General features: G+C 49.4%; 3 protein-coding genes across 5 annotated transcripts in view; 2 read left to right on the forward strand and 1 right to left on the reverse strand.

Moving 5' to 3' along the window:
• Positions 1–19,753: 19,753 nt before the first annotated feature.
• On the reverse strand, positions 19,754–22,910 carry LOC138756421 (zinc finger protein 79-like). Of its 3 annotated transcripts, none has more exons than XM_069922917.1 (2): positions 22,591–22,910; positions 19,754–21,452 (listed from the first exon to the last, which is right to left on the reverse strand). In XM_069922917.1, exon 2 carries the CDS (start codon positions 21,447–21,449, stop codon positions 20,550–20,552), a length of 900 nt encoding a protein of 299 aa, XP_069779018.1. In that variant the 5' UTR covers positions 21,450–21,452; positions 22,591–22,910; the 3' UTR covers positions 19,754–20,549. The 3 variants fall into 3 exon arrangements, with proteins under 3 accessions (XP_069779018.1, XP_069779017.1, XP_069779019.1); XM_069922916.1 differs by having other exon boundaries at positions 22,725–22,909; XM_069922918.1 differs by lacking the exon at positions 22,591–22,910 and adding an exon at positions 22,479–22,579.
• A 1,514-nt stretch (positions 22,911–24,424) lies between these two features.
• Positions 24,425–59,355, forward strand: LOC138756422 (uncharacterized). Its single transcript, XM_069922919.1, has 7 exons — positions 24,425–24,548; positions 41,833–41,940; positions 46,773–47,118; positions 56,873–56,983; positions 57,464–57,517; positions 58,072–58,152; positions 58,670–59,355. The coding sequence occupies exons 3-7, from the start codon at positions 46,791–46,793 to the stop codon at positions 59,236–59,238; spliced, it is 1,143 nt and encodes a 380-aa protein (XP_069779020.1). The 5' UTR covers positions 24,425–24,548; positions 41,833–41,940; positions 46,773–46,790; the 3' UTR covers positions 59,239–59,355.
• Positions 59,356–66,892: 7,537 nt separating this feature from the next.
• LOC138756794 (uncharacterized) overlaps positions 66,893–71,559 on the forward strand; it is a 10,422-nt gene continuing 5,755 nt past the window's right edge. Inside the window, exons 1-2 of the mRNA XM_069923183.1 lie at positions 66,893–67,273; positions 71,494–71,555. Coding sequence (XP_069779284.1) covers positions 66,956–67,273; positions 71,494–71,555 — 380 coding nt within the window. The 5' untranslated portion in view covers positions 66,893–66,955. The remainder of the gene's footprint in view (positions 67,274–71,493; positions 71,556–71,559) is intronic.

The following is a 71,559-nucleotide window of genomic DNA, read 5'->3' on the forward strand; positions in this document are numbered from 1 at the left end:
TTACCAATTTATCTCCCAAAAACATTCCCAAATATTCCATAAAACTGGCAAAACTAAAAACTCTTAGAAGAACACGTGTACAACGGTGACGAAACAGGCCACCGCTACAAGATGACCCCAGACCACACGCTGTCTGGCAGAGAAGACGCTCGCAGCCAGCGACATGCTGCATTCAAGAAATAAAATGATTGCAAATACAGGTATTGTACATGTATTCTGATTTTTTTTTGAAAACGTTGTTTTTCATGAACCTTGATTTAGTGCAACCCTGCTTTTATCGCGATGCGATTTTTATTAGACCCAAACTATCAACAGGGTTCCTCTGTGCCTTATTTGTTGTTATTTGATACTTGTAGCTTGATATTAACTTACTTTATTACTATATGTACCTATAGATTTTGCATATATTAAAACCAATAAAAAGATCGATAAAGACCGACTGGTACTCCACGTGTCCATTTTGAGATACGACCGATCCTTCAGTCCCAATTACAGTCATAAGTCAGGGAATACTGTGGAATGGCCCTGGTGGCCTGCTTACCTCCGCTTCCCTTTCTGTCACCCAACTTCTGGTTGCCGAGGAGTGACCATCTCCATCTCTTTCATTTTTTATTGGTTTTTAATAGAAAATACAATACAGTGGAGCCCCAATTTAACGCGATGAGTCATTGGACTCGGGCTTCAGGCTGCTGCCAGGAGTGAGTACAGGTGCTTGGGGCTCACAGGGGCCTGAGGCTGCCGCGAGCAGAGCGGCGACCTGGGCTGCCGCGAGCAGAGCGGCGACCTGGGCTGCCGCGAGCAGAGCGGCGACCTGGGCTGCCGCGAGCAGAGCGGCGACCTGGGCTGCCGCGAGCAGAGCGGCGACCTGGGCTGCCGCGAGCAGAGCGGCGACCTGGGCTGCCGCGAGCAGAGCGGCGACCTGGGCTGCCGCGAGCAGAGCGGCGACCTGGGCTGCCGCGAGCAGAGCGGCGACCTGGGCTGCCGCGAGCAGAGCGGCGACCTGGGCTGCCGCGAGCAGAGCGGCGACCTGGGCTGCCGCGAGCAGAGCGGCGACCTGGGCTGCCGCGAGCAGAGCGGCGACCTGGGCTGCCGCGAGCAGAGCGGCGACCTGGGCTGCCGCGAGCAGAGCGGCGACCTGGGCTGCCGCGAGCAGAGCGGCGACCTGGGCTGCCGCGAGCAGAGCGGCGACCTGGGCTGCCGCGAGCAGAGCGGCGACCTGGGCTGCCGCGAGCAGAGCGGCGACCTGGGCTGCCGCGAGCAGAGCGGCGACCTGGGCTGCCGCGAGCAGAGCGGCGACCTGGGCTGCCGCGAGCAGAGCGGCGACCTGGGCTGCCGCGAGCAGAGCGGCGACCTGGGCTGCCGCGAGCAGAGCGGCGACCTGGGCTGCCGCGAGCAGAGCGGCGACCTGGGCTGCCGCGAGCAGAGCGGCGACCTGGGCTGCCGCGAGCAGCGGGGACAGTCAGTTTACTAAAAATTAATTTGTTTTAATTTCAACTGTAACTACAACAATTTATTGAAACCCCAAATTAGTGCAACCCAGCTTTTTACAATGCAATTTGGGCCCAAACCATCGTGTTATAACGGGGTTCATCATGATGAAGAAAATGGAACAAAACTGAAAATTCATTATCACATATATTAATATAAAATTTCAAACTTGGACCCCCTCCACTGCAATGGGTGAAAATGAAAAAAAAAATCAAAAGTATTGTATTAAAAAAACCCCCACCTAACCTATTCTAAAAATATTTTAAAAATCACTCACATAAAACCTCTGAGCAGCTGACCCTGAGGGTGACGTCTATTTTGTAGCTTTTGGTTCCTATCGTGAATCAAAAAAACCAAGGTCAGACTAGATCTCATCTGGAAGAGTGAGGACATCTAATCACATTAAAAACATTTACATGAAAAACAGATGGCAAAGGTTGCCGTGGATCTTCAAGTTTCACCGATGAATCAAATACATATCTCATTTTTTCTGAACTGAAACAGAACATGGAGAAAACCAGTGAATCATGTTGGAGGCCGAGAGTCTTTCCATTTGAATACGATGTCTCTTCTCGCCAACAATGTAAAGTATGTACATTGTACCCGCCAACCTGTCAAAGGCCATTGACCCACTCCACTGCCATCCCATCGAAGGCCAAGGGGCAGTTTCGCCACTGACCTACTCCACTGCCGTCCCATTGAATACCAAGGGGCAGTTTCGCCACTGACCCACTCCACTGCCGTCCCATCAAAGGCCAAGGGGCAGTTTTGCCACTGACCCACTCCACCACCATCCCATCAAAGGCCAAGGGGCAGTTTTGCCACTGACCCACTCCACCACCATCCCATTGAAGGCCAAGGGGCAGTTTCACCACTGACCCACTCCACCGCCATCCCATCGAAGGCCAAGGGGCAGTTTCACCACTGACCCACTCCACCGCCGACCATCGAAGGCCAAGAGGCAGTTTCACCACTGATCCACTCCACCGCCGACCATCGAAGGCCAAGAGGCAGTTTCGCCACTGACCCACTCCACCGCCGACCATCAAAGGCCAAGGGGCAGTTTCGCCACTGACCCACTCCACCGCCGTCCCATCTAAGGCCAAGGAGCAGTTTCGCCACTGACCCATTCCACCACCATCCCATTGAAGGCCAAGGGGCAGTTTCGCCACTGACCCACTCCACCGCCGTCCCATCAAAGGCCAAGGGGCAGTTTCGCCACTGACCCACTCCACTGCCGTCCCATCTAAGGCCAAGGGGCAGTTTCGCCACTGACCCATTCCACCACCATTCCATTGAAGGCCAAGGGGCAGTTTCACCACTGACCCACTCCACCGCCGACCATCGAAGGCCAAGGGGCAGTTTCACCACTGACCCACTCCACCGCCGACCATCGAAGGCCAAGAGGCAGTTTCACCACTGACCCACTCCACCGCCGACCATCGAAGGCCAAGGGGCAGTTTCGCCACTGACCTACTCCACCGCCGTCCCATCTAAGGCCAAGGAGCAGTTTCGCCACTGACCCATTCCACCACCATCCCATTGAAGGCCAAGGGGCAGTTTCACCACTGACCCACTACACCGCCGTCCCATCGAAGGCCAAGGGGCAGTTTCACCACTGACCCACTCCACCGCCGACCATCGAAGGCCAAGAGGCAGTTTCACCACTGACCCACTCCACCGCCGACCATCGAAGGCCAAGAGGCAGTTTCGCCAATGACCCACTCCACCGCCGTCCCATCTAAGGCCAAGGGGCAGTTTCACCACTGACCCACTCCACCGCCGACCATCGAAGGCCAAGAGGCAGTTTCACCACTGACCCACTCCACCGCCGACCATCGAAGGCCAAGAGGCAGTTTCGCCACTGACCCACTCCATCACCGTCCCATCAAAGGCCATGGGGCAGTTTCGCCACTGACCCACTCCACCGCCGTCCCATCTAAGGCCAAGGGGCAGTTTCGCCACTGACCCATTCCACCGCTGCCCCATCGAAGGCCACGGGGCAGTTTCACCACTGACCCACTCCACCGCCGACCATCGAAGGCCAAGAGGCAGTTTCGCCACTGACCCACTCCATCACCGTCCCATCAAAGGCCATGGGGCAGTTTCGCCACTGACCCACTCCACCGCCGTCCCATCTAAGGCCAAGGGGCAGTTTCGCCACTGACCCATTCCACCGCTGCCCCATCGAAGGCCACGGGGCCGTCACACCACCAACCCAGGGAAGGCGGCGGGCCCATCTCACCACCGACCCGGGGAAGGTGGTGGGGCCGTCTCACCACCAACCCACTCCACCTCCCGCCGGCACATGGTGCCCCAACCCTTCATCCTCCCACCCTGGATGAGGAGAAGGATCCTCCACCAACAATGGCAACCCCAGAGAGTTACTAGTTTACCTTGTGCGGGGCAGTTCCTTCACCAAGAATGGTACCCCGCCCTCATCACCCCACCCAGGTGGATATGTGGACTCCTTTACCAAAATGGCGGCTTTCGGGCGGGAAGCGACAAAATGGCAGCGACCACCAAACAACATGGAGGAGGTGGTCAGATGGGCTTCTGGGAGGACCGGAGGAGGAGGGCGCCCTCATAACGCTGGCGCCGAGGAGGAGCCGCGCGCGTGCGCGCTGAGGACAAGCTGACCCTCACAAACATGGCGGCCAGACACTTGCGCCCCCCCTTCACAAGCGCGGGCGAACTGACCAATAAGGGTGGTCTTCCTTGAGAAGAGGCGGGTAGTTGGGGGCAGAGCGACGAGCCATTCGTCTGTCAACACCGACCAATCGCGATGCCCTCCGCGCGCAGCCGGCCGCCACATGAACCAAAGGATTGTGTCGTGGGCATGCACCAGTGTTGGGGCACCGTCTCCAAAGAGAGCGGGGTCCAGTATGAGGCATCGCCACTGAAGAGTGGCGCCCGTTGGCCAGTTGACGGAGAAAGATGGCAGGATCATTGGGGAAGCTGCCTCAAACACGACGGCGGGCAGAGAACGCGCCTCCGCCACTCCTGAAGACTCGGCGACGAAACGAAGAGCCGAAGAATACCGGCTTTACCAGGGCGGCCGACGCCATCTTTAATCCTGGCAGCGGCGCGCAGACTGGCGTCATGCTAATCATGATGACGTACATGGGGTGGGACATCCGGTTATTCACGTATCTGAGTACATTCATCTCCTCTTTCCAGATTCACGGCTCTATCTTGAACAGGGCAAACCCATCTTTTTTTTAAATTTAGACATACAGCACGGCCCATGCACATTTGAAGGGTGGGAGGAAACTAGAGCACCTCGCAGACACGGGAAAAACGTACAGCGCTTATAGACAGCGCTGGATTTGTCCTTGGGTCGCTCGTGCAGTAACAGCGTTGCGCTAACCGCTATGCCAATTATGCCAACCCCAAACCAATTCCAGTCCATCTGCATCCCCCACTGTCCCTGGCAGCTCTGGGCACCCACCCCTCTCTGTGTATACAAAAAAAACAGTCGCAATGCACATCTCCCTAAACTTCCTCCCCCTCACCTTAAATGCAATTAAAATTCCCAGCATCTGGCACCAAAGGGATGGCTAATGCCAGAAATATGAATTTTCCGGTTGACTAAAACTCACTCTTCTAATGCAGCAGGTGGGAGAAGTTGTTCGGCATGGACTAAAAGGGGCGAATTGGCCTGTTTCTGTGTTGTAATTGAAAAAAAAAATTAGTATTGGCTTTAATTATGTGAAGTTCACTTTAATCAAGTAATTCCTGTAACTTACAAAATTTAAATTTGAACCCTGGTCGCTGGCGCTGCAACAGCGATGCATGAGCCTCTAGGCTAAGCATGCTGTTATTGTAATTAATGCCCCTCCCCCACCCCACAAGTTTATAGATAGAGATGTACCTAATAAAAAGACATTTGGAAGAGTTGCCCCTGTTCTTCATCCTGGTGTCCGGGTCACACCCTTGTGCAACCTGACTCACTACGGCAGTGTACCAGCCCTCACTTGCCTCCATGCTAGTGAACTAGACAGGTCCTCGACTCCAGCTCCCCTCCATGCCAGTCTCTCAGTCAGACCGTTCCACTGACAACCTGTAACTGTCCCCAAACTAATGTCACTGCCCTGCTCTCCCCCCCCCCCCCACATCATTATATTGGTCCCCACACTGATCCCATGCCCACATCTCTCCCCACAGCCCTGTATCAGTCCCCACATTGATCCCACTGCTCCACTCTCACCCCACAGTCCTGTATCAGTCCCCACACTGATCCCACTGCCCTACTCTCTTCCCACAGCACTGTTTCAGTCCCCTCACTGATCCCGCTGCCCTGCTCTCTCCCTACAGACCTGTGTCAGTTCCCTTACTGATCCCACTGCTCCACTCTCACCCCACAGTCCTGTATCAGTCCCCACACTGATCCCACTGCCCTACTCTCTTCCCACAGCACTGTTTCAGTCCCCTCACTGATCCCGCTGCCCTGCTCTCTCCCTACAGACCTGTGTCAGTTCCCTTACTGATCCCACTGCTCCACTCTCACCCCACAGTCCTGTATCAGTCCCCACACTGATCCCACTGCCCTACTCTCTTCCCACAGCACTGTTTCAGTCCCCTCAATGATCCCGCTGCCCTGCTCTCTCCCTACAGACCTGTGTCAGTTCCCTTACTGATCCCACTGCTCCACTCTCACCCCACAGTCCTATATCAGTCCCCAAACTGATCCCACTGCCCCGCTCTCTCCCCACAGACCTGTCAGTTCCCTTACTGATCCCACTGTTATACTCTCTCCCCACAGCCCTGTAACAGTCCCCACACTGATCCCACTGCCCTGCTCTTCCCACAGCACTGTATCAATCCCCTCACTAATCACACTGTCCTGCTCTCTCCTCACAGATCTGTCAGTCCCCACACTGATCCCACTGCTATACTCTCTCCCTACAGCATTGTATTGATTTCCACACTGATCCCATTGCCCTGCTCTCACCCCACAGCCCTATATCAATCCCCACACTGATCCCACTGCCCCACTCTCTCCCCCAGATCTGTCAGTCCACACATTGATCTTTCTACCGCACTCTCCTCACAGCCCTGTACACACTGATCCAAGTGCCCCATTCTCTCCCCACAGTCTTATCTGTTCCAACACTGATTCCATTGCCCCACATTCTCCCCATAGCCCTGTATCTGTCCTGAAAATAATGTCACTGCCCTACTCTCTCCCCACAGCATTGTATTGTTCCCATACTGATACCATGCCCACATCTCTCCCCACAGCCCTGTTTCAGTCCCCACATTGATCCCACTGCCTTGTTCTCTCCTCACAGCCACATATCTGTCCACACACTGATCCCACTGCACTGCTCTCTCCATGCAACCCTGTATCAATCCCTACACGGATCCTATTGCCCCAGATCCCTTTGCAACTTCCCTGGCAATGTCAGAAGAATGTTTGGCATAATTCAACACAGAGGAATGACAGGTGGTGCATTTTTGGAGGTCTAAAATGTTGTGGAGCAGACAGATCTGAGGAGTGTTGTAGATCAGAGCAATCTGGAGAGTGTTTTAGAGCAGAGGGATCTGGGGGAATGCAGTGGAGCAGAGGGATCTGAGGGAGTGCGGTGGAGCAGAGGGATCTGGGGGAGTGTGGTGAAGCAGAGAGATCTGGGAGATTGTGATGGAGCAGAGGGATCTGTGGGAGTGTGTTGGAGCAGAGAGATCTGGGGGAGTGTGGTAGAGCAGAGGGATCTGGGGGAGTGTGGTGGAGCAGAGAGATCTGGGGGAGTGTTGTAGAGCAAAGGGATATGGGGGGAGTGTGATGGATCTGGGGGAATGCAGTGGAGTAGAGGGATCTGGGGAAGTGTGGTGGATCAGAGGGATCTGGGGGAGTGATGTCGAGCAGAGAAATCCAGGAACACCCCTACATATTACTTGGAGTCGGGCCACAGGTTGACAGGGTGGTCAAAAAGGCTTCTAGCACATTGGCCTCCATTTGGATTATCAAGTCCAGTTGCCAGTTGTAAACAATGTTGGTGAGGATTGTGTGCAGTTGCAGTCTGCCTTCATCCCTGCCTGCAACATTGCCAACTTCCTGCACCCACTGGTCCAGAGCAGAGCAGGACTCCTTGGATGGTTCTCCCCTTGTGTCACCATGACTGTCACCATGATCCATCTGCAAACCCATGTAGGGATCTTTGCAATCCAGAAAGCCCCATGCTCTGCTGCACCAGGATAGCGCAAAAGCTTCAGATTGCACCACTTTTTTAAAAATAATTTTTATTTTTATTTCAAAAGATCAAATTAAAATAATGCAAAGAAGATTTGGTTGAACACAAGTATAAAAGAATACAGAAGAAATGGTCACATGAATTTTAAAATATTTAAATGTCCAAAAAGTACTTTAAGTCAATGCATGCATTGCATGATTTGGATGGCATATAATCAATGAAAACGGATAACAGAGCACAGTTTGCTTTATTTTTAAAGTGTATTTTATCCCCTTATTCAAATTCTGAAACAAGAAACAACATCCTGAGAAAAACTGCAATGGAAAACAAAACATTCCAGTTGAATACAGGTCCAGCAGCCCACGATGCTGTGCTGACCCATGTAACACAGTGTCCATACCGATGTTCAGGGCCTGAGCCCTTCCTTGATGTGTGAGTAAAATGCAGGCAGGAATTAAATGGTGGGGGGGGGGGTGGGGGAGAAGGAAGAAAGGCGGGGTTGGATGGGAAAAAAGGAGGAAGAGGGCAGGAGGGAGGAAGGGGCAGGTGTAGGAGGGAGGAAGGGGCAGGGGAGGAAGAGGAGGGACGAAGGGGCAGGTGGAGGAGAGGAGGGAGGAAGGGGCAGGGGAGGAGAAGAGGAGAGGAGGGAGGAAGTGAAAGGGGAGGAGGAGGAGAGAGGAAGGGGAGGAGGGAGGAAGGGGAAAGAGAGGAGGGAGGAAGGGGAAAGGGAGGAGGAGAGGTATGAGAGAATAAAAGGGTGGATTGAAGGCTTTCTTATTTATAATTCCACCTTAACATAATTAAATTGATTCTTATTGTTCCAAGTTTTTATTTAAATATTAATCACATAAGAGCACCTGACCACGGTGTTCAGCAGGGGTTCCAGTTCTCTTCCCGTCCTTGTTACTATTTTTTTAATATATATTGTACTTGGAATACGAAATATGGATATGATTTACAACTTATGTATGTTTTTGTAACATTGAATGTTCTTGTACCTCCATATAATTACCCATATTATTTCATTGAATTATATTATCTGTATATATTCTATATTAAAATTAATAAAAACATTTTAAAAGAAAGAATGAAAGGGTGGTGAAAGAAAGGGGGGAAGGTCAACTCAACAACAGACAAATGATCAGAGGGAAGGTGGGAATTGATTTTGTCTCCATGAATGGACACAGAGCGGAAGGGATATGTAGGTTGTAAATGAAACCGGAGAGGTCGAATTTACTGCCATCTGGCTGGAGGGTGCCCAGACAGAAGGTGATGTCCCAGCCTGGCAGCGCCTGAGACCATGGCATCTTGACGTCATCAAGGGATCAGAGGCAGCAAATTGAAATGGGTGGCCACTGGGAGATCCCTGCTATTGAACCGGACAGATCCAAGGTGCTCAACAAAATTTATCCCATTCTGCATCGAGTTTCTCCAATGTAGAGGAGACTGTAGTAGGAAGGTGCAGTAGATGACCCTCACAGATTCACCAGTGAAGTGTTGCTTCATGTGGAAGGACTATGGGGTCCCAAATGGTGGTGAGGGAGTGAGTGGAGCATATCCTGTGGTCACAGGCTTAGGTGCTAAGGGGGCAATTAGAGAGGAAGGAGGAGTGGACAAGGGAGATATGGAGGAGCAGGCCCTCCAGAAAACTGTGACGGAAAGAGAGGGCAATATGTGTCTGTGGGTGGGTTCAAGCAGTAGTGTGGAAATGGTGGAGGAGGAGGCTATGTTGGATGTGTAGACAGGTGGGGTAGTAAGTAGGTAAAGAGGAATTCTGTCCTTGATGCATACACCGGTGTAATAGAGTGACAGGCCTGTCCCCACCAGTACTGTACCCTGCTATTATTCAGTGACAGACCCGTCCTCACCAGTATTGTACCCCAGTTTTATTCAGTGACATACATGTTCAATGAGTACTGTATGCTGGTGAAATAGAGTGACAGGTCCGTCCCCACCAGTACTGTAGCCCGGTATTGTAGTGACAGAACCATTCCCCCGGTACTGAACCGCAGTGTTAAACGGTAACAGATCTGTCCTCACCAGCACTGTACCACAGTGTTATTCAGTGACAAATGTGTCCCTACCAGTACTATAACCCAATATTATAAAGTGACAGATTTGTCCCAACAGTACTGTACCCCAGTGTAATAGAGTGACTCATCCCCATCAGTACTGTACCCTGGTATTTTTCAATGACAGACCTGTCCCCACCAGTATTGTACCCCAGTATTATTCAGTGACGTATGTGTTCAATGAGTACTGTACGCTGGTGAAAAAGAGTGACAGACTCGTCCTCACCAGTACTATACCACAGTGTTATACGGTTACAGATCCGCCCCCACCATTTCTGTACCACAGTGTTACACAGAGACAGACTCGTCCTCACCAGTGCAACTGAGGACAAAAATGGAAGGTTAAGAAAAATGAATGTGTGGCTGAGGGGCTGGTGTAAAGGACAGGGTTTTGGCTTCTTGGATCATTGGGATCTCTTTTGGGGAAGGCATGACCTCTACAAGAAGGATGGATTACACCTAAACCCAAAAGGGGTCAATATATTGGCAGCTAGGTTTGGTACAGCCGTCGGGTGCGGTTTAAACTAATTTGGCAGGGGGGTGGGAACCTGAATGATAGGGCAAAGGACAGAAAAGATAAAACAGGAAAAGTTAGGTTAGACAGCGAAAGTAAAAAATCAGAAAGAGCAAGGAGGGTGAAAAAAGCAAATCTGAAGGCTTTATATCTCAATGCAAGAAGCATTCGGAACAAGGTAGATGAATTAGCTGTGGAAATTGAGATAAACAAATATGATTTGATTGGGATTACAGAAACATGGCTGCAGGGTGGGCAAGCCTGGGAACTTAACATCCTGGGGTATACGATATTTAGGAGGGATCGGCAAGAAAGAAAAGGGGGTGGGGTAATATTGATGGTGAGAGAAGGGACCGACATGATTGACAGAAAGGATATCAACTCGGAAGATGCGGAATCTATATGGGTAGAACTGAGGAATAGCAAGGGGCGGAAAACGTTAGTGGGGGTGGTATATAGGCCTCCAAATAGTAGTGTAGAGATGAGGGAAAGCATTAAAAGAGAAATTAGAAAAGCGTGCAATAAGGGAACAGCTGTCACCATGGGAGACTTTAATTTGCATATAGATTGGACTAGCCAAATTAGTAAAAATACTGAGGAGGAGAAATTCCTTGAATGCTAACAGGACTGTTATCTAGACCAATATGTCGAGGAACCAACTCGGGAACAGGCCATTTTAGATTGGGTATTATGCAATGATAAGGGGCTAATCAACAATCTTGTTGTACGAGGCCCTTTGGGTAGGAGCGATCACAATATGATCGAATTCTCACTCGACATGGAGAGTGATGAAATTAAAACCGAGACTAAGGTCCTGAATTTAAATAAAGGGAATTATGATGGTATGAGACGGGAGTTGAGCAAGATTGATTGGGTGGTGTTTATGGGGGAGTTGACTGTGGATAGACAATGGAAAGCATTCACAGATCTAATGGAGAAATTGCAAAAATCGTTTGCCATAAAAAAAAACAAAAAAGGTGACTCAACCGTGGATAACAAGGGAAATTAGAGACAGCATTAGGTCCAAAGAGAGAGCATATCAATTGGCCAAAAAAAGTACCACAACCGAAGACTGGGAGCAGTTCAAGATGGACCAAAGGAGAACAAAGGGATTAATCAAGAGAGCAAAAATAAATTACGAAAGTAAGCTTGCGGCAAATATAAAAACCGACTGCAAAAGCTTTTATAAGTATGTCAAGAGGAAAAGATTGGTGAAATCCAGAGTAGGTCCTTTGCAGTCGGAATCAGGGGAATATACAATGGGGAATAAGGAAATGGCAGACCAATTAAATTCTTACTTTAGTTCTGTTTTCACAAGAGAGGATACAAATAACCTCCCAAGGATGTTGGGAAACATAGAGACTAATGCAAGGGAGGAAGTGAAAGAAACCAGTATCTCTAAGGACATGGTCTTGGGGAAATTGATGGGATTGAAGGCCGATAAATCCCAAGGGCCTGATAATCTACATCCTAGGGTACTTAAGGAAGTGGCCATTCAGATAGCAGATGCTTTAAGAATTATTTTCCAGAACTTGATATACTCAGGATCAGTACCCATGGATTGGAGGGTAGCTAATGTTACCCCACTATTTAAAAAGGGGGGTAGAAAAAAAGCAGGGAATTATAGGCCGGTGAGCCTTACATCAGTAGTGGGCAAAATGATGGAATCCATTATTAAGGATGTAATAGCAGAGCATATGACTAGCAGAGAAGGGATTGGACAGAGTCAACATGGATTTACAAAAGGTAAATCGTGCTTGACAAATCTATTGGAATTCTTTGAGATGGTGACAGGTAAAATAGATGGGGGAGAGCCAGTGGATGTGGTGTACCTGGATTTCCAAAGGCCTTCGATAAGGTCCCACATAAACGACTGGCATGCAAAATCAAGGCTCATGGGATTGGGGGCAAGATATTGATGTGGATTGAGAACTGGCTGGCAGATAGAAGACAGAGAGTTGGGATTAACGGCTCATTTTCTGAGTGGCAGGCGGTGACCAGTGGGGTTCCACAGGGATCTGTACTGGGATCCCAGCTGTTCACAATTTACATTAATGATCTGGATGAGGGGATTGAATGTAATATCTCCAAATTTGCAGATGACACTAAGCTAGGAGGGGTTGTGTGCACGGAAGAGGGGGTCAGGAAGCTCCAGTGTGATTTGGATAAATTGAGGGACTGGGCAGATACATGGCAAATGCACTACAATGTGGATAAATGTGAGGTTATCCACTTTGGTAATACAAACCGGAGGGCAGATTACTATTTGAATGGCAATAGATTAAGAGATGGGGAAGTGCAGAGAGACCTAGGGGTATTTATACACCAGTCTTTGAAGGCGAGCATTCAGGTACAGCAGGCGGTTAAAAAGGCAAATGGTATGTTGGCCTTCATATCAAGAGGGTTTGAGTATAGGAACAAGGATACCTTACTGCAGCAGTACAGGGCCTTGGTGAGACCCCACCTGGAGTATTGTGTGCAGTTTTGGTCACCTTATCTAAGGAAGGATGTTCTTGCAATGGAGGGAGTGCAGAGGCGATTCACCAGGCTGATACCTGGAATGGCAGGAATGACTTATGAGGAAAGATTGCGCAAATTGGGATTGTACTCGCTGGAGTTTAGAAGATTGAGAGGGGATCTCATAGAGACATAAAATTCTGGCAGGACTGGACAGAATGGATGCAGATGGGATGTTTCCAATGATGGGAAAATCCAGAACCTGGGGCCATGGTTTGAGGATAATAGGCAAACCATTTAGGACCAAGATGAGGAGGAATTTCTATACCCAGAGGGTGGTGAATCTGTGGAATTCATTGCCACAGAGGGCAGTAAAGGCAGGTTCATTCAATATATTTAAGAGGGAATTAGATCTATTTCTTCAGTATAAGGGTATTAAAGGTTACAGAGAGAAGGCGGGGATGGGGAACTGAACTTTAAGATCAGCCATGATCTTGTTGAATGGCGGAGCAGGCTCGAAGAGTCGAATAACCTACTCCTGCTCCTATCTTCTATGTTTCTATGTTTCTAGAAACATATAAGTACAGTACCTCAGTGTTATACGGTTACAGATCCGCCCCCACCATTTCTGTACCACAGTGTTACACAGAGACAGACTCGTCCTCACCAGTATTGTACCACAGTGTTATACGGTTACAGATCCGCCCCCACCATTTCTGTACCACAGTGTTACAGAGACAGACTCGTCCTCACCAGTACTGTAGTGTTATACGGTTACAGATCCCCCACCATTTCTGTACCACAGTGTTACACAGAGACAGACCCGTCCCCACCAGTACTGTACCCCAGTATTATTTAGTGACAGACGTGTCCTCACCTATACTATACCCTGGTATAATACAGTGACAGACGTGTTCCCACCAGAACTATACCCCAGTTTTATACAGCGACAGACATGTCCCCAGCAGCACTGGACTCTGGTATTATACAGTGATAGAACCATCCCCACCAGTACTGTACCCCAGTATTATTTAGTGACAGACGTGTCCTCACCTATACTATACCCCGGTATAATACAGTGACAGATGTGTTCCCACCAGAACTATACCCCAGTTTTATACAGCAACAGACATGTCCCCAGCAGTACTGGACCCTGGTATTATACAGAACCGTCCCTACCAGAACTGTACCCCAGTGTTACACAGTAGCAAATCCGACCCGACCAGGACTGAGCTCGTGCTGAATAGTGACAGACCATCCACACCAGGATTGTACCCAAGAGTTGTACACTGAAAGACCCGTACTCACCAGGATGAACCCCAGTGTTGTTCAGTGACAGACCCGTCCCCACCAGGACTGAACCCCAGTGTTGTTCAGTGACAGACCAGTCCCCACCAGGACTGATCCCCAGTGTTGTACAGAGACAGACGTGTCCCCACCAGGACTGAACCCCAGTGTTATACAGTGACAGAACCATCCCTATCAGAACTGTACCCCAGTATTAAACAGTGACAAATCCGTCGCCATCAGGACTGTACTCCAGTGCTTTATAATGACACACCATCCTCACCAGGACAGTAACCCAGTGATATCCAGTAACAGACCAGTCCCCACAAGGTCTGTTCCCCAGTAGTGTTCAGTGACAGACCTGTCCCTACCAGGACTAAACCCCAGTGTTATACAGTGTCAGACCCATCCCCACCAGGTCTGCACCAGTATTGTACAGTGACAGACCCATACCCACCAGGACTAAACCCCAGTGTTATACAGTGACAGATCCTTCCCCACCATGTCTGTACCCCAGTGTTGTTCAGTCACAGATCTGTCCCCACCAGGACTGAACCCCAGTTTTGAACAATGACAGACACGTCCACACCAGTAATGAAACCCCGTGTTGTACAGTGACAGACCTGTCCCCACCAGGAATGAACCCCAGTGTTGTTCAGTGACAGAACCATCCCCACCAGGACAGTACCCCAGTGTTTTTCAGTGACAGACCTGGCCCCACCGGGACTGAACCCCAGTTTTGAACAGTGACAAACAAGGCCCCACCAGGACTGAACCCCAGTGTTATTCAGTGACAGACACGTCCACACTAGGACAGAACCCGTGTTTTTGAGTGACAGACCTGTTCTCACCAGGACTGTACCCCAGTGTTGTTCAGTGACAGACCCGTCCCTACCAGGACTGATCCCCAGTGTTGTACAGAGACAGACGTGTCCCCACCAGGACCGAACCCCAGTGTTATACAGTGACAGAACTATCCCTATCAGAACTGTACCCCAGTATTAAACAGTGACAAATCCGTCACCATCAGGACTGTACTCCAGTGCTGAATAGTGACAGACCATGCACACCAGGACTGTAACCCAGTGTTGGACAGTGACAGACCCATCCTCACCAGGTCTGAATCCATTTTGTTCAGTGAGTGACTTGTCCCCACCAGGTCTGAACCCGAGTGATATACAGTGACAAACCCATCCCCACAAGGACTGAACCCCAGTGCTGTACATTGACTTAACCATTCCCACTAGGTCTGAACCCCAGTGTTGTTCAGTGACTGACCCATCCCCACCAGGACTATACCCCAGTGTTGTTCAGTGACAGACATGTCCTCATCAGGACTGCACCCCAGTTTTGAACAGTGACAGACGAGTCCCCTACAGGACTGAATGACAGTGTTGTTCAGTGACTGACCTGTCCCCACCAGGAATGAACTGGAGTGTTGTTCAGTGACACTCCCATCCCGAGCAGGTCTGTACCCCAGAGTGTTGTTCAGTGACTGACTCGTCCCCACCAGGACTGAAACACAGTATTAGACAATGACAGACCCATCCCCACCAGGTCTGTACCCCAGTGTTGTTCAGTGACAGACCTGTCCCCATCAGGATTGAACCCTAGTGTCATACAGCAATAGACCCAGTCCCACCAATACTGTACCCCAGTGTTATTCAGTGTCAGACCTTCCCAACCAGTGCTGTATTGTCAGACCCATCCTCACCAGAACTGTACCCCAGCATTTTTCAGTGATAGACCTGTCCCCACCAGGACTAAACCCCAGTTTTGAACAGTGACAAACGAGGCCCCACAAGGACTGTACTCCAGTATTATACATTGGCAAATCCATCCCCAGCAAGACTGTACTCCTGTGCTTTATAATGACACACCATCCTCACCAGGATAGTACCCCAGTGATATCCAGTTACAGACCAGTCCCCACAAGGTCTGTTCCCCAGTAGTGTTCAATGACAGACCTGTCCCCACCAGGACTAAACCCCAGTGTTATATAGTGTCAGACCCATCCCCACCAGGTCTGCACCAGTATTGTACAGTGACAGACCCATACCCATCGGGACTAAACCCCAGTGTTGTACAGTAACAGGACTGTTCCCACTAGGTCTGTACCCCAGTGTTATTCAATTACAAATCTGTCCCCACCAGGACTGATCTCCAGTGTTATACAGTGACAGATCCTTCTCCACCAGGTCTGTACCACAGTGTTGTTCAGTGACAGACTTGTCCCCATCAGGTCTGAAACCCAGTGTAGTACAGTGAAAGACCTGCCCCCAACAGGACTGTACCCCAGTGTTGTTCCAGTAACAGATGATCCACTAGGACTGAACCCTAATGTTGTACAGTGACATACCTGTCCCCACAAGGACAATACCCTAGTGTTGTTCAGTGACAGACATGTCCCCAACAGGACTGAACCCCAGTGTTGTTCAGTGACAGACCTGTCGCCACAAGGACCGAACCCCAGTATTCTACAGTGACAGACTCGTCGCCACTAGGACACATTCCCAGTGATGTTCAGTGACAGACACATCCACACCAGAACTGAACACTAGTGTTGTTCAGAGACAGACATTAACCAACGAGGACTGAAACACCATGTTGTAGTGACAAACCTGTCCCCACCAGGACTGAACCCCAGTTTTGAACAGTGACAAACAAGGCCCCACCAGGACTGAACCACAGTGTTATTCAGTGACAGAACTGTCCCCACCAGGACTATAACTCAGTTTTGTACAGTGACCGACTCATCCCCACCAGGTCTGAACCCGAGTGTTATACAGTGACAAACCCATCCCCACAAGGACTGAACCACAGTGCTGTACATTGACTGAACAATTCCCACTAGGTCTGAACCCCAGTGTTATACAGAGACTGACCCGTCCCCAACAGGAATGAACCCCAGTGTTATACAGATATAGACCCGGCCCCACCAATACTGTACCCCAGTGTTATTCAGTGTCAGACCGTCCCAACCAGTATTGTAGTGTCAGACCCATCTCCACTAGGACTGTACACAAGTATTATACATTGGCAAATCCAACCCCAGCAAGACTGTACTCCTGTTCTTTATTATGACACACCATCCTCACCAGGGCTGTACCAGAGTGTTATACAGTGACAGACCAGTCCCCATAAGGTCTGTACCCCAGTAGTGTTCAGTGACAGACCTGTTCCCACCAGGACTAAACCCCAGTGTTATAGTGTCAGACCCATCCCCACCAGTGTTGTACGTGACAGGATTGTTCCCACTAGGTCTGTACCCCAGTGTTGTTCAGTCACAGACCTGTCCCCTCCAGGGCTGAACCCGTGTTATACAGTGACAGATCCTTCCCCACCAGGTCTGTACCACAGTGTTGTTCAATGACAGCCTTGTCCCCACCAGGTCTGAAACCCAGTGTAGTACAGTGAAAGACCTGACCCCAACAGGACTGTTCCCCAGTGTTCAGTAACAGATGACCCACCAGGACTGAACCCCAGTGTTGTACGATGACATACCCGTCCCACAAGGACAATACCCAAGTGTTGTTCAATGGCAGACCCATCCCCACCAGGACTGAACCCCAGTGTTGTTCAGTGACAGACCTGTCACCACCAGGCCTGAACCCCAGTGTTGTACAGTGTCAGTCCCATCTCCACCAGGACTGTACCACAATGTTGTTCAGTGACAGATATGTCCCCACCAATTCTGAAACCCAGTGTAGTACAGTGAAAGACCTTCCCCCAAAAGGACAATACCCCAGTGTTGTTCAGTGACAGACATGTCCCCAACAGGACTGAACCCCAGTGTTGTACAGTGACAGACCCATACCCACCAGGACTGAACCCCAGTGTTGTACAGTGACAGGACTGTTCCCATTAGGTCTGTATCCCAGTGTTGTTCAGTCACAAACCTGTCCCCACCAGGACTGAACCCCAGTGTTATACAGTGACAGATCCTTCCCCACCAGGTGTTGTTCAGTGACAGACACGTCCCCAAAAGGACTGAACCCCAATGTTGTTCAGTGACAGATCCGTCCCCATGAGGACTGAACACCAGTATCGTACAGTCATAGACCTCTCGGCACCAAGACAGAACTCCAGTGATGTTCAGTAAGACACGTCCCCACCAGAACTGAACCACAGTATTGTTCAGTGACAGACACGTCTATACCAGGACTGAATCCCAGTGTTGTTCAGTGTCAGACCTGTCCCCAGCAGACTGAACCCCAGTGTTGTACAGTGACAGACCCATCGTCACCCGGACAGTACCCCAGTGCTGTTCAGTGACAGACCTGTCCCCACCAGGACTGAACCCCAGCGTTGTACAGTGACTGATCAGACCCCACTAGGACGGATCTCCAGCGTTGTTCAGTGACTGACCTGTCCCTACCAGGAATGAACCGGAGTATTGTTCAGTGACAGACCCATCCCCACCAGGACTCAACCCCAGTGTTGTACAGTGACAGACCCATCGTAACCCGGACTGTACCCCAGTGTTGTTCAGTGACAGACCAGTCTCCACCAGGACTGAACCCCAGTGTTGTACGTTAACAGACCCGTCCCCATCAGGACTGTACCCCAGTGTTGTTCAGTGAGAGACACGTCCCCACCAGGACTCAACCCCAGTGTTGTACGTTAACAGACCCGTCCCCATCAGGACTGTACCCCAGTGTTGTTCAGTGACAGACCAGTCTCCACCAGGACTGAACCCCTGTGTTGTACAGTGACAGACCTGTCCCCACCAGGACTGAACCCGTGTTGTTTAGTGACAGACCGGTCTCCACCAGGACTGAACCCCTGTGTTGTACAATGACAGACTCATCCTCACCAGGACGGAACCCCAGTGTTGTACAGTGACAGACCTGTCCCCACCAGGACTGAACCCCAGTGTTGTTTAGTGACAGACCTGTCACCACCAGGTCTGAACCCCAGTGCTGTACTGTGACAGACCCATCTCCACCAGGACTGTACCCCAGTGTTGTTCATTGACAGACCCGTCCCCACAAGGACTGAACCGCAGTGTTGTACAGTGACAGACCTATCCCCACCAGGTCTGTTCCCCAGTGTTGTTCAGTGAACAGACCTGTCCCCACCAGAACTGATCCCCAGTGTTGTTCAGTAAAAGACCTGACTCCACAAGGACTGAACCCCAGTGTTGTACAGTGACAGACCTGTCCCCACCAGGACTGAACCCCAATGTTGTTTAGTGATAGACCTGTCACCACCAGGTCTGAACCCCAGTGCTGTACTGTGACAGACCCATCTCCACCAGGACTGTACCCCAGTGTTGTTCATTGACAGACCCGTCCCCACAAGGACTGAACCGCAGTGTTGTACAGTGACAGACCTATCCCCACCAGGTCTGTACCCCAGTTTTGTTCAGTGACAGACCTGTCCCCACCAGGACTGATCCCCAGTGTTGTTCAGTGACAGACCTGTCCCCACCAGAACTGATCCCCAGTGTTGTTCAGTAAAAGACCTGACTCCACCAGGACTGAACCCCAGTGTTGTTCAGTGACAGACTCGTCCCTAATAGGACTGAACCCCAGAGTTGTTCAGTGTCAGAACCGTTCCCACCAGGAATTAACCCCAGTGTTGTTCAGTGACAAACCTGTCTCCACCAGGTCCGTACCCCAGTGTTGTTCAGTGATAGACCTGTCCCCACCAGGACTGAACCCCAGTGTTGTACACAGATATAGCAAATAACAGCATGAAAAGACACAGCAAAGAAATAATGTTCAAATCGGGACAGATTTAGATGCCCAACAGAGCAGCGCACAGTTTATAAATGGATCAGTTTGACAATATATAGTGGCAAATGTGGGTGCAATTTCTGTAATGAGACCTCAGCATTCTGTTAGAGAAGGGAGTGGAAAGGGAGGTCTAATCTATGTCAGGAAGAAGAAATGTTTCAAGAGACTTCCCTGAGAGAGATTCCCTGTAAATAACCACTGGCGGGAACTCCCTGTGAATATTGTGCCACTCCCCTGCTCTCCCCATGAATATTCCCATAATTTCCAGCATCTCCCCGTGAATATTTCCCCCCACTTCCGGGGTCTTGCTATGAATACTCCCCCATCTCATCTGGGGTCTCGCTCTGAATATTCCACCCCACTCCTGCTGTCTCGCTGCAAATATTAACACACTTTTCCATACTCTCCGTTATTCCAGACATTGTGTGGCATTCCTTTTTCCCAGTTCCGTCTGCTCTCTGGAAGTGAAATGGTGATGGCTGGGTCAGTGTCTCAGCTGCACCCTGCCCCAGAGCAGATCAAGGGTCCTGGTACCCCCTGCCCAAGAGCAGTTCGTGTCCCTGTACCCCCTACCCCAAAGCGGATCGAGAACCCCAGTTCCCCTGCTCCAGAGCGGATCAAGACCCTGGTACCCCCTGCCCCAGAGTGCAGTGAGAGCCCTGGTACCCCCCAACCCCAGAGCAGATCGAGAGCCTTGGTACCCCCTGCTCACAGCAGAGCGTTTGTCCACATACATCATGCCCCAGACCTGATCGAGGGCCAGGTACCCACTCCTACGCCTGTCCAACATGCCTGCTCAGGGAGCAGCCGTCCCGTGCAACCGTTGATGGGCGCGTAGTGACAGGGCACGGGTGAAGCACTTGCCACACTGCCCGCACTGGAAGGGCTTCTCACCCGTGTGAACCCGCTGGTGCCGGGACAGCTTGCCCGATTCCATGAAGGCCCTGCCGCATGCACCACAGCGGTAGGGCCGCTCACCGGTGTGGGTGCGCTGGTGGGCTGCCAAGTTGCTAGAGGTGACAAAGCCCTTGCCACAGGCACCACACCGGTACGGCCGCTCGCCAGTGTGGGTGCGCTGGTGGGCTGCCAGGTTGCCCGAGGTGATGAAACCCTTGCCACAGGCGCCACAGCGGTAGGGTCGCTCGCCAGTGTGCAGCCGCCGGTGCTCGGCCAGCTTTCCCAGCTCCAGGAAGCCCCTGCCACACTCAGGGCAATGGTGCGGCCTCTCGCCGGTGTGGGTCAGCTGGTGCCGAGCGAGCTTGCTGGCCTCAGCAAAGCCCCGGCCGCACAGCCGGCAGCGGAAGGGCCGCTCGCCCGTGTGAGTGCGCTGATGCACAGCCAAGTTGGGTGAGGCAGCAAAGCCCTTGCCACACACGGTGCACTTGTAGGGCCGCTCGCCTGTGTGGGTGCGGCGGTGGGCCACTAGGTTGCTGGAGGAGACGAAGCTCTTGCCACACATCCGGCAGCCGTAGGGCTTGGTCCCACTATGCACCCTCCGGTGGTCCGTCAGGTTGCTGGAGGTAACAAAGGCCTTGCCACAGATGCCGCACTCAAAGGGTCGTTCGCCCCGGTGGTAGCGCTGGTGAGACTCCAGGACGCAGGCCCACCTGAAGAGCTTGCCACACAGGGAGCACTGGTAGTTGGCGCTCTGCTCCATACCAGCAGGTCCCACTGCCTCTGTCTGCCGGGTCTCCATCGCCTGGAAAAGCGCAAGAGCAAAGCTGGGGTAGTGCAACGTAAACAGTGTACTAAGGACTAACAGGAGCAAGAGTGAACCTGGATGGCATTCAAGTCTTTGGTAGGAACGCCGGAGGTCAGGTTAGAAGCCGGAGGAAGGATTTCCTAAGGATGCAGTTAGGGTCATGACAAGATGTGGCAAAGCTTATCTTAAGGGAAAATCCTGCCTGAGAAACTTCATGGAATTTTTTGAAGAAGTGACAAGCAGGCTGGATAAAGGAGAGGCCATGAAAGTTACGAATCTGGATTTTCAGAAGACCTCTAACAATGTGATGCTTGCATTCGTTTCAGGAGGAATAGATTACAAGGGCAGGGATGTGATGTGGGGACTTTATAAGGCCTTGCTAAGCCCTCACATGGAGTGTTGGGAGCAGTTTTGAGCTCCTCATTTCCGAAAGGATATGCTAATATTGGAAAGGGATCAGAGGAGATTCGCCAGGCAGATTCTGAGAATGAAAGGGTTATGAGGAATATGAGGAATGTTTGACAGCTCTAGAATTTAGAATGAGGTGGATCTCACTGAAACATTTCAAATGTTGAAAGGCATGGACAGAATTGATTTGTTTTCCATGGTGGGAGAGTCTGGGACTAAAGGACAAAACCAGGATTGAAGTGCATCTCTGTTCTACCTGAAGAAATTTCTTCAGCCAGAGGACGGTGTATCTGTGGAATTTGTTGCCACAGGCGGTTGTGGAGGCCGGGTCTTTGCATGTACTTAAGGCAGTGATTGATAGGTTTTTGATTTGCCAGGGTTGTGGGGAGAAGGCAGGGCAGTGGATCAGCTCATGATTGAATGGTGGGGCAGACTCAATGGGCTGACTATGTCTTATAGTCATACTGCTTCCCCACTGCTGAGGAGTCTGGGATGCAGAGGTGGGGAGATGGTTCCCTCTTCCTCATCAGTCCTCTCTCTCGCTTTCCCTAGTTCCCCCATTTCTACCCACACCCCCTGTTTCTTTCTCCTTACGCCAGAGTTTCCTGGCTTTACCTTGCGAGGCTCGACGTCTGCCACAGTGTCCGAACATTCACCAGGTCAGAGATCAGACGGACCGACGGCTATCAGCGGAGGGACCGGAAGGGGAAATGGCGGTGGTACGTACCACAATCCCTCGCGCACCAGAAACTGCCCAATGCTCGAATCATAGGAGACGACCTCCGGCAGCCCCGGGGGCGGGGGTAGAGGGAGGGAAGCAAGGCAAGAAGGAGCACTCCTTGCTACTCGAGCACCGCTTACCGCGCACTCCGGTGCCGGCCGGCCGCTTCGCCTTCTCTCCTCCACCTTTCCACACCCTGTGGCAACCGAAAATGGTCGAAGCTGGCGCAAGCTCTGCGACTGCGTCGCTCATTGACAACCCCCACAGCAGGACGCATGCGCGGAGACCCGCCGGCTGGCTTGCCGGGCTCGGCTGGCTGCCAGAACTCACGTCCCTCTGGCAGCGTAGCACGCATGCGCCAGCTCGCTTCCCTTTCTTTTTCTCCCTCGCCTTTGTTCTGCGTCGCCGTGGCAACCGCCTGCTGTCAATCGTTGCTTCCAGTCCCCGGGACCGTCTGTCAATCAGCAGGCTCCGCTGCGCGGGAGTGGCTCCAACCTTGGCAATGTCAGAGAAAAAGCGACTTCCTCCCCTCCCAAATGGAGCTTTATTTTAGGAAATGTTCCCTGCACAAGGTCCTATTCACCAGCGTGCAAACAGGCCCTTCATACCAACCTGCACAAACAATCCCTAATTGTAATGTAAAAATACATTAAATTTGTTACATGCAGACTATAACCTTTAAAAGCAAATAAATATTTGTGGAAAGGCCCTTCTAGTCTGTGCCGAACCATTTTTTTGCCTAGTCCCAGTTGGGATGCCATTCCAAAAGGAGGACATGGTTATAGGATACCATATACATATGATGTGTTTGAATTTGTGGTTTGTGCAATACGGTTTAAATTTTAAAATATTTTTTTTGAAATGCATGTCCTTTTTGGAAATGGCCACTCCACCTGCACCCAGTCCATAACCCTCCATACCTCTCTCATCATATACCCTGTCCAAATTCCACACTCTCAACACTCTCTGTATGAAGAAGTTCCCCTTCTGTTCCCCCTAAACTTTTCCCCTTTCATTCTTAACCCATATCCTCTGGCTTCTATCTCACCTACCCTCAGTGGAAGAAGCTGACCTACATTTACTCTGTTTAGCCCCCTCATAATTTTAAATACTTCAATCAAATCTCCCCTTATTTCAGATTCCTCTGTTCTACTGTAGGCCTCAGTTTTTTTCTTGTCCTGAGCATTGGCCCCTCTGTACTAGACAGTGATGAATCCAACAAGAATACTCTCCACAGTCCACCTGTAGAAATTTTCGAGAGTCTTTAGTGACATACTAAATCTCCACAAACACCACACGAAGTATAGCCACTGGCAAGCCTTCTTCATGATTGTATCGACATGGACAGACCTTCAGAGATGTTGACTCCCAGGAATTTGAAGTTCTTAATCCTTTCCACTGGTGAGCCCTCGATGAAGACTGGCTTGTTTAGTCCTGGTTTCCTCCTGAAGTCCACAATCAGCACCTTGGTTTTGCTGACACTGAGCACAAGATTGCTGGCATTGCAGCATTCAATGAATTGGTAGTGAATTGGATTCACAAGAAATGTCCTGTACTGACGACTGGTCCCACCACCCGACTCCTTCTCCGAGAGCCCGCATATAACCCTGGTTTCCTGCCTAAACCCTGAACCCCTCTGAAGCCTGTTCATGATCCCTATCTGTGTTCTAAGCTAAAAAAAGTATTACTTCTCTGTCCAGTCAAGTATCTACACTACACCCCCTCCTGTACGCTTCCTCATTGCCCTCGGTGATTCCGTTGACAACTGTGGTGTCATTGGCAAATTTTCCTCCTTCTCCCACTTTTTTAATCAGGCTTTTACCTATTTTTATAGATTCCCAATGATGGGCTCAGGTCTGAAACATTGATGGATTATACTTCCTATGGATGCTGCATGACCTGCTGAGTTTCTCCAGTGCCTCTGTATATCAGCCACCATGTCTCTCAGAGATGCTATTTTCAAGGTACTATATCCCTCTACTCCTTATCCCTCAACACTCGGCTCTACAACACTACCCCACTCCCACCCCCAATCCTTCTGCTCCACAACACTCCCCAAGTTCCTCCTCTCTCTGCGGTTGGGATTGAGAGAAGCTTCCTCCCCTCTCCAGTCTCTCTTCTACCCTCCCCTTCCCCCTCTCTTCCATCCTCCTCAATCCTCCTTCCTATTCCCCACCCTCTTCCCCTCCCCTTCCTCTCCTCCCCTTCCCTTCACGCTCCACATACTCCTGCCCCTCCCCTTTCTCCTTCCTCCTCCCCTCCCTCATTTTGTCCCCTCCCCTTCCCTCTCCTCCTCCATTCATTCCTTCCTTCCTCTTCCTCCCTCCCTTTTTTCCCTCCCTCCTTCCCCCTCCCCCCCCCCCCCCCACACCCCCCTCCACTTTCCTCTTTCCCTTCCCCCTCCCTTTCGGAGCTCCTCTCCACCAGTCTTTGAGGGAGGGGCGGTGGTGAGGTTGGAATGTGCCCTCCCCCTCCACACACCCCTCCCTCTTGGCTGCTGTTCCACCTGACCTAATCCTGCCTTCCCCCACATGGAGAGAAGGAGGAGGAGGAAGGGTCTGCACCTGAATCCATTCCGCTCCTCGCTGCAAGTGCTGCTGACCTCCCTTCCGTGGGCCACGGAGCCCCAGTCTCGCTGGACTCACCATATCCCGTAAGTCGGCACCTTCAAATGCGCCTTTATCCGCTGGAGACCCCATCTGGGTAAGCGCGGAGAAGCTTCCACCAGACCCCAAACAAATCACGAGTCCTCTTTTGTTCCTTTCCCTCTCTACCCCCACCCCAACCTCCCTCTCAGCCCCTGACCCTCTCCCGGCTGCGGGCGAAAAGTGAGGAAGAATTCAGCTCTGTCCCGCTTCTCCTCTCTGCGTGAGCTCCAACATCCGATATTGCTCTTTCAAAACTTAAACTCAATTTTCATATCTCTGCAACGTCTGAAGCTTTTCAAAAGCGGTTTCGCGTTTCGAAAGGTACACCCAAAACAGCGTGAAATGAATTCCTGACTGTTTGAACTGACTTGCACGGTGCATTTTATTAATGAGTGGATGTATTGATCAGCGTTGCAATTAATGTCTGCCGAGAGAGTGCAACAATCCTCTTTGGAACCTGCTCACGAGAGGCAAAACTATTTCTGAAAATGAACTCTGAGATGCAAAAGTTATTTACAAATAATTCCAAGAAGTAAAAAAAATTACTAAAATATAATTCAGAGAAGGAAAAGAAATTTAAAAATAATTCTAAGATGCAAAAAAATTATTTAAACAGTCATTCTGAGAAGCCAACGTTTATTTAAAATATAATTGTGAGATGCAAAAGTTATTAAAATATTAATCTGAAATTAAAAAAATTATTTAAAACATAATTCTGAGAATCAGGAAATATTAAAACAAATTCAATTAACACTAACATAAACAGCCGTGATTCGGTGTCTGGAAAAGGCAGTTTAAATATTCCCCAAAAAGCATCAAAATCCGACAATATTCCGTGCAATAATCCTGCCATCAGATTTGATCTGCTGGACGGTTCTTGAAATAATTTGTTGACACCACAAGGCTGATTCTCTCACCGTCCGTGAAATGGATCGTCCTTTAGCAGTGCGTCGGAGAGTTCAACTTCAGGGCTTGGAATATTAACGTTTTATTCCCCTACAGTTTGAACTGGGGTGTAATTGAGCAGAGGTTGGTGTCGAGTTGACGACCATTTGAAAATACACTTACTTGCACGGTGCATTTTATTAATGAGTGGATGTATTGATCAGCATTGTGATTAATGTCTGCCGAGAGAGTGCAACAATCCTCTTTGGAACCTGCTCATGAGAGGCAAAACTATTTCTGAAAATTAACTCTAAGAAGCAAACAATTATCATGAGAAGCAAAATTATTAAAAATTAATTCTGAGATCCAAAAATTATTAAAAAATAATCCTCAAAAGTAAAGGTGATTGAAAATATTTCTGAAAAGCAAAAAATATATTTAAAAATAATTCTGAGAAGCCAATGTTATTTAAAGAAATCATTCTCAGAAACAAAAGAATTATATAAAAGTTCTTACAAATAATTCAAATAAATAAAAAAAATGCTAAAATATAATTCAGAGAAGCAAAAAAAACAATTAAAAATAGTTCTGAGAAGTAAAAACATTATTCAAATAATTCTGAAGCAAAAGAAATCGTAAAAAGAATAATTATCAAAAAGTAATTTGGAGAAGTAAAGGTTATTAAAAATAATTCTGAACAATGATTTAAGCAATAATCCTGAGAAGCAAATAAGATTTTAAAAATAATCCTGAGAAGCAAAAGTTTTACAAAATCATTCTTAGAAGCAAAAAAAAATCTACAATATAATTCTGAGGTGCAAAAATTATTAAAAAGTAATCCCGAGAAGCAACAAATTATTTAAACAGATATTCTGAAAAGCAAAATTATTTTTAAAATACTTCTGAGAAGGAAACAATTGTTTAAAAAATAATTATGTAAAGAAATAGTTCTGTGAAGCATAAGACTTTAAAAAGTAATTTTGAGAAGTAAAACAATGTATTAAAATATAATTCTGATAACAAGAAAATTATTTACAACATTATTCTGTGAAGCAAACAATTATTAAAATAATTCTGATATGCAAAACATTATTTAAACACCAATTCTGAGCAGCAAAAAAAAATCCGAGAAGCAGAAAGACAGCAGCTATTTATGACTTGGTTGGTATCTGGAAAAGGCAGTGTAAATATTCCCCAAAAAGCATCAAAATCCGACAATATTCCGTGCAATAATCCTGCCATCGGATTTGATCTGCTGGACGGTTCTTGAAACAATTTGTAGACACCACAAAGCTAATTCTCTCACTGTCCGTGAAATGGGTCGTCCTTCAGTGCTGTGTCAGAGAGTTCAACTTCACGGCTTGGAATATTAACGTTTTATTTCCCCTACGATTTGAACTGGGGTGTTATCGAGCAGAGGTCAGTGTCAAGTTGCCGACCATTTGAAAATACATTACTTGCATGGTGCATTTTATTAATGAGTGGATGTATTGATCAGTGTTGCGATTAATGTCTGCTGAGAGAGTGCTCACGAGAGGCAAAACTATTTCTGAAAATTAACTCTAAGAAACAAATAACTATTATGAGAAGCAAAAGTTATTTAAAAATAATTCTGAGAAGCAAACAAATTGTTAAAAAATAATTTTGAGGTGCAAAATGTTATTAAAATATAACCCGAGAAACAAAAATATGATATAAAAATAATTCTGAGAGGTAAAAAATTATTTAGAAAAATAATTCTGAGATGCAAAGGTTCTTAAAATCTGATGCCGAGAAGTAAATTTTGGAGTGCAGGAGAGCGAGGCGCGATCTAACAGAGGTGAACAAAACCAGGGAGGGACAGATCAGGAGATGCAGAGTCTTGATCAGAATTGGGATATCAGTAACCAGAAGACACAGCTTTAAAGTTGGGGGATGGAGTGGGTGCAGTGGGGGGGGAGGGGGTGAGAGATTTAACAAGAACCTGAGGGGTAACAGTTTTATACAGAGAATGGTGGGTGTATGCAACTGGCTGTCGGAGGGGAGGGTTGGGGTGGGTGTGTGCAACTGGCTGTCGGAGGGGAGGGTTGGGGCAGGGACTATTGCAAGGTTTGAACGGATCCATAGATAGGATGGGTTTAGAGGGATAGGGGCAGGTGGGACCAGTCTGGGTTGGACAGATCCATGAATTGGATGGGTTTAGAGGGATAGAGGCAGGTGGGACCAGTGTGGGTGGGACGGATCCATGGATAGGATGGGTTTAGAGGGATAGAGGCAGGTGGGACCAGTATGGGTGGAATGGATCCAAGGATAGAATGGGTTTAGAGGAATAGGGGCAGGTGGGACAGTGTGGTTGGGACAGATCCATGGATAGGGTGCATTTAGAGGAATAGGGGTAGGTGGAACTAGTCTGGGTGGAATGGCCCCATGGATAGGACGGGTTTAGAGGGATAGGGGAAGGTGGGACCAGTGTGGGTGGAATGGGTCCATGGATAGGATGGGTTTAGAGGGATAGGGGCAGGTGGGTGGGACATTTTGATTGGTGTGGGGACCATGTAACTAATTATTTTGTTTTAATGTTACATTTTAAAGTCCTCATTAACTTAAAAGTAATTATTTTGTGTTAAGTTAAAATACAAATACTGTCAGAAGTAATTAATTTGAGTTCTAAATTTTAATTTTAAAATCCCACTGTTAACTGTAATTATCTTGTCAATATTACGTAAAAATCCCCCATAAGTTAGTAATTATTCTGTGTTCATGTTAAATTTAACAATCCCCTCAAAGTTAACACAGATTATATTGTGTTAATGTTAAATTTTAAAATCCTCACTAATTTAAAAGTAATCATTTTGAGTTTTCATGTTAACTTTTGAAATCCTCACTTTGTTAATATTAAATTAAAAATCCTCACAATGTTAACGATAATTATTTTGTGTTAATATTAAACCCACTAAGTTCAAAGTAATTATTTGGACACGTGGGATTCCAACTTTATTGCTATTAGTGAGACTTGGTTGCAGGAGGGGCAGGACTCAATGTTCAATGCTCAATGTTCCGGGGTTCTGTTGTTTTGACATGAGGAAGGAAGGGAGAGGAGTGGCATTGCTCGTTAGGGAAAATATCACAGCTGTGCTCAGGCAGGGCAGCCCAGAGGGCTCATCTACTGAGGTGTGATCACACTCATGGGGTTGTAATGCGTGTCAAAAGAACCAAAGACTTGTTGATCCAAACCAAGGCTTTTATTAACTAAAAGACTGGAGCATATCACAAGTAGGTCGACCAGTCCAGAATGACTTGGTCTGGCTAGGAGCAATCCTTTAAGACCTGCCAGTAGGTGTGGCTACACTCTCAGCCAATCACAGCCTACACTACCATCTGTATATATACACATTGGTGATAGAATCTGTACTATCACACCGTCTAATAGTCAGAGAGAATTGGAGGGGCAAATCTGTAGGGAGATAACAGACCGATGTAAGAAGCAGATTTTAACTTTCCACATATTAACTGGGACTGCCATACTGTAAGAGGGCTGGATGTGTTCAGGAAAGTTTTCTAAATCAATATATAGAGGTTTTAACAAGACAGGACAGATGACAGAAGTATGTGTAGGGGAACATTTTGGGGCCATTATGTCAATTGTTTCAGAATCAGGATTTATTATCATGAAGAAGTAACAAAATTCAGTTTTTTGGATCATAGTGCAAATATTCTTATTACGACTTTATCATCAAAAAAGCAAAAATAACAGTGCATAAAAAGCCAGGCAGTGCCTTTGGTTCATTGATCATTTTGGAATCTGGTGGCAGTGGGGAAGAAACCGTCCTTGTGCCGCTGATGCTCGTCTTCAGGCTCCTGGACCTTTTCCCCGATGGTAGCAGAGTGAAGTGGGCCTGGCCTGGGGAGTGGTGGGGGGTCTGTGAGGATAGAGGCCGCTTTTTGAAGACCCCACCTCATGTCGATGTCCTCGATGGAGTGAAGTCTGGTGCCCGTGATGTCACAGGCCAAGTGAACAACCCTCTGGAGTTTATTCTTGTCCTGAGAGTTGGCGTCTCCATACCAGGCAGTGATGGAACCAGCCAGAATGTTCTCCACAGTCCACCTGTAGAGGTTTACGAGAGACTTCGGTGACAGACTAAACCTCCTCAGAACCCTTCACAAAGTAAAGAAAGGAGTCACGTGATGGAGTAGTGGCCGGTCGGGGATCTCCAGCCCTCTCCGGAAAAGTTTAAAAGAAACACAGAAAACACAAAGGCACAAACACAAAAATTAAAATAAAGTGAAAGTAAAGGTGGGAAGAAAATGGCAGCGAAGAAAGAAAAGTCGAAAGCAACGGGAAGAAGAGAAGAAGAAAAGACATTGGAAGAAGAAGGTGAAGGCCTTACCTGTTCGAGGAGGCTCGCCGCGGAGAGAGAAGCCCGCTCCCTCAGGTCAGTCGAAGTCCCGAGCTCAGGACTACAAAAATGGCTCACAGAGCCAAGCAAAAGTGCGCAACCGTGCATGCACGAAAAAAAAACACTGACGGGAGGGGGGACCAGCTGAGGAGTCAATCTCCACAGCGAGAATGACAGCCACAGCACAACAACAAGATGAGAACATAGAAAACAACGAGAACAAGAAAGAAGAGAGTAAAAAGAAATCAAGGAAACAACAGATGACCAACCCAGAGGAAGAAGAAGAGGAAGAACATAGAGAAATGGAAGAAGAAGGGAATGGCAAGACAATGGATATATATATTTTTTTTAAATATATGGAATCAGTAAAAGAATGGCAATCACAAGAATTTAGTGAAATAAAAAGAAGAATTAAAAGTACAGAAGAAAAAATGAATAGATTAGAGATGGTCATGTCAGATATAGGAAAAAGAGTGGACAAGGTGGAAGAACGAGAAACAGCTGTAGAAATGGAAGTAGAGGACATAAAAGAGAAATTAGAAGAATCTAATAAAAAAGTTAAAGAGACACAAGAGCTGTTAGCTCAGAAGATAGATATAATGGAAAATTATAATAGAAGAAATAATATAAAGATAGTGGGCCTTAAGGAAGATGAAGAAGGCAAGAATATGAGAGAATTTATAAAAGATTGGATACCCAGGGTCCTAGGAAGACCAGAATTACAGGAAGAAATGGAAATAGAAAGGGCACACAGAACATTAGCACCTAAACCACAGCCACAACAAAAACCAAGATCCATTTTAGTAAAATTCCTAAGATATATAACAAGAGAAAATATATTGGAGAAAGCAATGAAGAAAATAAGAGAAGACAAAAAGCCACTGGAATACAAAGGTCAAAAAATTTTTTTCTATCCAGACATAAGTTTTGAACTCCTGAAGAAGAGAAAGGAGTTTAATACAGCAAAAACGATCCTATGGAAAAAAGGATATAAATTTATGCTAAAGTACCCAGCGGTACTTAAAATAGTTATTCCAGGGCAGCAAAACAGGCTATTCTCGGATCCGGAGGAAGCACGAAAATTTGCAGAACAACTACAAAATGGACAGAGAGATGAAGACATGTAACGAGAGGAAAAATGACCACGAACTATATGTATGTGTATATATATAAACTCTGCATGCCAAACTGCATGAGTTTTTCAAGCTTTGTTGGGACCAAGGAAAACTGCCTCAGGATCTTCGTGATGCCACCATCATCACCCTGTACAAAAACAAAGGCGAGAAATCAGACTGCTCAAACTACAGGGGAATCACGTTGCTCTCCATTGCAGGCAAAATCTTCGCTAGGATTCTACTAAATAGAATAATACCTAGTGTCGCCGAGAATATTCTCCCAGAATCACAGTGCGGCTTTCGCGCAAACAGAGGAACCACTGACATGGTCTTTGCCCTCAGACAGCTCCAAGAAAAGTGCAGAGAACAAAACAAAGGACTCTACATCACCTTTGTTGACCTCACCAAAGCCTTCGACACCGTGAGCAGGAAAGGGCTTTGGCAAATACTAGAGTGCATCGGATGTCCCCCAAAGTTCCTCAACATGATTATCCAACTGCACGAAAACCAACAAGGTCGGGTCAGATACAGCAATGAGCTCTCTGAACCCTTCTCCATTAACAATGGCGTGAAGCAAGGCTGTGTTCTCGCACCAACCCTCTTTTCAATCTTCTTCAGCATGATGCTGAACCAAGCCATGAAAGACCCCAACAATGAAGACGCTGTTTACATCCGGTACCACACGGATGGCAGTCTCTTCAATCTGAGGCGCCTGCAAGCTCACACCAAGACACAAGAGAAACTTGTCCGTGAACTACTCTTTGCAGATGATGCCGCTTTAGTTGCCCATTCAGAGCCAGCTCTTCAGCGCTTGACGTCCTGCTTTGCGGAAACTGCCAAAATGTTTGGCCTGAAAGTCAGCCTGAAGAAAACTGAGGTCCTCCATCAGCCAGCTCCCCACCATGACTACCAGCACCCCCACATCTCCATCGGGCACACAAAACTCAAAACGGTCAACCAGTTTACCTATCTCGGCTGCACCATTTCATCAGATGCAAGGATCGACAATGAGATAGACAACAGACTCGCCAAGGCAAATAGCGCCTTTGGAAGACTACACAAAAGAGTCTGGAAAAACAACCAACTGAAAAACCTCACAAAGATAAGCATATACAGAGCCGTTGTCATACCCACACTCCTGTTCGGCTCCGAATCATGGGTCCTCTACCGGCATCACCTACGGCTCCTAGAACGCTTCCACCAGCGTTGTCTCCGCTCCATCCTCAACATCCATTGGAGCGCTTTCATCCCTAACATCGAAGTACTCGAGATGGCAGAGGTCGACAGCATCGAGTCCACGCTGCTGAAGATCCAGCTGCGCTGGATGGGTCACGTCTCCAGAATGGAGGACCATCGCCTTCCCAAGAACGTGTTATATGGCGAGCTCTCCACTGGCCACCGTGACAGAGGTGCACCAAAGAAAAGGTACAAGGACTGCCTAAAGAAATCTCTTGGTGCCTGCCACATTGACCACTGCCAGTGGGCTGATATCGCCTCAAACCGTGCATCTTGGCGCCTCACAGTTTGGCGGGCAGCAACCTCCTTTGAAGAAGACCGCAGAGCCCACCTCACTGACAAAAGGCAAAGGAGGAAAAACCCAACACCCAACCCCAACCAACCAATTTTCCCCTGCAGCCGCTGCAACCGTGTCTGCCTGTCCCGCATCGGACTTGTCAGCCACAAACGAGCCTGCAGCTGGCGTGGACTTTTACCCCCTCCATAAATCTTCGTCCGCGAAGCCAAGCCAAAGATATATATATATGTGTGTGTGTGTGTGTATGTATATTTGTGTGTACATGAGTGTATCCGTATTTAAAAGAAAATATATAGAGTATAGATAAGAATGAATAAGGGAAAGAAAGGGAAGAGAGGAAGTAAGGAGGGAATTAAGAGAGTGACCTTTGTTGTATATGAAAATTAAAATCTTTTCTCTGGGGGCTGGGTGGGGAGGAGTTACGGTCACTGCGAAATCAGTTGACACTTGCGAGTGAATTCGCAAATCCAAATGGAGAAGGTAGATGTGGTTGCCCGACAAGGGATAAAGAGCAACTCAGGAAGGGGAGGGGATAGTGGGGTTAAAGAAATTTTAGATAGGAGAATAAGGGAAATGTTTGATGTTTTAGAAATGTTGTCTTATAAAGTGTTCAAAACAAGAAAGCAGAAATGGATAAGAAGGAAAGGTGATGATGACGAAACGGAAAGGGAAGATAAACAAAGTATGAAATGGCTACGTTGAACTATATGACTTTAAATATTAACGGAATACATAACCAAATCAAAAGGAAGAAACTGCAAGAAACACATTGAACTGAAATGGAGCAGAAGAAATTAAAGAGAGATTGGATAGGACATGTAACAGCAGCGTCATATAATTCAAAAGCTAGAGGAGTAGCTATATTAATCAGTAAAAATGTACCAATTAAAATAGAAGAGGAAATAATCGATCCAGCAGGGAGATATGTAATGATAAAATGTCAGATAAATTCAGAGTTTTGGAATTTACTCAATGTATATTCACCTAACGAAGAAGATCAAAAATGTATGCAAGATATTTTTTTGAAGATAGCAGACACGCAAGGGAACATACTAATAGGAGGGGATTTCAACCTTAATTTGGATTCAAACATGGATAAAACTGGGAAAAAAATTAACAGAAAGAACAAAGTAACCAAATTTATAATTAAATCGACGCAAGAAATGCAACTTTTGGATATATGGAGGAAACAACACCCAAAGGAAAAGGAATATTCATATTATTCGGGTAGACATAAAACATACTCAAGAATAGACCTATTCCTGTTATCATCTCACATGCAAGACAGAGTTAGAAAAACAGAATATAAAGCTAGAATATTATCGGACCACTCACCCCTGATATTGACAATAGAGTTAGAGGACATCCATCCAAGAATGTATAGATGGAGATTAAACTTCATGCTACTTAAAAGGCAGGATTTTAGAGAATTCATTGAATGACAAATTAAAATGTACTTTGAAATAAATACGGAATCAGTGAAAGATAAGTTTATACTATGGGACGCAATGAAAGCGTTCATCAGAGGGCAAATAATAAGTTATGTAACCAAGATGAAGAAGGACTACAATCAGGAAACAGAGTAGTTGGAAAGGGAAATAGCAAATATAGAAAAAGAATTAGCAATGAAGGAAGACACAACTAAAAGAAGAGAATTGGCAGATAAAAAAATAAAATATGAAACATTACAAACATATAAGGTGGAGAAGAAAATAATGAAGACAAAACAGAAATATGAACTAGGAGAAAAAATGCACAAAATTCTAGCATGGCAGCTTAAGACAGAACAAACTAAAAGAATGGTATTGGCATCAAGGAAAAAAGACAAACAAATCACATATAATCCAACGGAGATTAATGAAAACTTCAGAAAATTCTACGAACAATTATACCAAACTGAAAACGAAGGGAAAGAAGACAAAATAGATGAATTTTTAACTAAAATTGAACTACCAAAATTACAAATAGAGGAACAAAATAAATTAACAGAACCATTTGAAATAGTAGAAATACAAGAGATAATAAACAAAACTACCGAATAATAAAACACCAGGAGAGGATGGATTCCCAATAGAATTCTATAAAACATTTAGAGATTTATTAATTCCTCCCCTCCTGGAAGTAATCAACCAGATTGATAAAACACAAAGCTTACCAGATTCATGCAAAACAGCAATAATTACAGTAATACCAAAGACAGGGAAAGATCCACTCGCACCAGCGTCATATAGACCAATATCTTTACATAACACAGATTATAAAATAATAGCTAAACTATTAGCAAACAGATTAGCTGACTATGTACCAAAAATAGTAAATCTAGACCAAACTGGATTTATTAAAAAAAGACGAACAACAGACAATATTTGTAAATTTATTAACTTAATTCATGCAGTAGAAGGAAATAAAGCTCCAACAGTAGCGGTTGCTTTAGACGCAGAGAAGGCCTTTGACAGAGTAGAATGGAATTATTTATTCAAAGTACTACAAAAATTCAGTTTACCAGAGAAATATATTAATTGGATTAAAGCATTATATAAGGGGCCATTGGCGAAAGTGACAGTAAATGGATATATATATTAAAACAATTTAAATTAAGCAGATCAACAAGGCAGGGATGCCCACTATCACCCTTATTGTTCGCGTTAGCCATAGAACCACTAGCAGAACTGATAAGAACAGAAAATAAAATAAAAGGGATAAAAATAAAAGACAAGGAATATAAAATCAGTTTATTTGCAGATGACGTTATAGTATACTTAACAGAACCAGAAATATCAATAAAAGAATTACATAAGAAATTGAAGGAATATGGAGAAGTTTCAGGATACAAGATTAACGCAAATAAAAGTGAAGCAATGCCAATGAATAATGCGGATTTCTCAAAATTTACGAAAGAATCACCATTCAGATGGCAAATGCAAGCAATACGATACCTAGGTATACAAATAAATAAAAACCTCGGACATCTATATAAACTCAATTATTATCCACTAATTAAAAAATTACAAGACGACTTAGAGCATTGGAAAGACTTACCACTAACACTAATAGGAAGGATAAATTGTATTAAAATGAACATTTTCCCAAGGATACAATACCTATTTCAGGCATTGCCAATACACTTGACGGAGAAATTCTTCAAGGAGTTAAAGAAAATAATAAGGAAATTTTTATGGAAAGGGGGGAAACCGAGGATAGCACTAGATAAATTAACAGAATGGTATAAACAAGGAGGCTTACAACTGCCAAACTTTAAATTTATTATAGAGCCGCACAATTAAGATACCTATCAGATTTTTATCAAACAAGGGAAAAAGCCAGATTGGACTAGATTAGAACTAGATAAAATAGGGGAGAAGATACCCAAACATATATTATATAAATGGGATGAAAAATTGGTACAACGTAGGAATTCTCCAGTATTAGATCATCTGCTCAATATTTGGAAGAAGATTTATGTAGAAAGGAATAAAACAAATTACCAACTATCAAAACTAATAATGACGCAAAATCAGCTAATCCCTTTTACAATAGATAACCTTTCCTTTTGAGAATGGGAGAAAAAAGGGATCAAAAGAATAGAAAATTGCTTTTCAGGAATAAAATTATTATCCTTTGAACAAATGAAGGATAAATACAATATAACTCACGATACAGTGTTGGCATACTACCAACTGAAATCCTACTTGAATGACAAATTGGGAAGCAGTCTGAGGTTACTAGAGGGAAGAAATTTTGAATATGTGATTACAGACACAATGATAATCAAAAAATTTATCACAAATATGTATATTAAACTACAAGAAAAGGAGAATGAGGAAACGAATGGTAAAACTAAACAAAAATGGGAACAAGATCTAAACATAAAGATAAAGAAGGAAAGATGGGAAAAGTTATGCTCAGGAACTATGAGAAATACAATAAATACGAGGTTACGTATGATACAACATAACTGGATACACAGGCTATATATTACACCTCAAAAGTTAAATAAATGGGACCCAACAGTATCTGACAGATGTTTTCGCTGTAAAAAGGAAATGGGAACAACAATTCATGCAATCTGGACAAGTGAAAAAATTTTGGGAAGATCTAAACCAGATATTAAATAAAATCACAAAAAGCAATATACCAAAAAACCCAGAGATCTTCCTCCTAAGTAACATAAAAAACAAAGAATTTGGACTTGATTTGGATGGTGCACAAAAAAAGATTTGTTAATATAGCTCTAGCTGTAGCAAAAAAATGTATTATGTCAGCCTGGAAATTAGAAGATAACTTGAGAATACAACAATGGTATATAGAAATGAATAAATGTATTCCATTAGAAAAAATGACATATAATTTAAGAAATAATATTACAATATTTGAACAAATATGGGAGCCATACATGAAACACAATAGAAGAAACCTACCGGGGACATCTACCACCTAAAATGACAGAAGGAGAAGGGAATGAAAAGAATTGACTCAGTGGAATTTCTTGTTTATTTTTATTGAGTGACAACATTGTTTGACGGGTTTAATGTATCTTAGATTCTGAACTTTAAATGAATGAGAGGGGCGGTAGGGAGGGTGGGATCGGAAGGGGGGGGGGGTGAAAACGACACTGTATATATTTGAAAAGGAAAATGTATGTATCTTGATCAATGTGGTTTATAGTGTGAAAAATAAAAATAAAAAAAAAAGAACCCTTCACAAAGTCTCACTGCTGATTAGCCACCTTTGTGATTGCCTCAACGTGGAGGCTCCAGGACAGATCCCCAGAGATGTTGACCCCCAGGAATTTGACATTCCTGACCCTCAATGAGGACTGGATCGTGTTCCCCAACTCCTTCCTGATGCCCACAATCATCTCCTTGGTTTTGCTGATATTGAGTAAGGTTGTTGTTGTGACCCCATTCAACGAGCTGATGCACCTCCCTCCTGTTCCCTTCCTCGTTGCCATCTGTGATTCTGCCAACGACCTGGGTGTCATCGGCAAACTTGTAGGCAGCACTGGAATTGTGCCCGGCCACACAGTCGTGGGTGTTTAACGAGTAGAGCAGTGGGGTAAGCACAGAGCCTTTGGGGGCATTTGTGTTGGTCGTCAGTAAGGAGGAGACGTTGTTTCCAATTCATACTGACTGTGGTCTCTGATGAGGAAGTCAAGGATTCAGTTGCAGAGGTGGGTACAGAGGCCCAGAGTTTGGAGCTTGTTGACCAGCACTGAGGGAATAATGGTGTTGAAGGCCGAGCTGTAGTCAATGAAGAGCAGCTGTGTGTATGAGTTGCTGTTTTCGAGGTGATCCAGAGCTGAGTGGAGAGCCAGCGATACTGCGTCTGCTGTGGAGCGATTGTGTTGATAGGCGAATTGCAGCAGATCCAGACCTTGGCTCAGGAACGTGTTCATTCTGGCCTCGACCAGCCTCTCGAAGCATTTAATCACGGTAAAAGTTAGTGCTGCTGGGTGGTTGATGTTGAGGCAGCTCACGCTGCTCTTCTCGGGCACCGGGATGACTAATGCCCTTTTGAAGCAGGTGGGAACCTCTGACTGAAGCAGGGAGAGATTGAAAATGTCCGTGAACACTCCGGCTGGTTGGTTTGTGCCAGGGAACATTTACTTTTGAAGTTTTAAACATGTGTTTTTTTAAACCTATTATTTTGTTCTTATTTTGATTTCCATTTTTAAAAGTTTATTTTCCTCGAGTTTTTTTTTTGCCGGATGCTTGAGGCTGCCATCAGCTTGAATTCCACAGACCAGGTGTTTTACTTTAATATCTGCCTGCCTTAAGGCAAATGAGACAATATAAGCAGTGCCCCTAATAATAGAAGAAAGAGAGTCCCTTCGAGGATTCACCTCCAGCCTCACAGACCCCTGTTCGATCCCTCAGCCACTCGAGCTCCAGGTCCGAACCTCCAACACGATCAGGAAGCCTTCAGCACCCGAGGCCCTTTCACTGACCGCAAGTCGGCCGCAACCTGTGTAGCCCTTTGCTGGTCCACCGCCGTGGTCATCCCCCTCGTGCGATTTCCATCTTGGTTTACGCCATGCCATAATTATGTCAACCTCCTGCAGGAGCTCTTTCGTTAGCGACGAGGCTGGATGCATCGCAGAGCAGGCTGGTTGCTGCAGAGAAACGGATGAGAGGTCAATCCATAGGGCCATAAGGGTGGCAGAGAGGATCATTGGAGTCTCCCACACCCCCATCGACGTGATTACCAGGATCGTTGTCTGGAGAGGGGGGGCAAAATCATTGAGGACCCCTTCCACACAGTAACTTTCAGCTGCCCCCATCAGGGAAAGAGATAGAAGTGTCAGAACCAGCACCACCAGGCTGAACATAGAACATAAAACACTACAGCATAGTACAGGCCCTTTGGCCCTCAATATTGTGCCGAACCATATATTACTTACTAAAAATACTAACTTCTCCCTACCACCTGGTGGTGCTGGTTCTGACACCTCTGTATCTCTTTCCCTGATGGGGGCAGCTGAAAGTTGCTATGTGGAAGGGGTCCTCAATGATTTTACACCCCCTCTCCAGACAACGATCCTGGTAATCACGTCGCGACTCCAATGATCCTCTCTGCCACCCTTATGGCCCTGTGGATTGACCTCTCATCTGTTTCTCAGCAGCAACCAGCCTGCTCTGCGATGCATCCAGCCTTGTCGCTCACGAAAGAGCTCCTGCAGGAGGTTGACGTGATGGTGGCACGGCAAAAACCAAGATGGAAATCGCACGGGGGGATGACCACGGCGGTGGACCAGCAAAGGGCTCAACAGCTGAAGGATCTACACAGGCTGTGGCCGACGCGGTCGGTGAAAGGGCCTCGGGCACTGAAGGCTTCCTGATCATGTCGGAGGTTTGGATCTAGAGCTTGGGTGGCTGAGGGATCGAACAGGGGTCTGTGAGGCTGGAGGTGAATCCTCGAAGGGACTCTCTCTCCTATTCCTCCATCCATGTGTCTGTCTAACAGTCTCTGAAATGGTCCCAATGTTCCAGCCTCCACCACCACCCCTGGCCAGACATTCCAGGTCCCCCTCCAATCTCTGTGTAAAAAAACCTACCCTGGTGTCTCCCCTAAACTCCCCTCCCTTCACTTTGTACAGATGTCCTCTGGTGTTTGCTGATCCCGCCCTGGGTAACAGGTACAGATAAGATCTACCTTATCTCTACCTCTCAGACCTCTTCAAGTCTCCTCTCATCCTTCTTCGCTCCAAAGAGAAAAGTCCAAGCTCTGCTAACTTTGCCTCATTAGACGTTTCCCAATCCAGACACTGTCCTGGTGAATCTCCTCTGCACCCTCTCCATAGCTTCCCCATCCTTCCTGTAATGAGGTGACCAGAACTGAACACAATACTCTAAGTGTGGTCTCACCAGAGATTGGTAGAGTTGCAACATGACCTCTCTACTCCCGAACTTAAATCCCCCCCCCCCCATTAATGAAGCCCAGCATCCCATAGGCCTTCTTAACTCTCCTATCAATCCATGCGGTAACCTTTGGGGATGTATGGATTTGGACCCCAAGGTCCCTCTGTTCATCCACACTCTTAACCCTGGACTCAGCCTCCTGGTTTGTCCTTCCAAAATACATCACCTCACACTTACCTGGACTGAATGCCATCTGCACTTCTCTGCCCAACTCTGCATTCTGTCGATATCTTCGTCACCTTTGACAACCTTCAGCTCCATCCACACTTCCTCCAACCTTCAGCTCCATCCACCACCTCCTCCAACCTTCAGCTCCATTCACACCTCCTCCAACCTTCAGCTCCATTCACACCTCCTCCAACCTTCAGCTCCATCCACACCTCCTCCAACCTTCATATCATCCAGAAACTTATTGACCCAACCTTCCGCCTCTTCATCCAGGTCCTTTATAAAAATCCCAAAGAGCCAGGGTCCCAGAACAGATCCCTGTGGCCCCTCCATTAGTCATCCACCTCCAGGCAGAAAATGTTCCGTCCACGACAACTCTCTGCTTTCTACCTGCCAGCCAATATTTTATCCACGCAGCCAGTTTTCCACTAAACCCGTGACTCATGACTTTCTAGATGAATCTCTCGTGGAGGACCTTTGTCAAATGCCTTGCTAAAATCTATATAGACCACATTAACTGTCCTACTCTCATCAACGGCTTATTCCCACCGCCAGTGAAAATGATGCTGAGCAACCAAAGGAACTGCTCGCACTAACCATCCGTAGGTACAAAAACAATATCTATTTATTTATGCGTATATTTCAGTATTTGTCCTGCATGTGTACTGTTTGTCTGTGTGTGTGTTAGGTCTGGTTTGTGTGTCTGAGTGTTCTATACCAAGGACGCTCGGGTTGTACTTGTGCAATCAGGTGACAATAAACTTGACCTGACTTGAGATGGCTTGTGATGTGTGGTAACAGCGGCAGTGACCATCAAACAGATCGACCTCAACCTTTGATTTAAACGAAGATTAACCTTCCCCCACTCTAGTTTAACCCTGGGTTTAAAAGCCTCAGACTGTGAAAGCAGAAATTTAACCCGGTGCTCAACATCTAACACATTGGCTCGTAAAATAATCTGTAATTTTCAAAGGTCAGTACAATCACAGACGATCATGTAACAAGCCTTTAATGCTGGTTTTAAGATTTCTTTCTCCCTTGTTTTTTACCATAATTAAATGAAGTTCAAAATCTCACCGACTTAAATTGCAAATTGCATTTCAGTTCAGACTGAACTGAAGACTGAAGACTGAAACTTCTCCGAACACACAACAAGTAAAGGCCCTTCAACCCATACATCTCTGTTGAACATAGGTCCGAATCAAACAACAGGTAAATCCATAGAATAGAAACAGGCCCTTCAGCCCTTCTAGTCTGTGCCGATGTATTATTCCACCTTGCCCCCCCCCCCCTCCAGACAACGATCCTGGTAATCACGTCGATGGGGGTGTGGGGGACTCCAGTGATCCTCTCTGCCACCCTTATGGCCCTGTGGATTGACTTCTCATCCGTTTCTCTGCAGCAACCAGCCTGCTCTGCGATGCATCCAGCCTTGTCGCTCACGAAAGAGCTCCTGCAGGAGGTTGACGTGATGGTGGCACGGCAAAAACCAACCCAGTCCATATCCATTCATACACCTTCTCTTCGAGTCAGTCATTGTACCCTGAGGTCTCTCTGTTCTATAATACTCCCCACCGTTTACCGTGTCGGTCCCCGTACCCCGACGTCTCTCTGTTCTGCAACACTCTCCACCGTTCACCATGTCGGTCCCATACCCTGACGTCTCTCTGTTCTAACACATTCCCCACTGTTCACCGTGTTGGTCCCTGTAACTCAAAGTCTCTCTGTTCTGCAACACTCCCCACCGTTCACCATGTCAGTCCTATACCCCGAGGTCTCTCTGTTCTACAACACTCCCCACTGTTCACCATGTTGGTCCGCATACCCTGAGGTCTCTCTGTTCTGCAACACTCCCAATCATTCACTGTGTCGGTCCCTGTACCTCGAGATCTCTCTGTTCTGCAACACTCCCCACCATTCACCATGTCAGTCCCCATACCCCAAGATCTCTTAATTAGACCCATAAAACAGGTCTTTTCTGGTCTGTGCTGAACTATTATTCTGACTTGTGCCACTGACCTTCACCCAGTCCATTACCCTCCATCCCCCACCTATTCATGTACCTGTCCAATTTTTTCTTAAATTTTAAAATTGAGTCCTCATTCACCACCTCAGCTGGCAGCTTGTTCCACACTCCCACAAGTCTCTGTGAGAAAAAGTTCCTCCTAATGTTCCCCTTTCACCCTTACCCCATGTCCTCTAGTTTGTATCTCATCGACCCTCAATGGGAAAAGCCAACCTACATTTACTTTATCTATACACCCATCCCTGATGCCTGAACCTGATGCCTGGCCAACCCACTCCCTGCACATTCAGGGGACTGGTGAAGATTACCAGCCTTCATCATCATGCCTGGCAATGCATTCCAGGAACCCTCTACTCTCTCTGTTAAATATACTTATCCCTGACACCTCCCCTAAACTTCCCTCCCTTCACTTTGTTTAGATCTTCCCTGGCATTTGCTATTCCTGCCCTGGGAAACAGGCACTGGCTGTTCACCCTGTCTATGCCTCTTGTAGACCTCTGTTAAATAACGTCTCATCCTTCACTCCAAAGAGAAAATCCCCCAGCTCTGCTAACCTTACCTCATTACATTTCCCAATCCAGGCAATCTCCTCTGCCCCCTCTCCAGAGCTTCCCCATCCTTCCTGTAATGTTTTTAAATTGATAAATCCACGAACGAGCTAAAAATCATTAAGAACGGGTCCCAGAACGGATCCCTACAGACCTCCACTAGTCCAACAGTTCCTCTTTCCTAATCTCAACCATGTCCAGAAATCAAGCTTATTCTATTCTGACCTCACCCTGATCAAGGTCCTTTTCTCTAGTGAATACTGAAGCAAAGTAAGACCTCCACTTCATCCCGACCTCTCCATCCTCCTACAATCTCTTACCCTGTCAAATACACCTCTGAACGACCCATCTCCTCATTGACCCAACCCATTAATTCCCTCCTGTCTGTATCCTGTTGTAACCTCTGACAACCTCCCTTCTGGGTTATTTGGTCATCACAGTATTGTGGGCCAAAAGTCCTGTACTGGGCTATAGATTTCTCTCTTTTGAGCTTTCCAACACTAACCACTTCAAATTTGGATCATTGGATGTGTTTAGACCAGAGATTGATAGGTCCTTGATTAGCTAGGGGATCATTGATTATGGGGAGAAGGTTGGGCAGTGGGGCTGAGTGGGGAAATGGATCAGCTCATGATTGAATGGCGGGGCAGACCCAATGGGCTGAATGGCTTAATTCTGCTCCGATGTGTTGTGGTCTTTATGTTCTATAACCTGCTGTAACCTGCAACAACCTTCTACCCTGTCCACAACATGACTTTAAACTTCCCCTACTCCCCTTAACTGTGAGGCCTCATGTAATAAATAAAGGGAGGTTATTGTCATTCGCAGAGGTACAATGTACAGAGGTATCGTCATTTCCCACGGCCACCTAATATGCTCCAACTGGGACAGGATAATCAGAACCAGAATCTATGTCATGAACCAAGTTCTGAAATTCGGTGTTCTGCAGCAGTATCATACAGCAAACATACATATTATAACCATCTTACAACGTTACTACATAAAACAATAACAATGCATGAAAAGTCAGGCCGTGTCTGTGGTTCATGGATCATTCAGGGATCTGGCAGCAGGGAAGAGGCTGCCCTTGTGCCACTGATGCTCGTTTTCAGTCTCCTGGACCCTTTTTCCCGATGGTAGCAGAGTGAAGAGAGCCTGGCCTGGGGAGTGGTGGGGGGTCCGTGAGGATAGAGGCCGCTTTTTGAAGACCCCGCCTCACGTCGATGTCCTCGATAGAGTGAAGTCTGGTGCACGTGATGTCGCAGGCCAAGTGAACAACCCTCTGGAGTTTATTCTTGTCCTGAGAGTTGGCGTCTCCATACCAGGCAGTGACAGAAACAGCCAGAATGTTCTCCGCGGTCCACCTATAGAGGTTTATGAGAGACTTTGGTGACCAACCAAATCTCCTCAGACCCATTCACAAAGTCTCGCCACTGACGAGCCTTCCTTGTGATTATATCAACATGGAGGCTCCAGGACAGATCCTCGGAGATGGTAACCTCCAGAAATTTGATGTTCTTGACCCTCTCCACTACTGAGCTCTCAATGAGGACTGAGTCGTGTTCCCCGACTCCTTCCTGACGTCCACAACCATTTCTTTGGTTTTGCTGATATTGAGGAAGGTTGCTGTTGTGACCCCATTCAACAAGCTGATCCGCCTCCCTCCTGTACCCATCCTCATCACCGTCTGTGATTCTGCCGACGACCTGGGTGTCATCGGCAAACTTGTACACAGCATTGGAATTGTGCCCAGCCACACAGTCTTGGGTGTTTAACGAGTAGAGCAGTGGGATAAGCACAGAGCCTTGGGGGCATTTGTGTTGGTTGTCAGTAAGGAGGAGACGTTGTTTCCAATTCATACTGACTGTGGTCTCTGATGAGGAAGTCAAGGATTCAGTTGCAGAGGTGGGTACAGAGGCCCAGAGTTTGGAGCTTGTTGACCAGCACTGAGGGAATAATGGTGTTGAAGGCCGAGCTGTAGTCGATGAAGAGCAGCTGTGTGTATGAGTTGCTGTTTTCGAGGTGATCCAGTGCTGAGTGGAGAGCCAGCGATACTACGTCTGTCGTGGAGCGATTGTATCGATAGGCGAATTGCAGCAGGTCCAGACCTTGGCTCAGGAACGTGTTCATTCTGGCCTCGACCAGCCTCTCGAAGCATTTAATCAAGGTAGAAGTTAGTGCTGCTGGGTGGTTGATGTTGAGGCAGCTCACGCTGCTCTTCTCGGGCACCGGGATGACTGATGCCCTTTTGAAGCAGGTGGGAACCTCTGACTGCAGCAGTGAGAGGTTGAAAATGTCCGTGAACACTCCGGCCAGTTGGTTGGCGCAGATTTTCCATCCCCTTCCAAAGCTGTGAAATGTTGGTTTTGTATCTTTACATACAGGGTCTGCTGAAATCCAGCTTTTTGTATTTCCAATTCTGGAGAGTTGAGCAGAAGAGGGTTGAGGGGGGGGGATAGGGTCAGTGAGTTCAGGATTGACAAGAAGGTCAGAGGTGCTGTGGATAGGCTGGAGATTGTCGTAAGTTACAACAGGATATGGATAGGGTGGAGAAGTGGCAGATGGTATTCAATCCAGGTAAGTGTGAAGTGATGCACTTTGGATCGTCGAATGTGAAGGCAGAGTCCGTGGTTAGTGGCAGGATTCCTAGCAGTGTGGAAGAGCAAAGGGAACATGGGGTCCAAATCCACTCATCTCTCAAGTTTGCCGCACAGGCTGATGGGATGCTGGGCTTCATGAGTCAGAGGACTGAGTTCAAACATCATATTACAGCTCTACAAAACCTCTGGTGAATCCAGAATTGAAATATTGCATTCAGTTCCGGTCACCTCATTACAGGAAGGATGTGGACATGATGGAGAGGGTGCAGAGATTTACCAGGACGTTGCCTGGATTGGAAAATATGTCTTAGGAGGCAAGTTTAGCAGTGCCCACAGAGCCTCATCATCACCTCTTTACTCTTATACACTTTTCCTTTTGAAATTAACGCCAACATAGCATTCCCTTTCTTTACTGCCAATCCAACTTGTTGGAAGTGGTTGTGGTGAAGGGAATACAGATTGTGAGGAGGAGTGTTTGGGGACCCCCTGTTGATACCCTATATCGGGAGGTTGTCGGGGTGAAGGGAATACAGATTGTGAGGAGAAGAGTTTGGGACCCCCATTGATACCCTATATCAGGATGTTGTCGGGGTGAAGGGAATACAGATTGTGAGTAGGAGAGTTTGGGAACTCCCATTGATATCCTATATTAGGATGTTGTCAGGGTGAAGTGAATACAGATTGTGAGGAGGAAAGTTTGGGGACCCCCATTGATATCCTATACTGACCGGGATGTTGTTGGGGTGAAGGGAATACAAATTGGGAGGAGGAGAGTTTGGGGACCCCCGTTGATACCCTATATCAGGAGATAGGTGGGAGTGAAGCAGTACAGAGGATCATGGACGCACTAACAGCCTCCTCTCCCCACAGGTTGCCAACAGGCCTTGGATGGACTACCATCAGGTCCTGTCACTCCTCTGCCCACTCCTGCTTGTGGGCTTCCTGGGGACAGCTCAGGGTCTGGGCAGCAGGGATGAAAGGGGGAAGACCCCAGGGCGCGAGCTGGCTGCCCTTCCCCCCACCGGCTCAGGGACTGGCGATCTAACACACCTGCTGATGCAGCTCCTGTCCGAGGTCCGGAGCCACCACCATGGGTGCAGCTGTTTGGGACCAGGGCCTCTCCAGAAGGACCGCCGCGGATCCAGGCAACAGCGAGGAGGAGCGCCAGCGAGACCCCGGAGTGCCAGACGGAGATTGGGAGAGCCAGGGTGCAATGGTGAGTGGGTGGACAGGCAAGTGGGTGGTTGGAGGTGTGAGAAACAGAAGTACCTTCACAGATTTCGCTCGAGACAAAAATTGAGAACAAAGAACATTTATTGTACAACAGTGCAAAATTGGGTGCTTCCCCTTACCATGGGAATACACACACATACTGGGGCTCATCTAACTTTAATACAGTTCATTTCAGTGTAGAGATACCCCCCCCCCCCCCACCTTTAACATTCTGCCTCCTGGATTGGTTTGGCATTTGGTAATTCTGTCTGCCTACGTGTAAACTTGAAAGACCATGGGGGTATCCTGTCTGGGTCCCATCATGTCATTGTCCTTATTCATGAATCTGCCTTTGTTCTTATTCAAACATCTCAACCCCCAGGAGTTACTAATTCTATATGCAGAATTTGCTAATTCTTTCTATCACTATAAGACCTTTCTTCTATTATACTTGTGTAACCCTTCCTCACACTCTTATCGGAATTCATCCCTATTCAGCACTTACTTAACTTCCTCTAGTCTAGTCTATTATTCTTTATTTCATTCATACTAACTTTACTTCCTATAATCTATTATCTCTCACAATCCCCACTTTTTCTTTAGCTACGCTTAGTAAATTCTCAACTGGAAACTTGTTTTTCCCAGCGAATCAGTAAACGAACTGCAATCTCAGCATCATCAGACGGAGTTTGGGAAACATACATCCTTTGGGTTGTAGTGATCTGACAAAGGGTCCGTTGAATTAAACACTGCACACAAGTCATTAGGCAGGGAAGTTTCATGATGGCTAAAGTAATGAGTCCAACTGCTATAAGGGCTGTGTGTATCCACCTCCAGTCACCAGTAAAAAGTTCAACCACCTGACCATTGTGACCATTGTCATCTATCGATCTTCCACAAACGCCGCCCTCAGCAGCTAACAAGTAATCGAGAGCCAGGCAGTTTTGATAAGCTGTCGTTGTTCTTCAGCCAATAAATCCAAGGCCATCGCTGTCTGTTTGGTGATAATCTTCAAAACTGCCTGGAGTCTGGTTAAACAGTTTAAATGCCAAACAGCTGTGGTATTCTGGAGCAGCTTGAGCCGTTTACAACTCAAATCCCCCTTATAGTGATTGCCTTTAGCCTTCCAAATTTATTCGTGACCCAAAGATGATTTACAAGATGCCAAGTTGGGGGGGAGCGTTTATTGTTACCTAACCTGTGAGTAGCAGCTTGTCTGCGAGCATTAGCATATATACCCCCTTTATCCCTACTCCAGGTAGAGCCCTGACTAATGTTCTGCCTATCATTTTCCCACCATCTTCTTTGTACCATATTTTTAGCACTCATCTCTTTAATATCTGTAGAGGCCAGGACGCCAACCCAATCCACTCCCCTAGGGCAGGTCTGTTTCCCTGGTCCATGTTGGGATCCTAAATTAAACCATACTAAATAAGGTACCCCACTATGAATACACTCTATACCTGTGCCCTGTATGCATTCTAAAGGTAAACTTGTCCATTCCTCAAAGTAATTATCACCTCTGCTGCCCCTATTCCAGGAGGACTTAATATATTGTGTACGATTGGGTGGTTTCCCAAAAATTGGGAACCAGCAGGAAAACAATACAGCAAATAATAAAAATAACATTACAGCACTTTTTCCCAGCGAAGAGTAACTTTCAGACCAGAAGGATGCGAGACTGCACGCCAAGTGGAGGATGTATTATCAACGTCTTTAGTTCGTGGGTTAGCTTGTTTAATGCGTTGTATGTGAGTCCACCCCTTTTCTTTTGTTCGCACTGCAGTGTCTGTAATCAGAAGTACACAATAAGGGCCGTCCCATATCGGTTTTAGTTTATGGTCTTGCCACGCTTTTACATATACCCAATCACCAGGTTTAACAGAATGAATAGGATAGTCCAGGGGTGGGTTTTGAGCTAATAAACCCTTCTGTCGTAAATCATACAGAGAAGTAGAATGTCCCTGCAAATATTTAGATATGTACTGGTCATTAGCCTCAGGGATAGGGGTATCAGTGTGGAATCCCATGTAAGGAAGACCAAACATCATTTCATATGGTGAGACAGCAAGGTCTTTACGAGGAGCTGTGCGAGTCCTAATTAAAGCTAAGGGTAAGCATTTAATCCAGGAGAGGCCAGTTTCCTCATGAAGTTGAGTGAGTTGATTTTTCAGGGTCTAATTCATCCGTTCAACACGGCCTGAACTCTGGGGGAGCCATGGGGTATGTAACTGCCAATCTATTCCCAGAATTTTACACACACCCTGGAGTACCTGAGAGGTAAAATGTGTACCTCGATCTGAGTCATGGTTTGAATAATGCCATAGCGTGGAATAACAGACGCTAGTAATATCCGGATAACGGTGCTAGCACGATCATTAGGGGTCAGGAAAGCCTCAACCCATCGAGTAAAATGATCCACCATCACCAGGAGGTATTTATAAACCCCCATCTTAGGTAATTCCGTGAAGTCAATCAGTAGCCTGTGTTCCCCAATGTGTCTGCTGGTGGAGCTGATCAATAATCTAACGAGCCAAGGCTTTGTTCAGTACTTGGCGTCCCTCTGCCGTCCACCACAACCCATCGGCAGTTTGACGCATTCCCTGGTCTTTCATATAAACCTCCTCCTCCCGTGAAGATGGGAGTCTTTTTAACCTCATGTGGGGTGGGGAGTAACAGCTGCATGTCTATTTTTTCTGTGAGTGCAGCCTGTTTGGCAGCTTCATCTGCCCGTCTGTTCGCCTGTGCTTCAGGACTGTCAATAATTTGATGGCCCCGTACATGAACTACAGCTATCTCCTCAGGTAACATAAGAGCATCTAAGGATTGAACAATTAAGTTTTCATGGATCAACTTTTGTCCTTTCCCAGTTATCATTCCCCGCTCTTTCCAAATCTTTCCAAAGGTATGCACTACACCAAAAGCATACTTTGAGTCGGTATAGATTGTGCCCACCTTTCCCTCTAAACCCTGGAGAGCTCTACAGAGGGCATAAAATTCGCAGGATTGTGCCGACCAATGACCGGGAAGAAGACCGGCTTCAATCACAACTCCTTCATTCCCATCCACTATACTATACCTGCTATAATGAATGCCGTCAATGCAGCGGGAAGATCCATCAATAAACCATCTTTCACCCTCCCGTAAAGGTTCATCACTTAAATCATCTCTAATTTTTGTCTGTAAATCGATCACTTCTAAACATACATGCTCTAAATCATTGGGGACAGTATCAGAATCTGGAGAAACCAAGAAGGCGGCTGAATTCTGTTCTTTGTTCATAATCAGTGTCAAATCAGCCCTATCCATGAGAATCGCTTCACACTTTAACATTCTAGAATCAGTAAGCCACCTTCCGGCACGTTGTAAGAGAATGCTGCGGACTGTGTGAGGGGTATGAACTAACGTCGGGGCACCAAACATAATCTTTCATCCTTCTTTGACTAAAATAGCAGTGGCTGCAATTGCTTGCACACATTCTGGCCAACCACGACAAACGGGATCTAAAATTTTTGACAGAAAGGCAACTGGTTGTCTAAAGCCTGCCCTCTCTTGCGTTAATACTCCTATGGCCACACCATCTTTCGCATTGGTATATAGGTCAAATGGCTTATTTAGGTTGGGTAAAGCCAAAACTGGGGCACTAATAAAACGCTGTTTCACCAAGGTAAAATCTTTAATCTCCTCCTCCGTCCAGACAACAGTTTCACCCCCTAGAGTCGCAAGTTTATCATAAAGAAATTTGACCAGGCTAGAATAATTCTCAATCCAAATTCTACAGTATCCCACTAAACCAAGGAATTTTCTAAGTTCTCGAGCACTCTTTGGAGGCGGGATCTGCAGAATACCGTGTGTTCTCTCTGGACTTATCTTCCTAATTCCTTGACTAACCAGATGACCTAAGTATTTAACTTCAGATTGAACAAATTGTAACTTTGATTCGCTCACTCTAAGACCCTTATTCCCTAGAAAATTCAGAAATTTAACAGTGTATTGTTTAACCACATCATACGTTTTTCCCGTGATTAATAAATCATCAACATATTGTATTAATTGACAATTCTCTCTCCGAGGGGCCTCATCTAGTACCTGTTCTAAAACTTGGCCAAACAAATTTGGGGATTCTGTAAAACCCTGGGGAAGGACTGTCCACCGGTATTGATTTTTCCGTCCTGTAAAAGGATTCTCCCATTCAAATGCAAACATGTCCCTATTGTCTATTGCCAATGGACAGGTCCAGAAGGCATCTTTCAGGTCAATTACACTAAACCACTTACTATGGGGATCAATTTTACCCATTATCGTATAAGGGTTAGGTACGACCGGATAACGGGTGAGAATGATTTTGTTTAACTCCCTCAAATCCTGCACTAATCGATAGGTACCATCTGGTTTTTGGACAGGTAAAATTAGGGTATTAAAAGGTGACATACAAGGGTCGAGTATACCATCTTTCACCAATTGGTCAATTACTGGTTGCAGCCCCTTTCGGCCAGCCATAGGAATTGGATACTGTTTTCGTCTAATTACTTGGTCAGGGTTTTTAAAGTAACTTGCAGGGGAGGAACATCTAACCCTCCTCTATTGCCTCTTTTTGCCCATACTCCAGGATTTATTAGTTCCCGATCCTCCTCTGTTAGTACATAAAATTGAACCCCGATACCTGATCCCTGTGGTCTGGTACCGATAGCCAATTGGTCTTGAAAATGTCATCCCAGCAGGCAAACTCCAGCTTGGGGAACTAGTAAAATATCCTCTGTTATTATCTTTTCTCCCATTTCTCCCATTCTTTAGTATAGGGACCATAAAATCTCTTCCTCCCACTCCCAAAATTATCACTGTCCCTTCTGTTTTAACACCCTCGGGCCGTTGTAAAATACTAGACCGGGCTGCCCCAGAATCTACTAAAAAAGTCATCTCGTCACCGTGGGGTCCTATGCTTAAATTTACCAATGGTTCTCCGTGCAGCCCCACGGTGTGTATTGACTGAGAACCGTGACCCCCCCATTCATAATCTGCCTCCATCAATGCATAAGATCACGTCTCCCTGGCTTGCATTGGGCATTCCCTCTTAAAGTGTCCCTCCTTTTTGCAATAATAGCAAACTAATGCTCCTGTTTCCCAATTTCTACCAGGGTCTCCACGGGGTCCCAGGGATGGTCGTCGTCCCCGGAATTCTCCTCTACCCCTGCCTCTGCTCTGGTCTCTACTTCCCCACCCCTGGCGCTCCTCCCAACGTCCAGGAGCTGGCACACAGCTCCTAACATTTCCCTGCTGTCCCTCCACAACCTCCTTGACTGCCTGCATCCACATCTTAGCCTTTCCTTTCTGTTGATCTTCAGACCTCTGGACGTATGCCCTTTGTGCGATCTGTAAAAGCTGTGTTATTCCCTGTTCATGCCAATTCTCTGTCTTTTGTAATTTCTTCCTGATATCTGGGGCTGAATTAGTAACAAAGCCCATCAATACCAACTGTTCACCTGCTGGGGATCCTATATCCAACCCCCCATATTGCTGTATGGCCGCACGCAATCTATTCAGAAATGCAGAGGGGGGTCTCCTTGGGACCTTGGGGAACCTCAAATGCCTTCTTAAAGTTCTGTCCTTTTGAACAGACTCCTTCATTCCTTTGATTAGATTAACCCTGTACTCATCCATTTGCATGCGGCCTTCATTAGTAGTCTTATCCCAATTTGGGTTCGCCAGGGGAAATTTAGCTTCTCCAGGTATCGCCTCTGGTCCCCCTTGGTGTTCCCTATCCAAGACTCTAATCCCTGCCTGGCGAATCATTCCACGCTCATCCAAAGTAAACAGAGTCTTAAAGATAGACATGAATTCATCCCAGGTATATATATTAGGTCCCAAAAATTGATCTAATTGTTCTGCACATCCCTGAGGGTCTTCTATCAGAGAGGTCATTTCCTTCTTAAAATTGCGCACCTCCGTACTGGTCAGAGGCACATTTACGAACCCGATACCCCCCATATTCCCTCCCAAGGGAACCTCTCGTAACGGTCTCATCCAGTTAATTTCTGGCTTATCCCCTCCTCTATGATGTTCTGAATGACCCTCATAACCAAAGTCTCCTCCCTCTCGTGTCAATTGAGGCGGTAATCTTGTACTCTGTGAGCGGGTCATCATTCCACCCCTACTTTCTTTTTCTTTCTCTAACTGTGGAGGAAGAGGGGAAGGTGAAAAAGGGTAAAGTGTAGGTGAGAGGGGGAAGATAGGAGCTGGCACAGGTGGAACATAAGGTGGAGGAAGGGAATGTAACACATCCCATCCTTGTGTTTCAGGGACAAAAGGTTCCTCATCCTTCTTGTTCTTACATCCCTTTTCGCTCAAAATCATTTGATCAAACGATCCACTGAGCCAACAGGCTGCATATTCTCTGCTCTCGGTATTACCTCCTTGATTTTAGTAGAGCCAGACGTTTAATGCCTGACACATCCAGTCCTTGTCGGATCCGAACTTTGGCCAATATACCGAACTCCCTTTTATCGGATTCTTAACCCATTCCTGATAGCAATACCTGACCATGGTCTGTTTATCTTTCCCACGGGTTTTCCCCATACCCCAATCAGATAACATTAATCCTAAAGGACTATGTTTAGGTATCTGATCTTCCCATCCTTCTCCAGGACTGTTTCCCTTGCTACTTACTCCTCCCATACTAGCAGGTAAATAAATTCCTCTTACCGGGATCCAGTAGCTATTCCTAGCGTGCTTCCTTAATGTCCTCCTGTCTTTTGTTTTCAATGCCTCTTCTCGGATATCACTCGCTTCATCCACTGACCAGTCACCCGTAGTCTGTGAGTCCAGCTGAATCAGCCGGGGTGCACCTACCCACGTCGTCGGGCACTCTGTCAGTGGAGGGAGTGGGATCCCGGACGAGCCCCCATTTGTGAGAAACAGATGTACCTTCACAGAAATTGCTCGAGACAAAAATTGAGAACAAAGAACATTTATTGTACAACAGTGCAAAGTTGGGTGCTTCCCCTTACCATGGGAATACACACACATACTGGGGCTCATCTAACTTTTATACAGTTCATTTCAGTGTAGAGATAACCCCTCCCCCCCCCCCACCTTTAACATTCTGCCTCCTGGATTGGTTTGGCATTTGGTAATTCTGTCTGCCTACGTGTAAACTTGAAAGACAATGGGGTATCCTGTCTGGGTCCCATCATGTCATTGTCCTTATTCATGAATCTACCTTTGTTCTTATTCAAACATCTCAACCCCCAGGAGTTACTAATTCTATATGCAGAATTTGCTAATTCTTTCTATCACTATAAGACCTTTCTTCTATTATATTTGCGTAACCCTTCCTCACACTCTTATCGGAATTCATCCCTATTCAGCACTTACTTAACTTCCTCTAGTCTAGTCTATTATTCTTTATTTCATTCATACTAACTTTACTTCCTATAATCTATTATCTCTCACAATGGGAAGGAGTTGTGAACATGGCAGTGCTGCTGGAACCAGCTGGAACAACAGCATTTCTGCTGGTGCGGACCTGTGAGGAGTGGAAATACAGCGCTCCTGTGGGGGTCCAACTGCCCAGTCGACTGACATCAGCTCTGCAAAAGCTTTTAATGGCCCATTAAAGGAGCCAACAGAAGTTTATTTAAAATCCCGCAAACACGGAGTCTGCTCCCAAGATGGCGGCGCCAGTGATCGGCAGCAGCCACGAGGGGAACAAAGGACTAGCGCAGGGCACCAGAAAAAGGGGAGAACCCCCCCCACACCTCTGTCTGAGAAGGCGAAGCAGAGGAGATGAAGCATGGAATGGTGACCAGTGAGGGGCTCGGCAGCTGGAAGACCCACGCTTGCGGCAGGCTGCTGGCAATTCAAGGCGAGGAATCTGCTGGAGAGCACTGTCTGGAGACTCGTGCTGGGCTGCGGACTCCTGGAGTCTGGCTCGAAACTGGCTGAAGGAGTTACCGGGCATCGGAACCGGGATGCGAGGGGGTGCCAAAGGGGTCCTGACCAGGTCGGAGGTTTGGATCTGGACCTCGGGTCACCGATGGTTCGGACTGGACTCTGTGGGCCTGTGGGAGCTGGAGGTGAATCCACGGACACTTGGTGACTCTGGGGAGGGGGGAGAATTCTCTTTTGCTTCTCTCTCTCTGACTGCAAGAGGCACTCCAGGCAATTCCTACCGATGGTGAAACTGTCTGCCTGACAGCAGGTAAAGGCAGTTTCACGTAATACAATAACTTGAATCAAGCACATGGAGGGGACTGTGCACCCAAAGGTGATGCTGCACCCACTCTTTAAAAAAACCTCCTGCATTCCAGGGACTGCAGGAAAATACAATCCATATTAATCTGTGTAACACCACCTCCCCCCACACCCCACCAATGCTGATTAGACTAGAAGACATTGCATCAGAAATAGGCCATTCAACCCCTTGATCCCTGATCCATTTTCCCACTCGGCCCCACCATCCTGGCCTTCTCCCCGACTAATTAAGAATTGACCAATCTCTGCCTCAAACACACCCAAGGACCTGGCCTCCACAACCGCCTGTGGGAACAAATTCCACAGATTCCCCACCAGCAGGCTGAAGAAATCCCTCTGTGTCTCTGCAGTGTGGATGCAGAAAGGACACGGACAGATTCAGAGAATGCACAGGAAAGTGGCAAATCAAATGCAGAAGTCAGAGAGAGTACGGTGAGTGTTGAAGGGCGCCCACTGAGAAACGTTACACGGAAGGAATTCTTCAACCGGAGGGCGGGGAATCTGGTGCCACTGGCGGTTGTGAAGGCCAGGTTACTGGGTAGGATTAAGGCAGAGGTTGATGGTTTCAGGAGTAGCCAGAGGATCAAAGGTTATTAGGAGAAGGCAGGTGAGGAATGCGAAAGGGAAAATGGATCAGCTCATGATTACATGGTGGGGTAGACTTGATGGGCTGAATGGTCTATTCCTGCCACTGGAACTAATGACATGCTCGAACCCTGATACCACCCCCTTAACCTGATTCCATCCTCCACACCATGATACCACCCCCTAATCCCGATACCATCCTCCTAACCCCAATACACCCAAAAACCATAATACCATCCGCCTAACGCTGATACCATCCCCAAATACTATACCACCTCCCTAACCTTGATACCTTCCCCCGAAAATCGATACCACACCCCCAACCCTGATACCTCCCCCAACCCTGATATCATCCCCCTAACCCCGATACCACCCCCTAACCCTGATACCATGCCCCTAACCCTGATATCACCCCACTAACCCTAATAACATCCCTAACCCCAAAACCATACCCCAAACATCGATACCACCCCCCAACCCTAATACCATCCCCTTAACCCTGGCACCACCCCCTAACCCTGATACCATTCCCTAACCCTGATATGACCACCCAACACTGATACTCCCTAACCCTGATATCCCCAACCTCGATACCATCCCCTAAACCTGATACCATCCCCACAACCTGATATCATGCCTAACCCTGACACCACCACCCAGCCCTGATAACACCCCTTAACCCTGATACCACCCCCTAATGCTGATACCATCCCCAAACCCTGATACCACCTCCCTAACCCTGATACCTTCCCCCTAACCCTGATACCACACCCCCAACCCTGATACCACCCCCTAACCCTGAAACCATCCCCCTAATGCTGAGACCACAGCCTCATGCTACTTTCTTTGGTCGATTGATTGGAGGTGTAGGGGAGGGGACGGGTGATGCATTTTCGATCATGGATGGCTTCTCCATTTCTTAGCACTGCACCACATTGGCGGGGAATCGCAGCCCAATTTCCAGGATCACCGGCGTAGTGCTCGAGGCCAGAGGGCCCAGCGCTGGAATCATCGGCCCAGAAAGGTCCCCGGAGGTCGGTGAAGGTTGGGGAGCAGACGGTGTTACAGTTAGAGTGGGGTTTGTACAGGGGGATGGGGAGTGGAGGGGGTTACAGAGACAGGGAGGGGGTTTGATCAAGGGGACGGGGAGTGGAGGGGTTTACAGAGACAGGGAGGGGGATGGGGAGTGGAGGGGTTTACAGAGACAGGGAGGGGGATGAGGAGTGGAGGGGTTTACAGAGACAGGGAGGGGGGTTTGAACAAGGGACGGGGAGTGGAGGGGGTCACAGGGAGGGGGTTTAAAATGGGGGACGGGGAGTGGAGGGGTTAGAGACAGGTAGTGGGTTTGAACAGGGGCACTGAGAGTGGAGAGGATTACAGAGACAGGGAGGGTGTTTGAGCAGGGACACGGGGAGTGGAGGGGGTTACAGAGTCAGGGAGTGGGGTGTTGAACAGGGGGACCAGGAGTGGTGGGGTTTACACGTGTATTTATATTTCCTTTGGCTGTCTCGTAGGTTTACCAGAGGGTCTGACAAACTCGCCACTGACAAACCTTTCTCCCATGAAACGTAAGAGACATTTGAGAAGGGGCTTCACTCTGTGTCCCACCCTGTGAGTGAGTGATGGGACGGGGGAAGAGGGTGCTTCACACTGTGTTCCACCCTGGGAGTGTGTGACGGGACGGGAGAGAGGGAGCTTCATTCTGTGTCCCACCACAGAATGTGTGACGGGACGGGGGGAAAGGGAGCTTCACACTGTGTTCCACCCCGGGAGTGTGTGACGGTACGGGGGGAGAGGGAGCTTCACTATGTGTCCCACCCCGGGAGTGTGTGACAGGATGGGGGAGAGGGAGCTTCACACTGTGTCCCACCCCGGAATGTGTGACGGGACGGGGGAGCGGGAGCTTCACACTGTGTTCCACCCCGGGAGTGTGTGACGGGACGGGAGAGGGAGCTTCACTCTGTGTCCCACCACGGAATGTGTAACGGGACGGGGGAGAGGGAGCTTCACACTGTGTTCCACCCCGGGAGTGTGTGATGGGACGGGGGGAGAGGGAGCTTCACTCTGTGTCCCACCCTGAGAGTGTGACGGGACCGTTACTAAGAACCTGTGATTCCTGCAGAAACCAACTGCTCGTTACACTGTGAACCCTCCACTGGGAAAATTAAAATGGACCTGAAGGAATTTTGCAGCAAGGGATACGGTGAGTTCCTGTTTGTGGGAATGAGAGGAGAGGGTGAGAGGGGCAGAGGGGGGAAGAGGGAGGGGAGATGAGACTTGGGGGAAGAGAGTTGGGGAAAAGAGATGGAAGAGAGCAGGAGAGAGGGAGGTGAGAGGGTGGGAGAGAGAGGAGGGAGAAAGGGGGTGGAGTTAATGTGGGAAGAGAGGGGAGGGGTTAAGAAGAGTGTTGGAGGGGAGAGGTGGGTTTGGGAGAGGAGGCGCAGAGTGAGCGGGAGTGGGGTTTGAAGGAGGGGGATGAGGGGAGAGGGATGGAAGAAAGAGATTGAGAGTTGAAAAGGAAGAGGAGTGAATTGACCCTTACAATCTGACCTTTCACCTTTCTCTGCCTTCTCCCACCTCCTCTCCCCGTCTCTCCAACCTCATCCCCTTCCCTCTTTTCCCTTTGCCCCCTCTCCCTTCTCCTTCCTTTCTCCCTCTCATCCCTCCCTTCCCCTCTACCTCCCTCCTCCCACAACTACCTCCCTCCCCCATCCCCTCAGTGATCCGGGTCCGGGTTTTTGGGTCCCGGCAGCTGGGTGACTGGCGGAGATTCCGAGTCTCCATCTCCTCCATCTACCGGCCACCGTCCTGGCCCCTGGTCCCCGGGGTTCGCCACCTCTGGGTGCCATCCCGGGACTTGTCTTGTGGCTGCTTGGGGCTGGGGCCAAGCCGCACCTATCTGGTGCTGGGAGGTCCAGGGACGCGGCTGGGACCCCCTCTGGTGGTCGACCGGACGGGGGACAGCCTGCTCTGGAGGGGTGCCTGGGGGTCCCGGCTGAGGAAGCTGCAAGGGGCGCAGAAGGAGGGGAGGTGCAGAGAGTGGGTGCCCAGTCCTGGAGCTGTCTCACTCGATTTGGGTGTCTCAACTGGTCCAGGGATCTCATCCGGTCTAGGGGTCTCACCTGGTCCAGGGATCTCACCCACTTCTAGAGAGGTCTTGCCCAGTTCAGGGGTCCCCCTCAGTCCTGGAGGGGTCTTTCCCAGTTCAAAGTCCTTGCTCAGTCTGGGGGTCTTGCCCAATTCGGGTGTCTCACCCAGTCGCAGAGGGGTCTCACGCAGCTCAATGTGATCCCTGGGTTAGAGAGAGAGAGAGGGAAAGAAAGAGATGAAAGAGGGAGAGGAGCAAAAGAGACAGGAAGAGGATGGAGAGAGAGAGGAAGGGAAGGAGAGGGAGAAGGAGAGAAGGGAGGGAAGGAGGGGGAGAGAGGGAGAGAATGGAGGAGAGGGAGAAGGAAGGGGTCAGAAAGAGGAGGGAAGGAAAGGGGAGAAAAACAGAGAGAGAGGAGGAGGGAGGGAGAGGGAGAAGAGAAGGAACCTCCTTCCCAGGTCGGGTCTGCCCCCATGGCTAATTTCCTTCCCTGGAGGGGCCTGGGTATGGTGGACCCAGGCCACCCCTGCTCTAAGGCCTCAGGAGGGGAATGCTGCGAGTAACTTGGACAGCTCTTGCTCATTTCCTTTGGCCTGGCAATCCTGGCGATCATCTGCATGAACGCCGTCTTCCTGGTGAGGAACTGACCCCCCTCTCCCGCTCCCCCCCAACCCTTCTCCAGCCCACAACCAGGGACACTGCCCAGTGACCCTGGGTTTAGGGGGGGGGGGAGGGAATCAGCCAGAGTCCCTGCTCCCCGTCACTACCCAGTGACCCCGGGGTTAGGGGGGGGAATCAGCCAGGGAGAGTGGTTTACACGCAGCCTATCTCTGCTCCAAGGACAACTGTCGAATGTAGCTGAACATCGGTGGGACAATACAAAATAAATTCTCAGCAAAAACTGACCCTGTTTGTGAGGAAGTTTGGCTCTGTGTCCCAGTGTGACGGGATGGGGAGAGGGGGCTTCACTCTGTGTCCCTACTCTCTCCCTCCCTCCTCCCCTCTCCTTCATCCCCATCCTCCCTACTCTCTCCCTCCCCACCCTCTCCTTCCATCCCCATCCTCCCGATTCTCTCCCTCCCCACCCTCTACTTCCATCCCCATCCTCCCGACTCTCCCTCCCACCCTCTCTTTCCATCCCCATCCTCCCTAGCCTCCCCCATCCCCCCTCCCATCCCCCCTCCCATCCCCATCCTCCCTCTCCCCTACCCTCTCCTTCCATCCCCAACCTCCCTACTCTCTCCCTTCCCCCTCCTCCCTCCCTCTCCTCTCATCCCCATCCTCACTACTCATTCCCTCCCCCTCCCCTACCCTCTCCTTCCATCCCCATCCTCCCTACTCTCTCTCTCCCACCTCTCCCTACCCTCTCCTTCCCCCTCTCTTCCGACCATGTCGGTCCCAGAACCCCGAGGTCTTTGTTCTACAACACTCCCCACCATTTACTGACTCGGTCCCTGTACCCCAAGGTCTCTCTGTTCTACAACACTCCCCACCGTTCACCGTATCGGTCCCGTACCCCGACGTCTCTCTGTTCTAAACACATTCCCCACTGTTCTCCGTGTTGGTCCCCGTAACTCAAAGTCTCTCTGTTCTGCAACACTCCCCACTGTTCACCATGTCAGTCCCTGTACCCCGAGGTCTCTCTGTTCTACAACATTCCCCACCATTCACCGTGTCAGTCCATGTACCCCGAGGTCTCTGTTCTACAACACACCCCTCAATTCACTATGTCGGTCCCTGTACCCTGAGATCTCTCTGTTCTACAACACTCCCCAATGTTCACCGTGTCAGTCCCCATCAATATGTACTACCAATGAGAGAGGATGCAATACATGATTTCCTATTATGGAACCAGACAGGCAGCTAACAGAAGTAAGTGTTGGTGAACACTGACCATAATGTCTTCAATTTCAAGTTAATTGGTCGTTTGAGTTGAGGTTCTAAATTGGAGAAAGGCCAATGTTGTGGAAATGAGGAAGGATCCAGGAGAAATGGATTGGGATGAGTTGTTTCCTGGAAGGATGTGGTCGGCAAGTGGAAGGCCTTCAAAGGCGAAATCTTGAGGGTGCTGAGTTTGCATGTTCCTGTCAGGATTAAAGGCTGAGTTACCAGGAACGGTTTTCAAAGGACGTTGGTGATCTAGTTAAAGAGGAAGAGGGAGGTGTAGAGCAGGCATCGGCAACAAGGAGCTGACGAAGTACTTGAAGAGAACAGAAAAAGCAAGAAAATACTCAAGGAGGAAATGAGAAGGGAAAGGAAAGCCACAAGGCTACTCTGGCAGGTAATATGAAGGTAATTCCAAAGGAGTTTTATAAAAACATTCAGGGACAACATTGGACCCTGGAGAATCAGTGTGGTCATCTCTGTGCGCAGCCTCATGGGTGGGGGGGGGGGGGGCTGGGGGAGAGATCGTAAACAGTTTTTTCCATCAGTATTTACTCAGGAACTGGCATCGTGTTTAAGGAAGGAAGGGAAACAAGCAGGAGGTTCATGGAACAGATGGAGATTAAGGAGGAGGAGGAGGTTTTGCTGCCTTACAGTGAATAAAATCCCCTGGGCCGGACATGAGATTACCTCGGACCTTCATGGAGCCTGGTGTGGAAATTGCAGGGGCTGCCGCAGATACATTGAAAATGTCTTTGGCTACGGGGGAGGTGCTGGAAGATTGGAGAGTGGCCCATGTTGTCTCTTTGTTTAAAAAAGGCTCCAAAATAAACCAGGAAATGACAGGCTGTAAGCCCGACACCGGTAGTGGGTAAACTACTGGAGGGGTGTTCTGAGAGACAGGATATACAAGTATTTGGACAGCCAAGGACTGACTACATGAATTTTAGTAAGGTCTTTGACAAGGTCTCGCATGGGAGGTTAGTTCAGAAGGTTCAGGTACTGGGTATCCACGGAGAGGTTGTAAACTGGATTTGAAATTGGCTGTGTGGGAGAAGACGGAGAGCAGTAGTGGACGGTTCCTTCTCAGACTGGAGGCCTGTGACCAGTGGGGTGTCTCAGAGATCGGTGCTGGGAACATTGTTGTTTGTCGTCTGTATCAATGATCTGGATGATAAGGTGGTAAATTGGATCAGCAAGTTTGCAGATGACACTAAGATTGGATGCGTTGTTGTCGCCAAGGAAGGTTTTCAAAACTTGCAGAGGGATCTGGACCAGCTGGAAAATGGCCGATGGAGTTTAATGCAGACAAGTGTGAGGTGCTGCATTTTGGAAGGACAAACCAAGGTAGAACATACACGGTGAATGGTTGGGCACTGAGGAGTGCGGAGGGGCAGAGGGATCTGGAATACAGAGACATTGTTCCCTGAAAGTGGTGTCGCAGGTGGACAGGGTTGTGAAGAGAGCTCTTGGGATCTTAGCCTTTATAAATCTAAGTATTGGGTACAGGAGTTGGGATGATATCTGGAGGTTGTTAAGAAATTGGTGAGGCCAAATTTGGAGAAGTGTGCGCAGTTCTGGTCACCGAACTACAGGAAGGATATCAGTAAGATTGAAAAGAGTGCAGAGATTTACTAGGATATTGCTGGGTCTTCAGGAGTTGAGTTAAGGGGAAGATTAAACAGGGTGGGACTTTATTCCTTGGAGCGAAGAAGAATGAGGGGAGATTTGATAGAGGTTGATAAGATTATGGGGGGGTGGGGTACAGACAGAGTGGATGTGAGTAGGATGTTTCCATTTAGACTGGGGGAGATCAATATGAGAGGTCACAGTTTTTGGGTGAAAGGTTTAGGGGGAACTTCTTCCCTCAGAGAGCGGTGGGAGTGTGGAACGAGCTGCCATCTGACATGGTAAATGTTGGATCACTCTTAAGTTTTAAGAATAAACTGGATAGATACATGGAAGGGAGAGGCCTGGAGGGTTATGGAATGGATGCAGATCAGCGTGACTAGTGGAATGATATTTCAGCACAGACGAGAGGAGCCAAATGGCTTGTTCTCTGTGCTGTCACATTCTATTGTTCAATCATTAAAGGTCCAAACCACCCAGCACTTTTGCACTTATCTTGTCAGAGAACATACAGGACATCACAACCCGAGACCCCTTTTTCCTGCTGGCGCAACAGAATTACCACTAAATGGTCGCGCAAAAAAAAGACATGTAAACAAAGAAAGAAATGAAAACAAACTGACTGCAATATGGAGGGAATTAATAAAGTGCATGAGTAAGAGTCCTTAACTGAGCCCCTGATTGAGTTGAGGAGTCTGATGGTGGAGGAGTGGCCCTATTCCTGAACCTGCTGGTGCGAGTCTTGTGGCCCCTTGACCTCTTCCCTGATGGCAGCAGCGAGAACAGAGCATGTCCTGGGTGATGGGGGTCCTTGATAGTCACTGCTGCTCTCCGACGGCAGCGTTCCCCGTAGATGTTCTCGCTGGTGAGGAGGGTTTTGCCTGTGAAGTCCTGGGCTGCGTCCACTACCTTTGGTAGGGTTTTACTCTCAGGGTGAGTTGATGGCCCACAACAGACAGTGATGCAGCCAGTCAACGCACTTTCCACCTCACATTGTGAAAATTTACCTGGGGTTCTGGTGTCGAACCAAACCTCCGCAAACTTCTGGGGAAGTTGAGGCGCTGATGTTGGGTGCAGGAAAGATCCTGCGAGATAGTGACTCACAAGAACTTATTGTCTCTTGGAAGCCTCAACCCATTCCCATCCTCCCATCACAGACATGGTGTGGTCCGACCTTTATGCAGCTCGCCCTGCACCATCCAGACTGGGCTGACAACCACGGGTCGGGGAGGAGCGGGGGGGGGGTGGGTGGGGTGGTGAAAGTTGCTCCAAATGTGGTGGGAAGAATGAGGCAACTAATCAGTTCCCCCTAAAGTGGCCTGGGTAGCCATGTTAAATGGGGGTTAAACTTCAGTGGTGGCCGTCTTAGGCTGAGGGGCAATTCCGGACTGTATCTATGCGTCGCCCATTTCGGTCTAAGGGGCAACTCCACCCTGTATCAGCGCAGTGACCAGCTTTGGCTGATGGGAAATTCCAGACTGCGTCCATGCTTCGGCCACCTTGGTCTGAGAGGCATCTCCACACAGTATCATCCATCTTCAGCTGAGGGGCAATTCCAGAATACATCCATGCGTCAGCCATCTTACAACTCCGCACTGTGACTGCATGGTGGCCATCTTGGTCTGAGGGCAATTCCGTATTTCGTTTGGGCGGCAGCCATCTTAGACTGAAGGGCAATTCCAGACTCTGTCTCGGCGTTGGCCATCTTGGTCTGAGGGGCATCTCTGCACTGCATTCACACAGCAGCCACCTTCGGCTGAGGGACAATTCCGGACTGCGTCCATGATTCGGCCATCTTGGTCTGAGGGGCAATTCCGCACTGCATCTGCGGAGCAGCGGTGGGCGGGTCGGACATCTTCGGTGTGCGGGACAAACACGCAGTCACCATCTTTGTCCGGAGCATGGAAGCCACGTCAACAAATAAATTAAAATGTTCCACCGGCGCCTTTCGGAGGATTTTCTACATTTAATGTAGGACGTGAGAGCGCCTAAGGGAAGAGAAATAGACAAGAAGGAATTATTGGCCTCGGCTTTTGGGCGGGAAACATTTGAGACGCGTGACCTGGCCACCAACACATCTGATACCGTAGCTGCCAGTAGAGCAGCGACGCATGTTTTATACTGGCAGGAGACGGGCTTCACTTCGGGGATCCGCCTTTGCGTCGCCATCTTTGAAGCAACCGGAAGCTGTTTTGAACATCTTTGAACGAGACGCCAAACAATATCGACGTCTGCAGGAACACTATGGCAACGCCTTGAACGGGCCGGTGTTTTGGCTGACGTCATGGCGTCTAAATCGCCATTTGTGAGACGAAATTGTGAAGACAAGGGTGTCGCCATCTTTAATGCAAGCCTATTCGGGGAAAGGTGGCCACTGTGGGATGCAGCCATCTTCATGCAGGATCCCCTTTCCCTTGTTGACCGAATGAAGCAGGGAGGGCTCCGTCATGTTTGAGCCAGGCACGACCGGCGGGCCATTGGGCAGCGGAAGAGGCGGAACTTCTGGCGGGCGCCGCCGAGATAGAAGGTGCCCACGGCCGCCATGCCGAGGAGAGCGCGGCTTCGACCCCGCGTCCGCTCCCGGGCCCGGGCCCCCTTGTCGCCACCTAGCTGCTGCGTCCCCGGCTGCCCAGCCGTACCTGGCCGCCGCCTCCACCGTTGCCCCACAGCCTTGGCCTCCGCCAGCGCTGGCTCCAGGCCATCGTCGGCCGCCGGCCCGAGCCCGAGCGCAGGAAGTGCAGCCTCCAGCTGCAGGTCAGCCAGGGTCAAAGGGCAGGGGTGGCAGGGTCAAAGAGGAACGAGTGGGGTCAAGGGGCCTGAGAGCAGGGTCAAAGGGGAGGGTCATGGGAGGTCAGGGTCATAGAGGAAAAGGCATTGGGGTAGCAGGTCAAAGGGGATGGGATGGTAGGAATACATGGTCAGGGGACAGTGGAAGGTCAAAGGTGAGAGATTATTGAGACACAGTCCATGGAGACACGGGGTTAAAGAGGGTGGATGGCTCACAAAGCTTGAGAGTCGAAGGGCGACAGTGTGAAAGGGGAGGGGACAAAGGGCAGACCACAAAAGAGGGTCAAGGGGGGAGTGTTCATTAGGGAGAGGGTCAAAGTGGTTGGAGGCGAAGGTTAAGGATGGGTGAACAGTCAAAGGGCAGGGGGTGAGGTTTCAGAGAATGAGGTCAAGAGGCAGAATTGGGAAGAACATGGGCCAATGGACCGAGGATTGGGGTTCAGGGGAACAGGAGTAGGAGAGGCATAAAAGGGTGATTGGATAAAGGGGAACATGGTCGGGTAGCAGAAGATGGGAAATGGGAGAGATGATAGGGGAGCTGAATTGTTTTGGTGAATATGGAATTATTGCCTCGCTCCTTCCCCACTCTCTCTCTCTCTCTCTCCTCCTCCCCCTCCCCTCTCTCCTCCCCCCCCGCTCTCCTCCCCCCCGCTCTCCTTCCCCCCCGCTCTCCTTTCCCCCCGCTCTCCTTCCGCCTGCTCTCCTTCCCCCCGCTCTCCTCCCCCCCGCTCTCCTCCCCCCCGCTCTCCTCCCCCGCTCTCCTCCCCCCGCTCTCCTCCCCCCCGCTCTCCTCTCCCCCCGCTCTCCTCTCCCCCCGCTCTCCTCTCCCCCCGCTCTCCTCTCCCCCCGCTCTCCTCTCCCCCCGCTCTCCTCTCCCCCCGCTCTCCTCTCCCCCCGCTCTCCTCTCCCCCCGCTCTCCTCTCCCCCCGCTCTCCTCTCCCCCCGCTCTCCTCTCCCCCCGCTCTCCTCTCCCCCGCTCTCCTCTCCCCCGCTCTCCTCTCCCCCCGCTCTCCTCTCCCCCCGCTCTCCTCTCCCCCGCTCTCCTCTCCCCCGCTCTCCTCTCCCCCCGCTCTCCTCTCCCCCGCTCTCCTCTCCCCCCGCTCTCCTCTCCCCCCGCTCTCCTCTCCCCCCGCTCTCCTCTCCCCCCGCTCTCCTCTCCCCCCGCTCTCCTCTCCCCCCGCTCTCCTCTCCCCCCGCTCTCCTCTCCCCCGCTCTCCTCTCCCCCGCTCTCCTCTCCCCCCGCTCTCCTCTCCCCCCGCTCTCCTCTCCCCCCGCTCTCCTCTCCCCCCGCTCTCCTCTCCCCCCGCTCTCCTCTCCCCCCGCTCTCCTCTCCCCCCGCTCTCCTCTCCCCCCGCTCTCCTCTCCCCCCGCTCTCCTCTCCCCCCGCTCTCCTCTCCCCCCGCTCTCCTCCCCCCCCGCTCTCCTTCCCCCCTGCTCTCTCTCATTCCCCCTCTTTTTCCATCCCCTCCTTCTCCCCACTTCTCTCCCTTCCCCCCTCTCTCCCACAGAGACTCCGGCACCCACTGATCTGCTCAGCACACTTTCGGCCGGGGAGCCAGTCACGGCGCAGACGCTGCCGTCCATTTTTGCCGAGACCCCCTTGGAGCCGCCCGAGGAGATGGTGGAGGAGCCAACGGCGTCAGGGTCAGAGCCCGGAGGGGCCGAAGGGGAGGGGGCACGGGGTCGGATCGGGGATCTCGTCCTGGCGGCTGAGCTGATGGAGATGGTGAATGAGACAGTGCAGCACGTGCAGAAGGAGGCGCACTTCGAGGAGGCGTTTGGGCACGACCACGGGGCCTACGTGCTGCCTGACGACCCGGCCATCCTGACAAAGATGGTGAAGGAGATGCAGGAAACGGTGCACGCGCAGAGCTGGCGACTGTCAGTGTTGCAGCACGAGCTGGCATCCACGCTAGCGCTGTACAAGGAGCTGAAGGTCAGCATGAGGACCCGCCCACTTCCCACCCCTGCTCCTCCCACCTTCCGACCCCAACCCTCCTCCCCCCACAGCTCCGCCAGCCCCGACCCCCGATCCTCCCGACCCCCGATCCTCCCGACCCCGATCCTCCCGACCCCCGATCCTCCCGACCCCCGATCCTCCCGACCCCCGATCCTCCCGACCCCGATCCTCCCGACCCCCGATCCTCCCGACCCCCGATCCTCCCGACCCCCCACTCTCCCGACCCCCCACCCTCCCGACCCCCCACCCTCCCGACCCCCCACCCTCCCGACCCCCCACCCTCCCGACCCCCCACCCTCCCGACCCCCCACCCTCCCGTACCACTCAACTCCTGTCCTGTGCTACCATGCTCCTCCAGTCCCACGCATCTCCCATCCCGCACTCCTCCCGACATGCGCTCCTCTTCTCACGCTCCTCTCTTTTCGCGCTCTTCCCGTCCCCGACTCCTCCCGTCCACCGCACCTCCCATCCCCCGCTCCTCTACATCTCTCGACTCGGCTCCTCTACTCATACAGACCCTCGCCCCTCTACAACTCCTGTCCCTCGCCCCTCTACAACCCCTGTCCCTCGCCCCTCTACAACCCTGTCCCTCGCCCTTCTACAACCCCTGTCCCTCGCCCCTCTACAACCCCTGTCCCTCGCCCCTCTACAGCTCCTGTCCCTCGCCCCTCTACAGCTCCTGTCCCTCGCCCCTCTACAGCTCCTGTCCCTCGCCCCCTCTACAACTCCTGTCCCTCGCCCCTCTACAACTCCTGTCCCTCGCCCCTCTACAACTCCTGTCCCTCGCCCCTCTACAACTCCTGTCCCTCGCCCCTCTACAACTCCTGTCCCTCGCCCCTCTACAAGCCCTAACCCTCGCCCCTCTACAACCCCTGTCCCTCGCCCCTCTACAACCCCTGTCCCTCGCCCCTCTACAACCCCTGTCCCTCGCCCCTCTACAACCCCTGTCCCTCGCCCCTCTACAACCCCTGTCCCTCGCCCCTCTACAACCCCTGTCCCTCGCCCCTCTACAACCCCTGTCCCTCGCCCCTCTACAGCTCCTGTCCCTCGCCCCTCTACAACTCCTGTCCCTCGCCCCTCTACAACTCCTATCCCTCGCCCCTCTACAACTCCTGTCCCTCGCCCCTCTACAACTCCTGTCCCTCGCCCCTCTACAACTCCTGTCCCTCGCCCCTCTACAACTCCTGTCCCTCGCCCCTCTACAACTCCTGTCCCTCGCCCCTCTACAAGCCCTAACCCTCGCCCCTCTACAACCCCTGTCCCTCGCCCCTCTACAACCCCTGTCCCTCGCCCCTCTACAACTCGTCCCTCGCCCCTCTACAACCCCCGTCCCTCGCCCCTCTACAACCCCCGTCCCTCGCCCATCTACAACCCCCGTCCCTCGCCCCTCTACAACCCCCGTCCCTCGCCCCTCTACAACCCCCGTCCCTCGCCCCTCTACAACCCCCGTCCCTCGCCCCTCTACAACCCCTGTCCCTCGCCCTCTACAACCCCTGTCCCTCGCCCCTCTACAACTCCTGTCCCTCGCCCTCTACAACCCCTGTCCCTCGCCCCTCTACAACCCCTGTCCCTCGCCCCTCTACAACCCCTGTCCTCGCCCCTCTACAACCCCTGTCCCTCGCCCCTCTACAACCCCTGTCCCTCGCCCCTCTACAACCCCTGTCCCTCGCCCCTCTACAACCCCTGTCCCTCGCCCCTCTACAACCCCTGTCCCTCGCCCCTCTACAACCCCTGTCCCTCGCCCCTCTACAACCCCTGTCCCTCGCCCCTCTACAACCCCTGTCCCTCGCCCCTCTACAACCCCTGTCCCTCGCCCCTCTACAACCCCTGTCCCTCGCCCCTCTACAACCCCTGTCCTCGCCCCTCTACAACCCCTGTCCCTCGCCCCTCTACAACCCCTGTCCCTCGCCCCTCTACAACCCCTGTCCCTCGCCCCTCTACAACCCCTGTCCCTCGCCCCTCTACAACCCCTGTCCCTCGCCCCTCTACAACCCCTGTCCCTCGCCCCTCTACAACCCCTGTCCCCCGCCCCCCCCCAGCCCCCGTCCCCCACCCCCCCCCAGCCCCCGTCCCCCGCCCCCCCCCAGCCCCGTCCCCCGCCCCCCCCAAGCCCCCGTCCCCCGCCCCTCCCCAGCCCCCGTCCCCCACACCCTCTCTCCTCCCCATCCACTGCTTACTCTTCCTCTCACCCCTTTCTGTGCTCCCACCATCTCCCCTCAACCCCCATTGCACCCTCTATTCCCATCTCTGGTGAGCAGAATGAGAAATAAACCCAGATTCCACCTCTCCATCTCTGCCCCTCTCTCACCTCCTCATCCCCTTTCTCTCCCGTCCCCATCTCTCTCTCTCCCGTCCCCATCTCTCTCCCATCCCCATCTCTCTCTCCCGTCCCCATCTCTCTCTCCGTCCCATCTCTCTCTCTCCCGTCCCCATCTCTCTCTCTCTCCCGTCCCCATCTCTCTCTCTCTCCCGTCCCCATCTCTCTCTCTCTCCCGTCCCCATCTCTCTCTCTCTCCCGTCCCCATCTCTCTCTCTCTCCCGTCCCCATCTCTCTCTCTCTCCCGTCCCCCCATCTCTCTCTCTCTCTCCCGTCCCCATCTCTCTCTCTCTCCGTCCCCATCTCTCTCTCTCTCCCGTCCCCATCTCTCTCTCTCTCCCGTCCCCATCTCTCTCTCTCTCCCGTCCCCATCTCTCTCTCTCTCCCGTCCCCATCTCTCTCTCTCTCCCGTCCCCATCTCTCTCTCTCTCCCGTCCCCATCTCTCTCTCTCCCGTCCCCATCTCTCTCTCTCCCGTCCCATCTCTCTCTCTCTCCGTCCCCATCTCTCTCTCCCGTCCCCATCTCTCTCTCTCTCCCCGTCCCCATCTCTCTCTCTCTCCCGTCCCCATCTCTCTCTCTCCCGTCCCCATCTCTCTCTCTCTCCCGTCCCCATCTCTCTCTCTCTCCCGTCCCCATCTCTCTCTCTCCCGTCCCCATCTCTCTCTCTCCCGTCCCATCTCTCTCTCTCCCGTCCCCATCTCTCTCTCTCCCGTCCCATCTCTCTCTCTCCCGTCCCATCTCTCTCTCTCCCGTCCCCATCTCTCTCTCTCCCGTCCCCATCTCTCTCTCTCCCGTCCCCATCTCTCTCTCTCCCGTCCCCATCTCTCTCTCTCCCGTCCCCATCTCTCTCTCTCCCGTCCCCATCTCTCTCTCTCCCGTCCCCATCTCTCTCTCTCCCGTCCCCATCTCTCTCTCTCCCGTCCCCATCTCTCTCTCTCCCGTCCCCATCTCTCTCTCTCCCGTCACAATCTCTCTCCCGTCCCCATCTCTCTCTTCCCGTCCCCATCTCTCTCTCTCTCCCGTCCCCATCTCTCTCTCTCTCCCGTCCCCATCTCTCTCTCTCTCCCGTCCCCATCTCTCTCTCTCTCCCGTCCCCATCTCTCTCTCTCTCCCGTCCCCATCTCTCTCTCTCTCCCGTCCCCATCTCTCTCTCTCTCCCGTCCCCATCTCTCTCTCTCTCCCGTCCCCATCTCTCTCTCTCCCGTCCATCTCTCTCTCTCCCGTCCCCATCTCTCTCTCTCTCCCGTCCCCATCTCTCTCTCTCCCTCCCCATCTCTCTCTCTCTCCCGTCCCCATCTCTCTCTCTCTCCCGTCCCATCTCTCTCTCTCTCCCGTCCCCATCTCTCTCTCTCTCCCGTCCCCATCTCTCTCTCTCCCGTCCCATCTCTCTCTCTCCCGTCCCCATCTCTCTCTCTCCCGTCCCCATCTCTCTCTCTCTCCCGTCCCCATCTCTCTCTCTCTCCCGTCCCCATCTCTCTCTCTCTCCCGTCCCCATCTCTCTCTCTCCCGTCCCCATCTCTCTCTCTCTCCCGTCCCATCTCTCTCTCTCTCCCGTCCCCATCTCTCTCTCTCCCGTCCCATCTCTCTCTCTCCGTCCCCATCTCTCTCTCTCCCGTCCCATCTCTCTCTCTCTCCCGTCCCCATCTCTCTCTCTCCCGTCCCCATCTCTCTCTCTCCAATCCCCATCTCTCTCTCTCCCATCCCCATCTCTCTCTCCCGTCCCCCCTCTCTTTCCCCCCCTCCAATCCCCTGTCCCTCCCTCTCTCCCCCATCCCCCTTTCTCCCCTCCTGTCCCCACCATGCTATCCCCCTCCATTCCCCCCCCCCCTCATGGTCCCCCCCCGCTCTCTCTCTCCTCCCCCCACCCCCCATGTCCAGGAACGTTATGAGAAAGAGCGTAGCACCCTGTCCCTGGAACTGACCTCGCAGGTCAGTGAGCTGCGA

Source organism: Narcine bancroftii, chromosome 3 (genome assembly GCF_036971445.1).
Source record: "Narcine bancroftii isolate sNarBan1 chromosome 3, sNarBan1.hap1, whole genome shotgun sequence".
NCBI classification, from domain to species: Eukaryota; Metazoa; Chordata; class Chondrichthyes; order Torpediniformes; family Narcinidae; genus Narcine; species Narcine bancroftii.

Bases quoted from the DNA above. Each gene is read 5' to 3' on its own strand.
- LOC138756421 (XM_069922917.1), bottom strand. From the start codon at position 21,449: ATGGAGACCCGGCAGACAGAGGCAGTGGGACCTGCTGGTATGGAGCAG.
- LOC138756422 (XM_069922919.1), top strand. From the start codon at position 46,791: ATGGACTACCATCAGGTCCTGTCACTCCTCTGCCCACTCCTGCTTGTG. The intron at 47,119-56,872 runs GTGAGTGGGTGG...TCCATTTCTTAG, and splicing joins GGGAGAGCCAGGGTGCAATG to CACTGCACCACATTGGCGGG. The intron at 57,518-58,071 runs GTAAGAGACATT...TGATTCCTGCAG, and splicing joins AAACCTTTCTCCCATGAAAC to AAACCAACTGCTCGTTACAC.